This window comes from Salmo salar, chromosome ssa01, assembly GCF_905237065.1.
Source record: "Salmo salar chromosome ssa01, Ssal_v3.1, whole genome shotgun sequence".
NCBI classification, from domain to species: Eukaryota; Metazoa; Chordata; class Actinopteri; order Salmoniformes; family Salmonidae; genus Salmo; species Salmo salar.
In genome coordinates, this window is record NC_059442.1 from 122,485,656 (window position 1) to 122,557,744 (window position 72,089).

Sequence of the window (72,089 nt, forward strand, 5' to 3'; positions counted from 1 at the left end):
ACAACAAACACAATTGTATTTTATCGATGGAAATTTGAATGCACAGCGATACCGTGATGAGATACTGAGGCGCATTGTCATGTCATTCTTCCACCGCCATCACCTCATGTTTCAGCATGATAATGCACGGCCCCATGTCCCAAGGATCTGTACACAATTCCTGGAAGCTGAAAATGTATAATATTCTATGGCCTGCATACTCAACAGACATGTCACCCATTAAGGAATGTTTGGGATGCTCTGGATCGACGTGAACGACAGCTTGTTCCAGTTCCCGCCAATATCCAGCAACTTTGCACAGCCATTGAAGAGGAGTGGGAAAACATTCCACAGGCCGCAATCAACAGCCTGACCAATTCAACGTGAAGGAGATGTGTCGCGCTGCAGGAGGCAAATGTTGGTCACACCAGATACTTACTGGTTTTCAGTTTTTTTTAGGTATCTGTGACCAACAGATGCATATCTGTATTCCCAGTCATGAAATCCATAGATTGGGACCTAAATTAATTCATGTAAATTGACAGATTTCCTTATATGAACTGTAACTCAGTAAAATATTTGAAATTGTTGCATTTATATTTTTAGTTCAGTGTAATTCCAATGTTTATCTAGTTTATGGATTGGTCATGAGCAGTCTTTTTCTCTTTTGGGGTCGAGTTGATTCAGATCCAACAACAGAGAATGATGCTTGTTGGCTTCGTTTGTATGCTTTTTTTGTTTTTCTTGTGTCCGTAATACTAGGTTGCAAGTGACATTCACTTTCTCTCCAGCTCCAGGGCAGCAGGGTCATTTGAGTAGGCGGGATTAGTGCAAAGACACACATAGCCCAGAAGGCCAGCCCAAGGTGACTCAGGGCTAAACCCCTTTGTTTTTGTTCAAAGTGAAAACGCTACACAAGAAATGGGGAGGCATACGGTCACCGACGCCATGCAGAATCCAGCTTTAATAGAAATACCATCCAACCTTGTTTACAAGTTTGAACACTGGAATGTGAGATGTAATCTACACCTCAATTAGGCTGATAGAAATCCTCATTATTTTGTTCAATGATTTTCAATTTGAGCTTCTGTGAGGACAGACGCTGGAGAGGAGAAGCAAGTACAGGGAGTGAACATTTAATGAAACATGGACATGAAACAGAACACAGTCAGGGTCTGAAAAGGGGAAACGTAAAAGACAATAATACTGACACGGGGAACCAACGGGGGAACAGACAGATATAGATGGGGCAATCAACAAGGTGAAGGAGTCCAGGGGAGTCCAATGAGTGCTGATGCGCATAATGATGGTGACAGGGGTGCGTAATGAAGGGCAGCCTGGCGCCCTCGAGCGCCAGAGAGGGAGAGCGAAAGCAGGTGTGACAGTACCCCCCCCTCTAGGGGCGTCCCACCTGGGCGAGCCTGACGGACCTGCCGAGGCATGGGCGCTGGATAAGATTCTGTACAGGAAGTACCCTGTCTGACCATTTCTTGGCCTTCTTTGCCATCTCTATCCATTACAGAGGATCTCTGCTGTTACGTGACACTTCCTACGGCTCCCATGGGCTCTCAGAAGGCGGCAAAAAGCTGAATCGTGGCTTTGCAGGCTCTGGCTGAAAAAAGTAGTGCGTTTGGGTAGTGGCTGGTTACAGTACTGTGAGACTCAGGCGCGTGCCCGCGTCGACCGAATGCTTTGTTTTCTTTCGTCTGTTTACCTAAACGCAGATTCCCGGTCGGAATATTATCGCTTTTTTTACGAGAAAAATGGAATAAAAATGGATTTTAACCTCTCTGGGCTAGGCGGGACGAATTCGTCCCACCTACGTAACAGCCACTTGAAGCCTGTGGCGCGATTTTCAAAACCTTAAAAATCCTATTACTTCAATTTCTCAAACATATGACTATTTTACAGCTATTTAAAGACAAGACTCTCGTTAATCTAACCACACTGTCCGATTTCAAAAAGGCTTTACAACGAAAGCAAAACATTAGATTATGTCAGCAGAGTACCAAGCCAGAAATAATCAGACACCCATTTTTCAAGCTAGCATATAATGTCACAAAAACCCAGAAGACAGCTAAATGCAGCACTAACCTTTGATGATCTTCATCAGATGACAACCCTAGGACATTATGTTATACAATACATGCATGTTTTGTTCAATCAAGTTCATATTTATATCAAAAACCAGCTTTTTACATTAGCATGTGACGTTCAGAACTAGCAAACTTCCGGGGAATTCGCTAACATTTTACTAAATTACTCACGATAAACGTTCACAAAAAGCATAACAATTATTTTAAGAATTATAGATACAGACCTCCTCTATGCACTCGATATGTCCGATTTTAAAATAGCTTTTTGGTGAAAGCACATTTTGCAATATTCTAAGTACATAGCCCAGGCATCACGAGCTAGCTATTTAGACACCCGGCAAGTTTAGCACTCACCATAATCATATTTACTATTATAAAAGTTTGATTACCTTTTGTTGTCTTCGTCAGAATGCACTCCCAGGACTGCTACTTCAATAACAAATGTTGGTTTGGTCCAAAATAATCCATCGTTATATCCGAATAGCGGCGTTTTGTTCGTGCGTTCCAGACACTATCCGAAATGGTAAAGAAGGGTCGTGCGCATGGCGCAATTCGTGACAAAAAATTTCTAAATATTCCATTACCGTACTTCGAAGCATGTCAACCGCTGTTTAAAATCAATTTTTATGCCATTTTTCTCGTAGAAAAGCGATAATATTCCGACCGGGAATCTCCTTTTCGGCAAACAGAGGAAAAAATCACAAAGACGGGGGTGGTCAGGTCACGCGCCTAAGCCCAGAGTCCCTTCATCGGCCACTTGAGAAAGGCGATAATGTGTTTCAGCCTGGGGCTGGGATGACGACATTCAGGTTTTTCCCGGGCTCTGAGCGCCTATGGACGACGTAGGAAGTGTCACGTTAGAGCAGAGATCCTTAGTAAAAGATAGAGATTGAAAAGAAGTTCAAGAAATGGTCAGACAGGCCACTTCCTGTAAAGGAATCTCTCAGGTTTTGACCTGCCTTTTGAGTTCTGTTATACTCACAGACACCATTCAAACAGTTTTAGAAACTTTAGGGTGTTTTCTATCCTTAAATGTAATAAGTATATGCATATTCTAGTTACTGGGTAGGAGTGGTAACCAGATTAAATCGGGTATGTTTTTTATCCAGCTGTGTCATTACTGCCCCCTAGCCCTAACAGGTTAAACAGCAGTTGACATGCTTCGAAATACGGTAATGGAATATTTAGAATTTATTTGTCACGAATTACGCCATGCTCGTGACCCTTATTTACACTTCGGATAGTGTCTTGAACGCACAAACAAAACTCCGCTATTTGGATATAACGATGGATTATTTTGGACCAAACCAACATTTGTTATTGAAGTAGAAGTCCTGGGAGTGCATTCTGACGAAGAACATCAAAGGTAATCAAACTTTTGTAATAATAAATCGGAGTTTGGTCAGGGCTAAACTTGGTGGGTGTCTAAATAGCTAGCCGTGATGGCTGGGCTATGTACTCAGAATATTGCAAAATGTGCTTTCACCGAAAAGCTATTTTAAAATCGGACACCTCGATTGCACAAAGGAGTTCTGTATCTATAATTCTTAAAATAATTTATGTTTTTTGTGAACGTTTATCGTGAGTAATTTAGTAAATTCACCGGAGGTTTGCGGGGGGTATGCTAGTTCTGAACGTCACATGCTAATGTAAAAAGCTGTTTTTTTATATAAATATGAACTTGATTGAAGAAAACATGCATGTATTGTATAACATAATGTCCTAGGTGTGTCATCTGATGAAGATCATCAAAGGTTAGTGCTGCATTTAGCTGTCTTCTGGGTTTTTGTGACATTATATGCTAGCTTGAAAAATGGGTGTCTGATTATTTCTGGCTGGGTTCTCTGCTGATGTAATCTAATGTTTTGCTTTCGTTGTAAAGCCTTTTTGAAATCGGACAGTGTGGTTAGATTAACGAGAGTCTTGTCTTTAAAATGGTGTAAAATAGTCATATGTTTGAGAAATTGAAGTAATAGCATTTCTAAGGTATTTGAAAATCGCGCCACTGGATTACACTGGCTGTTGCGTAGGTGGGACGATTTCGTCCCGCCTAGCCCAGAGAGGTTAACCTCTCTGGGCCAGTGGGACGCTTGCGTCCCACCCTAATCAACAGCCAGTGGAATCGCGTCATGCTAAATGCAAAACCTCATAAATGCTAGAACTTCAATTTCTCAAACATATGACTATTTTACACCGTTTTATAGATACACCTCTCCTGAATCGAACCACGTTGTCCGATTTCAAAAAGGCTTTACAGCAAAAGCAAAACATTACATTATGTGAGCAGATTACCCAGCCAGAAATAATCACCAGCCATTTTCAAAGCAACTAGCATGCATCACAAATACCCAAAACACAGCTAAATGCAGCACTAACCTTTGACAACCTTCATCAGATGACACTCCTAGGACATCATGTTACACAACACATGCATTTTTTGTTCGAAAAAGTTCATATTTATATATAAAAACAGCATTTTACATCGGCGCATGACGTTCAGAAAATCTTTTGCCTCAAATGCTTCCGGTTTATTAGCGCTACAATTTACAAAATTACTATTCGAAAACATTGTTAAAATGTAATATTGTCAGTCAAAGACTTATAGTTTAACATTTCTTGAATGCCATCTCTTTGCCAGATTTAAAAATAACTTTACTGGGAAATCAAACTTTGCAATAAACGACGTGGTATGCCCAGAAAAATAGTCTAGGCTATACATGTTTTGAGCCATCTTGGAACGATCAACCATCAAAAATACTATTTTAAATAATCCCTTACCTTTGATTATCTTTATCAGAAGGCACTTCTAGGAATCCCAGGTCCATAACAAATGTAGTTTTGTTCAAAAAAGTTAATAATTTATGTCCCAATAGCGTTAGCGCGCTCCGAAGGCTAGTGAAAATGTACCGTGTGCGTCTGACTTGTCGTCAGGAATGAGCAAAAAATATATATTTAAGTTCGTTCAAACATGTCAAACGTTGTATAACATAAATCTTTAGGGGCTTTTTCAACCAGGGCTTCAATAATATTCCATTGGGATGGTTGCATTGTCTTTCAAAACGTTTTGAAAAGGGAGAGTACCCATGGGCGCCGACGTCACAATGGTAATGGCCCATTTCCTGTGACCAAGGTAAACATCCTCTCATTCAGTCAATTTTGATGGTAGCAGGCTCAAAACACTTTGTAAAGACTGGGGACATCTAGTGGAAGCTTTAGGAAGTGCTAAATGAATCGCAAGCCACTGTGTGTTTCAATGGCAAATGTTTGAAGTGATATCCACACATCAGATTTCAGTTTCCTGTCAGGATTTGTCTCAGGGTTTTGACTGCCATATGAGTTCTGTTATGCTCACAGACACCATTCAAACAGTTTTAGAAACTTTAGGGTGTTTTCTATCCAAAGCCAATAATTATATTGTCATGACTGTCCTGATCAGGTCAGGGTACAGGAGACCACCACCCTACAGATTATCTCCCAAAACCCCAACAGAGGAGGAGAGATCTAGGGGTCTGAAGATGTGGGGGGGTTTTATGACACCTCACGCCCATAATAAACCTTAGGCCACTGAGAAATTCCTTTGTCCTCTCACTATGGAGAACTGGCCTCAGAACATTAAAACATGCAATAAAGGGACTTTGGAACAATGGTTTCCGTCAGCCACAATGGTGGTCATGACGAGAGGTGGAATATGAAAATGTATGTAACTTTTGAATTGTTATTAAAGGTTAAGAGATGACGTTATTATGAAAACATTGTACCTTTAAGAGTTTTCCCAGTATATGCCTGATGTTTATACATTGTACGTTGTGTGGAAAATATCCAAGTCAAAGAGAATGTTTTGGTAAAGATGAGATGTGAAGGTAGTGTCTAAAATAGGATTTTAGTCAAATCTAGGCCTTGCCCCTTAACTTGGTCCGCCCAGAGAATTGCCCTAAAGGCGGTTACGCCCACTTCTGACCCTAGGGTATAAGACAGGAGAGTGAAGAATTAACATAGGAGACTAAGTGACCCCAAGCTGCAGCTAAGGTCCAACAAAGTCAACGAACCCCAAAACGAAACACAAGGTTGAAGACAAAGAAATATTTTTCTACACGAGCTACGGACGAGTAGCTGTGTCTAAGCGGGTGAATTCAAGCCGAACCACACTCTCCATTGAATCGTGGTATATACACCGTTCGAGTCCGAAGCTGTGAGCTCTGAGCTACAGAGCTGTCTGTCCTCAGAAGACCCCTTTCAGATCAAGGGCGAGGGATCAGACCACTTAGCCAAGAAGGACACTGACATCGTGAGGACAACCAGAGAGTTGCGCCGGAGAAGTGCGTCATTGAGAAGCCTAAACGACACACGCGGAGCTTCCCACCTGAGACCTCCAACACGTAATTACATCATTATATTCTGACCCATAAGAGCGGCAGTTCGGGGCAAGGCTAGGTTTAAATAAGCATGGCTGACAAATGAACCCAAATGTATATTTCTCTCGTGTACTTTCTTGATTTCTCTCTCTTTTAAATCCCCATTTTGGGTAACACGCGCCATAGTGTGTTGGCCCGTTATACTAAGTCCTAATCAATATCTAGACTGTGTTTTGTGTATGTGTATTTTTATCATCATTTTAGCTTGCTAGTAAATAAATAATCAACTAAGATCGGTGTGGTAAACTCATTGGTGAAGCCCGGGTCCGTGCAGATTACCGGATTATGCGACGTTCAGAATGAGAGTGTAGAGGAAATTGATTAATTTAGCGACTGTTGTAAAATCGATATTCTGATATGCTTTGAGTTAATTTGGGAAATAGAAACTCAATCAAAATACTGTTCCCATGGTGGCCCAGGTTGATGAGTTAATAATTGCTTGATTCATCGCTTAATTCATTTAATCACGCAATTATAAACCGTTAACCTCTCTAGGCTCGGCGGGACGAATTCGTCCCACCTACGTAACAGCCACTGCTATCCTGTGGCGCGATTTTCAAAACCTTAAAAATCCTATTACTTCAATTTCTCAAACATATGACTATTTTACAGCCATTTAAAGACAAGACTCTCATTAATCTAACCACACTGTCCGATTTCAAAAAGGCCATTCGGATGCCAACTCTGACTCCCTGCACGTGAAGCAGTGTACACTAATGACAGAGATGTTATCCTATTATTAACACTTTATTATTATCAATGCATCCCTGACACACACTCTGTTGGTATTGATGAGTTGTGGAAATTATAAATATGTCAACATGACAAACAACAACAACCATCTAGAGGCGAAAGAAACACACACCTATTTAGGCGAGGTGCTGGCCAGCGGAGTGGAACACTTAAAAAAATAAAGGCGATCCGCACACTAGGAGCTCATTTTTATGTCCAACGTTTCGACAGACAAGCTGTCTTCATCAGGGTAAACAACAACAACCAACGATTATGGACCATTCTGTTTTGATCTAAATATGAACATAGCCCTTGTGATCATTATATGAGAAGGAGACAGTTAGGCCTGGTGTACAGTACGAGTCAAAAGTTTGGACAGACCTACTCATTCAAGGGTTTTTCTTTATTTTAACTATTGTCTACATTGTAGAATAATAGTGAAGACATCAAAACTATGAAGAAAAAAAACATATATGGAATCATGTAGTAACCAAAAAAGGGTTGAACAAATCAAAATATATTTTAGATTTTCGATTCTTCAAAGTAGCCACCCTTTGCCTTGATGGCAGCTTTGCAGACTCTTGGCATTCTCTCAACCAGCTTCATGATGTACTCACCTGGAATGCATTTAAATTAACAGATGTGCCTTGTTAAAAGTTAATTTGTTGAATTTCTTTCTTATTGTTTTTGAGCCAAACAGTTGTGTTGTGACAAGGTAGGGGTGGTATAGAGAAGATAGCCCTATTTGGTAAAAGACCAAGACCATATTATTGGAAGAAATGCTAAAATAAGCAGGGAGAAATGACGGTCCATCATTACTTTAAGACATGAAGATCAGTCAATCTGGAAAATTTCAAGAACTTTAAAAGTTTCTTCAAGTGCAGTCGCAAAAACCATCAAGCGTCATGATGAAACTGGCTCTCATGAGGACCGCCATAGGAAAGGAAGACCCAGAGTTACCTCTGCTGCAGAGTATTTTTTTTTATGTTTTCATTTCACCTGTATTTAACCAGATAGGCCAGTTGAAAACAAGTTCTTATTTACAACTGCGACTTGGCCAAGATAAAGCAAAGCAGTGCGACAGAAACAACAACACAGAGTTACACATGGAATAAACAAACATACAGTCAATAACAAAATAGAAAGGTCTATATACTGTACAATGTGTGCAAATGAGGTAAGATAAGGGAGGTAAGGCAATAAATAGGCCATAGCAGCGATTTAATTACAATTTAGCAATTAAACACTGGAGTGATAGATGTGCAAGTAGAGCAAAAAAATAAATAACAGTATTGTGATGAGGTAGATTGGATGGGCTATTTACAGATGAGCTATGTACAGGTGCAGTGATCTGAGAGCTGCTCTGACAGCTGGTGCATAAAGTTAGAGAGGAAGATATGAGTCTCCAGCTTCAGTGATTTTTTTCAATTCGTTCCAGTCATTGGCAGCAGAGAACTGTAAGAAAAGGCGGCCAAAGGAGGAATTGGCTTTGGGGGTGACCAGTGAAATATACCTGCTTGAGTGTGTGCTACGGGTGAGTGCTGCTATGGTGACCAGTAAGCTGAGATAAGGTGGGGCTTTACCTAGCAATGACTTAAAGATGACCTGGAGCCAGTGGGTTTGGCGATGAATATGAAGCGAGGGCCAGCCAACAAGAGCATACAGGTCGCAGTGGTGGGTAGTATATGGGACTTTGGTGACAAAACGAATGGCACTGTGATAGACTGCATCCAACACTGAGTAGAGTGTTAGAGGCTATTTTGTAAATGACATCGGCGAAGTCAAGGATCGGTAGGATAGTCGGTTTTACGAGGGTATGTTTGGCAGCATGAGTGAAGGATGCTTTGTTGCGATATAGGAAGCCAGAAGGTGGTCTATAGCATGCAGCAACGGTGAGAGACTTGTTTCTGGAAAGGTGGATTTTTAAAAGTAGAAGCTAAAATGTTTGGGGCACAGACCTGGATAGTATGACAGAACTCTGCAGGCTATCTCTGCAATAGATTGCAACTCCACCCCCTTTGGCAGTTCTATCTTGTCGGAAAATGTTATTGTTAGGGATGGAAATTCCATGGGTTAAGCCAGGATTCAGACACGGCTACGAGATCCGGGATTGCAGAGTGTGTTAAAGCAGTGAATAAAACAAACTTAAGGAGGACGCTTCTACTGTTAGCATGCATGAAACCAAGACTTTACAGTTACAGAAGTCAACAAATGAGAGCGTCTGGGGAATGGGAGTGGAGCTAGGCACTGCAGGGCCTGGATTAACCTCTACATCACCAGAGGAGCAGAGGAGGAGTAGGATAAAGGGTACGGCTAAAGGCTATAAGAACTGGTCGTCTAGTACGTTCGGAACAGAGTGTAAAAGGAGAAGGTTTCTGGGCACGGAAGAATAGATTCAAGGCATAATGTATAGACAAGGGTATGGTAGGATGTGAATACAGTGGAGGTAAATCTAGGCATTGAGGGACGATGAGAGAGTTATTGTCTCTTAGAGACACCATTTAAGCCAGGTGAGGTCACCGCATGTATGGGAGGTGGAACAAAAGGGTTAGCTAAGGCATACTGAGCAGGGCTGGAGGCTCTACAGTCAAATAAGACAATAATCACTAACCAAAACAGCAATGGACAAGGCATATTGACATTAGGGAGAGGCATGCTTAGCCGAGTGATCATGGGGTCTAGTGAGTAGCTCGGCAGGCTATAGACACAGCGATTCAGAGAGCTAGCAGGCCGGGGCTAGCAGGCTAGCAGGGGATGTCGTGACGGAAGAGTCAGTTGTAGCCCCCTCGGGCGATTATGTCGGCAGACCAGTCGTGAAGGATCGGCGGGGCTCCGTATCGGCAGTAAAAGGGGTCCAGGCCAATTGGCAAAATAGGTATTGTAGCCCAAGGAGTGGCTGATGGACCTCTTCAGCTAGCTGGGAGATGGGCCTAGCATAGGCTAGTTTCAGGCTAAATGGTGCTTGCTTTGGGACAGAGACGCTAGCCAGGAGTAGCCACTCGGATAGCAGCTAGCTAGCTATGATGATCCAGGTGAAAAGGTTCAGAGCTTACGGTGGGGAAAAAGAGTCCGGTATGCTCTAGGTTGAATTGCACTGTTCAGATTGGCTGTAGTTGTCTGGGCTAAAGGTTAGCTGATGACCACTACTAGCTTGTTCCGGTTCTAAAGTAAATAAAATAGCAGATCCATACCATATTGGGTGAGGCGGGTTGCAGAGAGAATGTTGGTTGAGGTTTAATAAAAAAATATTAAAAAATATATGCGAAATATATGTGAAGAAAATGCAAAGAAAAAAGATATATACACGGGAAACAACAAGACGAAGACAGACGCCTGACTGCTACGCCATCTTGGATATGGATAAGGATGTGTTCATTTGCGATACCAGACTCAGAAATCGGTAATTAACTGCACCTCAGATTGCACCTCACAGAGTTCAAGTAACAGACACATCTTAACATCAACTGTTCAGAGGAGACTGTGTGAACCAGGCCTTCATTGTCGAATTGCTGCAAAGAAACCTCTACTAAGGGACACAAATAATAATAAGAGACTTGCTTGGACCAAGAAACATGAGCAATGGACATTAGACCAGTGGAAATCTGTCCTTTGATCTGATGAGTCCAAATTTGAGATTTTTTGGTTCCAACCACTGTATCTTTGAGAGACGCAGAGTAGGTAAATGGATGATCTCTGCATGTGTGGTTCCCAACATGAAGCATGGAGTAAGAGGTGTGATGGTGTGGTGGTGCTTTGCTGGTGACACTGTCTGTGATTTATTTAGAATTCAAGGCACACTTAACCAGCATAGCTACCACAGCATTCTGCAGCGATACGCCATCCCATCTGGTTTGCGCTTAGTGGGACTACCATATGTTTGTCAACAGGACAATGACCTAAAACACACCTCCAGGCTGTGTAAGGGCTATTTGACCAAGGAGAGTGATGGAGTGCTGCATCAGATGACTTGGTCTCCACAATCACCTGACGTCAACCCAATTGAGAGGATTTGGGATGAGTTGGACCAAAGAGTGAAGGAAAAGCAGCCAACAAGTGCTCAGCATATGTGGGAACTCCTTCAAGAAGGTTGGAAAAGCATTCCAGCTGACCAACTCATGAGGCTTGTAGAGAAAATGCAAACGGTGGCTACATTGAAGAATCTCCAATATAAAATATATTTGTATTTGTTTAACACTTTTTTGGTTACTACATGATTCCATATGTGTTATTTAATTGTTTTGATGTCTTCACTATTATTCGACAATGTAGAACATAGTAAAAATAAAGAAAATCCCTTGAATGAGGTGTGTCCAAACTTTTGACTGGTACTGTATGTGTTCCAGAGTAGCGAGACCCATGTTAGCAACTGTAATTGAGTACTGGCAGTGTCTGCTGTGGCAGGTGGGAAGGTGCAAGTTACCTGAAAAATATCTAATCTCTCAATGTTCATCTCAAAGTGTACCAAATTTGTGCATTTAGCTGCTGAAATTCCTTCCGTAGGAAAACGCCCCCATGACCCCCCTACTGGCTTTGGGTTAAGCCCTGAATGTCTTCAAATCCTAGAAATGGCCCTGATCAGTCACATTATGGAAATGAAGTGGCCAAGTGCCCGTTAAACCACAGTGCTGCGCGAGCAAATGAAGAGTTGAACTTTAAATCGGTTCAGTCGGTAGATGGCGGTAACCCAGGAAACCTGATCTGTCAGGTTCAACAGAAGTCTGTCTCAGTTTGCATCATTCGCAAATGAAGAAGCGGAGCGGAGCAGAGCAGTTGAAGGACATCAAATGAAACACGGGAGCGTACAGCGAGTCCTTTTGAGTTTTGCGCGAAGCCTGTCTTCCGTGCCAGGAGACAGTACGTTTTATTGAAAATCATGGAAGAAAAATCTAATTCGTTCTCCAGCAACAAAGAAGTGGAAAAGGCAGATGGTAATAATGTATTTCAGAGGCAAGACTCGATACAGAAGAAGAATATGGGGAGCCAGAACATGAAAGCAGGGGACCACGCGAACTCTGTGGGCTTCAAGGGTGACCAGGAGGAAGCCTTGGTCGGGTTCGACGATGTAGACGGGTCCGGGAACCGACACGGCTTTATACAGAGGCAATTTGGAGCGATGATGCAGCCTGGCGTCAATAAGTTCTCCCTGCGAATGTTTGGCAGTCAGAAAGCCGTTGAGAAAGAGCAAGAAAGGGTCCAAACTGCGGGATACTGGATCATTCACCCCTATAGCGATTTTAGGTAAGGAGTGGAAAGTCACCTTCTCATTTATTTTTTTTACCATGCCGTCCATTCATCCACACAGCCAGGTCCACAAGACACCACATCACTATGTCATCAGTGCGCGTAGGTTACGCCTCGTCCAATGTGTTGGCTAATCTTGCTTCGTTCTTGAGTCAATTATATAGGCGTTGATTGTTTTACCTATCAAATTGTGATCGTATTCATATTTTCCATTGCGGCAATTGTCATTATTCTAATATGGAAGACAGAAATAGATGAGTCCATGATATGTCCTTGGAAAGAGGATGGTGAATGTCACGAGTTGAATACACAAATACACGAATTGTTTTCCACATAACAGTAGTTTTTATTTCTGCATATGCGGATCTATAATGAGCCATGAAAGTAAGGTGGGAACATCAGGATTGTAAACATAGCCCATCCTGCAATGATGAAACGACAACGAGGATCCGTCAGGATAAGTGAGGATGGCCTCTGGATGGAAAATAGATATATGCGGTAAATTCTAGCGAGAAACGACAACAGAGAATAGGGAGAGAGAATAGATAAATAATTAAACATTGGTCATCCGCATAAAATAAAAAGAGGTTACAAGGGAAGGGATGAATTCAAACACCAGGCATTTGAACAGTTAAAGCGATCCCGCCTGCAAAACCGTGAATAATGGACAGATATTTAAAATGCACAACGCTTTGGCGTGCCATACACAGCCATCAAACATAAATCCACGTTGAACTGCACAAGAAATAACGCGATGGAATATGTATATTTGTTTTTAGGGATATATTAACCTATTACAACGAGATTCCTCTTATGATAAACTTAATTGCTTGCTTTGTTTTAGGTAATTCAATTGGATAGAGTTTGAGATAAGTGGTTAATGGGCTTGTGTAGGCATTGCGCCATAAATATTTGTATTGCTGAAAGTGTCATCCTCACGCACAGTGTCTCTCTGATTTCTTTGACTGCATAGAAACGACCTAATATTGCGCATTGACAGAAATAACAGAATGAGACAGATTGAATGCTGCAAAGTATTATTTGGGTGACTGTCAGTCAGTGGAATGTTTGTTTGAGAGAATGAAATAATCCTCACATCTCCTGACAAATTAAAATGATACACAGTCGAAGTTATCTCGAACATAATCTCATCAAATGGAAGCATTCATAGCCTGCCTCATCTGTTCAGTAACACCCCTGCTTTGCATTGTGTGTTGTATAAACATTGCAGTGGCATGTGAATATGGATGAATCTACACTCTGTCTAGACTACACTTCCTAAGCATTTGTTTTTGTTCACCTTTATTTAACCAGGTAGGCCAGTTGAGAACACGTTCTCATTTACAACTGCGACCTGGCCAAGATAAAGCAAAGCAGTGCGACAAAAACGACAACAGAGTTATACTGTCAATAATACAAAATAAAATAAAAATAGAATAATCTATGTACAGTGTGTGCAAATGTAGAAGAGTAGAGAGGTAGGCAATAAATAGGCCTTAGAGACAAAAATAATTACAATTTAGCAAATTATAACTAGAGTGATAGATGTGCAAGTATAGATACTGGGGTGCAAGAGGGTAAGTAATAATATGGGTATGAGGTAGTCGGGTGTGCTATTTACAGATTGTCTGTGTACAGGTGCAGTGATCGGTAAACTGCTCAGACAGCTGATGCTTAAAGTTAGAGAGGGAGATATAAGACTCAAGCTTCAGAGATTTTTGCAGTTCGTTCCAGTCATTGGCAGCAGAGAACTGGAAGGAAAAGCAGCCAAAGGAAGTGTTGGCTTTGGGGATGACCGGTGCAATATACCTGCTGGAGCGCGTGCTACGGGTGGGCGTTGCTATGGTGACCAGTGAACTGAGATAAGGCGGGGCTTTACCTAGCAAAGACTTATAGATGACCTGGAGCCAGTGGGTTTGGCGACGAATATGTAGTGAGGGCCAGCCAATGAGAGCATACAGGTCGCAGTGGTGGGTAGTGTATGAGGCTTTGGTGACAAAACGGATGGCACTGTGATAGACTACATCCAGTTTGCTGAGTAGAGTGTTGGGGCTATTTTGTAAATGACATCGCCAATGTCAAGGATCGGTAGGATAGTCAGTTTTACGAGGTTAAGTTTGGTGGCATGAGTGAAGGAGGCTTTATTGCGAAATGGGAAGCCGATTCTAGATTTAATTTTGGATTGGAGATGCTTAATGTGAGTCTGGAAGGAGAGTTTACAGTCTAACCAGACACGTAGGTATTTGTAGTTGTCCACATATTCTAAGTCAGAACCGTCCAGAGTAAGGATACTAGTCGAGTGGGAGGGTGCGGGCAGCAATCGGTTGAAGAGCATGCACTTAGTTTTACTAGCATTTAAAATGCAGTTGGAGGTCACGGAAGGAGTGTTATATGGCGTTGAAGCTCGTTTGGAGGTTTGTTAGCACAGTGTCCAAAGAAGGGCCAGATGTATACAGAATGGTGTTGTCTGCGTAGAGGTGGATCAGAGAATCACAGAGAAAAGAGTCTGCCCGAGAATTGAACCCTGTGGCACCCACGTAGAGACTGCCAGAGGTCCGGACAACAGGCCCTCAGATTTGACACACTGAACTCTGTCTGAGAAGTAGTTGGTGAATCAAGCGAGGCAGTCATTTGAGAAGCCAAGGCTATTGACTCTGCCGATAAGACTACTGTGATTGACAGAGTCGAAAGCCTTGGCCAGGTCGATGAAGACGGCTGCACAGTACTGTATTTTATCGATGGCGGTTATGATATCGTTTAGGACCTTGAGCATGGCTGAGGTGCACCCATGACCAGCTCGGAAACCAGATTGCATAACGGAGAAGGTACGGGGGGGGGGGGGGTTCGAAATGGTTGGTGAACTGTTTATTAACTTGGCTTTCGAAGATTTTACAAAGGCAGGGCAGGATGTATATAGGTCTATAAGTTTGGGTCTAGAGTGTCTCTCCCTTTGAAGAGGTGGATGACCGCGGCAGCTTTCCAATCTTTGGGGATCTCAGATGATACGAAAGAGAGGTTGAATAGGCTAGTAATAGGTGTTGCAACAATTTCCGTGGATCATTTTAGAAAGAGTGGGTCCAGATTGTCTAGCCCAGCTGATTTGTAGGGATCCAGATTTTGCAGTTCTTTCAGAACATCAGCTGTCTGGATTTGGGTGAAGGAGAAGCGAGGGGGGGTTCTGCAGGGGTTACTGAGATGTTGGCCAGGGTAGGGGTAACCAGGTGGAAAGCATGCCCAGTCGTGGAAAAATGCTTATTGAAATTCTCAATTATCGTAGATTTATCGGTGGTGACAGTGTTTCCTATCCTCAGTGCAGTGGGCAGCTGGGAGGAGGTGCTCTATTCTCCATGGACTTTACAGTGTCTCAAAACGTTTTAGAATTAGTGATACAGGAAGCAAATTTCTGTTTGAAAAAGCTAGCCTTAGCTTTCTTAACTGACTGAGTATATTGGTTCCTGACTTCCCTGAAAAGTTGCATATCGCGGGGGCTATTCGATGCTAATACAGAATGCCACAGGATGTTTTTGTGCTGGTCAAGGGAAGTCAAGTCTGGGGTGAACCAAGAGCTATATCTGTTCTTAGTTCTACATTTTTTGAATGGAGCATGCTTATTTAAGATGGAGTGGAAAGCATTTTTGAAGAGAAACTAGGCATCCTCTACTGACGGGATGAGGTCAATATCCTTCCAGGATACCCGGGCCAGGTTGGTTAGAAAGGCCTGCTCACTGAAGTGTTTTAGGGAGCGTTTGACAGTGATGTTGGGTGGTCGTTTGACCGCGGACCCAGTACGCACTCAGGCAATGAGGCAGTGATCACTGAGATGCTGGTTGAAGACAGCAGAGGTGTTTTTAGAGGGCAGGTTGGTCAGGATGATATCTAAGAAGGTGCCCATGGTTACGGATTTAGGGTTGTACCTGGTAGGCTCCTTGATGATTTGTGTGAGATTGAGGGCATCTAGCTTAGATTGTAGGACGGCTGGGGTGTTAAGCATGTCCCAGTTTAGGTCACCTAATAGTATGACATCTATGTAAATACGGGACACACTCTTTTCACGCCACTTCAATACAGCGACCGGAAGTGACTTTCGTAATTTTGTCTCTCACTGTTCAAATAAACCTACCATTAAAATTATAGACTGATCATTTCTTTGTCAGTGGGCAAACATACAAAATCAGCAGGGGATCAAATACTTTTTTCCCTCACTGCATACACAAAAGGCATATCTGGACCAGTGTGGTGACATGCATGACTGCTTATTAATGACTATTACATAGACAACTAGATAACTGTCTCATCATTAGGATATTTTTAAATAATTTTAAAGATCCAGTCTGTAAATGTATAATTTAAAAAAAACTGTTAGAACTTATTAGTGGGGCTTGCAAAGCAAGAGCCCCTGCTTTAAAGTGAAACTGACAGTGTTTTAACTACTTTGCAGATATGAAACAAACAGACAGTCATAATATCAGTCAAACATATCAAATATCCAGTTTATGCTACAAAACCAGCTTTATAAGTGGTTTTACAAATAGGTTCTATTTGACTCAACATTGTTGGCAGAATAGATGGATGCAGTTCCATGCATGATTAATATAATTCACCAATGCATTTCTTGGTAGTCCAAAAAATATTGCTATCAGGTTGTAAATCACAGCTGCCTGGTACATTGTTTGCTGCCTCCATTCGGGATGCAATATTTTAACAAAAACTGACGATTGTAACTAAGGCTGGGAATGTCAATACAATCAAACTAGCAAGGGCACAAGTCAGTCATCATGTGGCTAATAAGCTAGTGTATCTCTACTGAACAAAAATATAAACGCAACAGGGAAAGTGTTGGTCCCCTGTTTCATGAGCTGAAAGAAAATATCCCAGAAATGTTCCATATGCACAAAAAGCTTATTATTAAATTCTGTGCACAAATTTGTTGACATCCCCGTTAGTGAGCATTTCTTGGCATGCTGACTGCAGGGATGTCCACCAGAGCTGTTGCCAGATAATTGAATGTTAATTTCTATACCATAAGCCACCTCCAACATTGTTTTAGAGAATTTGGTAGTGCGTCCAACCGGCCTCACAATCGCAGACCACGTGTAACCGCACCAGCCCAAGACCTCCACATCCGGCTTGGACGTACTGCTAAATTCTCTAAAACGACGTTGGAGGTGGCTTTATTGTTGTCTGAAATAAAGCCTTTTTGTGGGGAAAAACTCATTCTGATTGGCTGGGCCTGGCTACCCTTTGCCCTCCCAGGCCTACCTATGGCTGTGCCCTTGCCTAGTCATGTGAAATCCATAGATTAGGGCCTAATGAATTTATTTAAATTGACTGATTTCCTTATTTGAACTGTAACTCAGTACAATTTCAAATCTTTGAAATTGTTGCCTGTTGCGTTTATATTTTGTTCAGTATATTTATGTAGCAAGCTAAAAACACAGATCCTAATGTTAGCTAGCTAGCGAGCTGCTAGGAGGATGTCATGTCGTTTTTCGGTGGCTATACACAGCTAGAGATGCTGGTGTCATTTATTTAGCTAGGAAGAACTTGAACGGCTGTTATCCAGTCAGCATCTCTTGTGTTGGCAAATTCACTCTGGCTATCTACTCCGATTTTAGAGCACTCTTGTCTGAGTGAGTCAAATAACTGATACATTTAAGAACGCGCAACACTGGCTGAATATGACCGGTGTCAGTAAACGTAGGCAAAAAAAGTAATAGTCACAAACACTTTAGATAACATGTAAACAGCCTAGCTAACCAGCTCTGCTAGGGCAAGTAAAATGTTCAGAGTGAGGTGTCCTCTCATTTTTGTCTGGAAGTAGCTAGCTATCTTTAGCCAGTTAGCTTGGGTGCTTGGTTGCAGGCAAGCTGCAGAAGGACGAGTAGGTTGCAATACCCCGTCGTATATGAGTGTAATTTTGACGGCCAACTAGCTGAAAAAAGTTTCAGGGAGTTTATATAATTTTCATTCGTTAGATTTTAGCTCATCTTGCTCTGGCTAGCATTAGTTTTTGATCTTGTTGATGTGCATAACTGAGGGAGAGAGAGCCTACCGTTTCATGGTTGTTTGATCAATAGGACTGTAAACTTCCCAAATGTAAGAGGACTCCCATGGTATTGACAGATTTGCAGAAATCCATTTAGGTGTATTTTGTGGCTTTTGGCGAACACATTCAGATTATCTAAATTCACGCTGTTGCAACTGCCTGTAAAGATACAGTCCTGTTCAAAGTGAATGATGGCAGGCTTGTGTGGAAAATGGCTGGTTTGCATAAAGGTCTACTGTAGCTCTAGTTGGCTATGGTGCAACGGTCTGCGTAGACTTTGTTCCCGGACGAGACAAATCATTTTTTGAGTTTTTTTTCCTGCAGTGTCTATTAATTGTCCAAATGCTCGGCAGCTTTCCCACTCTATATTGCTACAGAATTTTCACAATTGCCTTAGTATACGTAAGAATTTATAAAAATGTGAAAATGACCATATCTAAGTGCTCGCTTGTCAATTTTTTATTTTTTAAGTGTCATGTTCTTCCTGGGGGTGTACATGAACAAATTTGAATAAGATTGCATGTTGCTGAAATGCTGTCAGTTCCACTTTAAATATTTGACATACTGGTCTTACACTGTTTAAGCTAGAAACGCTGTTCAAATGTTAAAATGTGCAGACTGGTCTGGATTAAGTTTCTTACATAGAAGTTTTTTTATATATTTTATACTTTTTTAAACTATTAAGCTTTTTGACCTTCTTTTTGTCCTCCATCCACTTTCATGGGATTGCTTCAGCATTCTAAATGTCCTATTGTTACTTTATCACTCCCAACATCAACATTATATTCTATTCACTGTAAACAATGTAACTTTGACACAAATCAGCTACTTTGACCATTTTCCCATCAACTTAGACAAAAACTTAGTGTATGAACTCTTCCTCTACTTCTTTGCTACTAAAAATATCTGAACCAAAATATCTTATAATGATCAAATGATGCAGGTCTTTTACTAACCGCATCAACACATTTTTTCCCAACCTTTTCCAAACAACTGAAAATTTGACAACTTTTGCAGCACTTTAGACAAAAACGTAGAGAGTATGACATCTTGGTCTACGTTTCTACTGTTCAAATCTGGAATCAGAAGATAATTATCTTCTTCCAATCAAAAGTTACAGCTGTTTGTTGGAGTTTAGAGTGATGAAAAGTAACTATATACATTTGCAAACTTTTGCATTAAATAACCCACCAACAGTAACTCTTGAACCGTTCAAGCTAGAGACACTTAACCAACTTTCTTTCACATGTTTCAGGCTATCCTATCCACTACCACAAACATACTTCTAATGAGCTGAAGCAAGTCACAAATGTTTTCTTCATGTATAATAACCATCTCATTTTATACCAATATTGTTTCCACCAAGATGATTGAATGGACACCTTGAATCCCTGTTTCAATTTCCACAAAGGGTCACCTCCCTCGTCACACGAAAGGGGTTCAGCAGTTCACTTTATGGCCTCGTTCATGATACCTTCCATTGGGCTCTACATCACAGAGAGTGATGTGTTATCTTGTCCCTGTGCCAATGTAAAGAGAGATTACAATTACCATGCTAGAGCAGAGCTGCATGGGCTTGTTGGCTCTTCCTTCTTGGTCCCATAGAATTGTATGGCTATTCTACACCAATGCTGTAGGCCTACTCTGTATTGCTGGATTCAATGCATAATAGTTCCGTATGGCTATTCTATACCGGGCTACACTGTTTAAAATAAGAGAGGTTTGTTGTTTTATAGCCTATATAATATTTTGGTTCTTTGGCCACATTCTAAGAACTGTTTATTTTGTTTATGTTACATCCAGGGCCATAAAATGATTTCCACAGCACAGACTTTTTCTGTATGGCTGTTCTTCACCTTCGCTGTACTCTGGCCTCAGTACATAACTCTAAGGCTATTGTACAACTGGCTTTGGTTCATGCTGCAGCGAGTGCTGCTGGTTTGGACATGCAAGGTGCTCTTGTTGTTTGGCTCAAATCCTCCTTTCTGTAAATGCTTCAACGTTTCAGGGACTTTGTCTTTGTTGACATTCAACTTCTCTGCTGTGTTCCCAGAATTACTGTACACTCTTAAAAAAAGGGTTCCAAAGGGTCCCCATAGGCTGTCCTATGGCTGTCCCCGTAGGAGAACCCTTTTTGGTTCCAGGTAGAACCCTTTTTGGTTCTAGGTACTCTTTTGGGTTCCATGTAAAACCCTCTGTGGAAAGGGTTTTAGATAGAAGCCAAAATGGTTCTACCTGGAACAGAATTTTTTATTTTTTTAATTTTTTTTATTTCACCTTTATTTAACCAGGTGAGCTAGTTGAGAACAAGTTCTCATTTACAACTGCGACATGGCCAAGATAAAGCAAAGCAGTGTGACACAAACAACAACACAGAGTTACACATGGAATAAACAAGCGTACAGTCAATAACACAATAGAAAAAAAAGAAAGTCTATATACAGTGTGTGCAAATGGCGTGAGGAGGTTTGGTAATAAATAGGGCATAGTAGCGAAGTAATTAAAATTTAGCAAATTAACACTGGAGTGATAAATGAGCAGATGATAATGTGCAAGTAGAAATACTGGTGTGCAAAAGAGCAGAAAAGTAAATAAAAACAATATGGGGATGAGGTAGGTAGATTGGGTGGGCTATTTACAGATGGGCTATGTACAGCTGCAGCGATGGGTTAGCTGTTCAGATAGCTGATGTTTAAAGTTAGTGAGGGAAATATAAGTCTCCAGCTTCAGCAATTTTTGCAATTCGTTCCAGTCATTGGCAGCAGAGAACTGAATATGTGGACAACTACAAATACCTAGGTGTCTGGCTAGACTGTGTGCTCTAAGGCCAGCCGACTAGAGCATACAGGTCACCGTGGTGGGTGGTACAAGGGGCTTTGGTGACAAAACGGATGGCACTGTGATTGACTGCATCCAGTTTGCTGGGTAGAGTATTTGAAGCTATTTTGTAAATGACATCGCCGAAGTCGAGGATCGGAAGGATAGTCAGTTTTACGAGGCTATGTTTGGCGGCATGAGTGAAGGAGGCTTTGTTGAGAAATAGGAAGCCCATTCTAGATTTCATTTTGGATTGGAGTTTTTTAATATGAGTCTGGAAGGAGAGTTTACAGTCTAGCCAGACATCTAGGTATTTGTAGTTGTCCACATATTGTCCACATATTGTCCACATATAGTTGTTCACATAAGTCAGAACCGTCCAGAGTAGTGATGCTAGTCAGGTGGGTGGGTGCGGGCAGCAAACGGTTGAAAAGCATGCATTTGGTTTTACTAGCGTTTAAGAGCAGTTGGAGGCCACAGAAGGATTGTTGTATGGCATTGAAGCTCATTTGGAGGTTAGTTAACACAGTGTCCAAAGAAGGGTCAGATGTATACAGAAAGGGTTCAACCTAGAACCACAAAGGGTTCTTCAAAGGGTTCTCCTATGGGGACAGCCGAATATCCCTTTTAGGTTGTAGCACCATGGCTGTTACATAATTTAGAAATTTCATCGGATGGACTTCCTAATACCACTGTAAATGGGTTTCCAAAGGTTTTTATTATTGAAAACAACTAATTGAATGTTGTATTTAGTTAATTTATAAAGCTTTGACAAATAGAAAATACAAAAATGAGCACCATGTGCTTAAAACATTGTTGTTGCAGTCATATTTGGTTGATGCTATCACCTTTCTGGCATTGAAATACAAAGGAGCAACTATGTGACTATATAACAACAGTTCATCCATGAATGACAGACCTCACCATTCATGGGTGCTTTGTATGGTTTCAAAAAGCTTCTGCAACTCAGTCTTCTAACATATTCTTATTACAGAGGCTGCTTAAAGTTTAATGGCTGGTTAGTAATATTAATTATTTATAGATTTCAGAAAGGGTTCGTGCTTGGCCTGGTTTAGCCTAGGCCTTTTGGAGAAGAAGCTTTTGTCTTCCATGAAACTCTTTATTTCTTGGGGCTCTTTTAGCATGACCATGATCAGATAGTATGACATTGCTGCATGGCCCTCTTGTAGTATCAGTTGATATTTACCAAAATATGAGGGACATTGAATGAAAGACAATATTACTTTGTTATAAGTTAAATCATCATTAATTGCATACTGTAAGTCTCAAAACAGCATTTACAGTGCTAGTTTAGTGCTTGTGTAACATCACTGCAGTACCTTTGTTGAAGACGCTTGAAATAGGTCATAATCACAATATTTGATCAAATTAAAATGTGAAATTCCAATATGATGAGCACAGCAGAATGTAATCAAACCCAAATGTCTTCAGATTCCAACAACAACACCAAAACAAACCTCTTTTTAGAGACTTGCGACTATGTTGTGCATTATTGATTTTGAAGTGGTTGTGTCTAGCTTCTCTTTTTTTCTCTTCAGATCAAAGAGGTGTTCTAACAGTTTAACGAAGGACATTGTGAAGAAAAGTATATTTTTTTCAAATCTATGGATCCATCAGAAATGGCACCTTAGCAATCAATATACAATATAGTGCACTACTTTTGATCATAGCCCTTATGGGTTCCCTCTTCAAAAGTAGTGCACTGTATAGTAAATAGGGTGCCATTTCAGACGCACCCAGTATCTCACTTTTTACCAAATCCATGCCCTCTGGTGCTCCCTAATTAGCAGTGCTGCTCTCTGCTCTGTTTTATACCTACATTTTCTACAGTACAATACAGAGCAATGCCCTCAATTCCACAGTCGCTGCACAGTCATTGGATTCAATGTAGAACAAAACACTAGATGTCTTCACGAGTCTAGTTGGACCCGATATACCCGAGATCCCAATCAGGCCCAATCGGCTGCAGGTCTGAAATTCAAACTTGTCCCTCGGGTCCGGTCTTGTTTGATTGTCAACGACAGTAACTACAGCTCAGAGTATGCGAATGGACCCGACCACGGCTTTGCGTAGTCTACAACAGTGGTTCCGAAACTTTTTATACTCCGTATCCCTTCAAACATTCAACCTCCAGCTCCGTACCCCCTCTAGCACCAGGGTCAGCGCACTCTCAAATGTTTTTTTTTTCCATAAATGTAAGCCTGCCACACACACACACTATACAATACATTTACTAAACATAAGAATGAATGTGAGTTTTTGTCACAACTCGGCTCGTGGAACTGACAAAGAGCTCTTATAGGACCAGGGCACAAATAATAATATAATAATCAATCATTTTGCTCTTTACTTAGCCATCTTACACATAAAGCCTTATTTGTTCATCAAAAATTTTGAATAACTCACCACAGGTTAATGAGAAGGGTGTGCTTGAAAGGATGCACATAACTCTGCAATGTTGGGTTGTATTGGAGAGTGTCAGTCTTAAATCATTTTCCACACACAGTCTGTGCCTGTATATAGTTTTCATGCTAGTGAGGCCCGAGAATTCACTCTCATATAGGTACTTGGTTGCAAAGAGCATCAGTGTCTTAACCATGCGATTTTCCAAGACAGGATACTCTGAGCGCAGCGCTATCCAGAAATCTGGCAGTGGCTTCTGATTAAATTAAATTTTCACAGAACAGCTCGTTGCAATTTCGATGAGGCTCTCTGGTTCAGATATCGGTAAGTGGACTGGAGGCAGGGCATAAAAGGGATAACGAATCCAGTTGTTTGTGTCGTCCATTTTGGGAAAGTACCTGCGTAATTGCGCAGCCAGCTCACTCAGGTGCTTCGCTATATCACATTTGACATTGTCCATAAGCTTGAGTTCATTTGCACACAAAAAAACATACAATGATGAAAGGACGTGTGTGTTGTTCTTGTTAATGCAGACAGAGAAGAGCTCCAACTTCTTAATCATAGCCTCAATGTTGTCCTGCACATTGAATATAGTTGCGGAGAGTCCCTGTAATCCTAGATTCAGATCATTCAGGTGAGAAAAAACATCACCCAGACAGGCCAGTCGTGTGAAAACTTTAAGCTCGGCTTTAAGCTTGTCTATCAATAAAAAAAATTGCGTCAATACTTTGCCCCTTGATAACCAGCACACTTCTGTATTTTGTAAAAGCGTTACATGGTCGCTGCCCATATCATTGCATAATGCAGAAAATACGCGAGAGTTCAGGGGCCTTGCTTTAACAAAGATAACCATTTTCACTGTAGTGTCCAAAACGTCTTTCAAGCTGTCAGGCATTCTCTTGGCAGCAAGAGTCTCTTGGTGGATGCTGCAGTGTACCCAAGTGGCGTCGGGAGAAACTGCTTGCATGTGCGTTAGCACTCCACTATCTCCTGCCATGTCACTGATGCGTCGTGAAACAGTGTTGTTTGATGAAGCCATTGGTTGGTATAGTTTTTGTTGGCCTTTTCCCGTAGCATTGTCCCAGACATTTCTGCGTCAGCAGGAAGAATGAAGTCCTCCACAATAGTATGGGGCTTGCCTGTCCTAGCCACTCGGTAGCTCACCATATAAGATGCTTCTAGCCCCTTCTTATTAATGGTATCTGTTGTCTTACTACTCAAAAGTCGTCTTAAATCTCACTCAAAAAACTCCTGTGGCTTATTTTTGAAATTGGCATGTTTCGTTTGTAAATATCTGCGCAAGAGTAAAGGTTTCACCCACGAGAGAGTAGCGGTTAATGTGATTGGATGTTAACTCATGCCATAAAGGCTCTGTCTAGGGATGATGTGTGGGTTTATGCATAAAGGCATATCATATTCACACACCCACGCCTGGGTCCTTTGGTGCAAACTGATGCAATCCTCTTTGTGTAAATAATACAGCCATATTATCCAGGGATTTTTTTGTGTCTCTGTGGCTCAGTTGATAAGAGCATTGAACATGGTGTTTGTAATGCCAAGGTTGTGTGTTGTATTCCTGCTGGGATCATATACAGTATACTAATAATATAAGTATTTACTGCACTGTAAGTCACTTTGGATAGAAGTGTCTGCTAAATGGAATGCATTAAGATGGCGCCGAAGAGGATGGCTGACGTTTTACATGCTCCTAACCAGCTCTGCAAATTTGTATGTTTTTATTTGCATTGTTTGTAGCTTATTTTTTTTACTTATTTTGTACATATTGTTGCTGCTACCGAAAATTACTTCTGGACATCAGAACAGCGATTACTCACCACGAACTGGATGCTTTTTCCTTTAACCTCTCTGGGCTAGGTGGGACGAATTCGTCCCACCTACGTAACAGCCAGTTGAATCCTGTGGCGCGATTTTCAAAACGTTTGAAATGCTATTACTTCAATTTCTCAAACATATGACTATTTTACAGCTATTTAAAGACAAGACTCTCGTTAATCTAACCACACTGTCCGATTTCAAAAAGGCTTTACAACGAAAGCAAAACATTAGATTATGTCAGCAGACTACCCAGCCAGAAATAATCAGACACCCATTTTTCAAGCTAGCATATAATGTCACAAAAACCCAGAAGACAGCTAAATGCAGCACTAACCTTTGATGATCTTCATCAAATGACAACCCTAGGACATTATGTTAAACAATACATGCATGTTTTGTTCAATCAAGTTCATATTTATATCAAAAACCAGCTTTTTACATTAGCATGTGACGTTCAGAACTAGCATACCCCCCGCAAACTTCCGGGGAATTCGCTAACAATTTACTAAATTACTCACGATTATAACGTTCACAAAAAGCATAACAATTATTTTAAGAATTATAGATACAGAACTCCTCTATGCACTCGATATGTCCGATTTTAAAATAGCTTTTCGGATGAAGCACATTTTGCAATATTCTAAGTACATAGCCCGGCATCACAGGGCTAGCTATTTAGACACCCAGCAAGTTTAGCATTCACCATAATCAGATTTACTATAAGAAAAATGGTCTTACCTTTCCTGTTCTTCGTCAGAATGCACTCCCAGGACTTCTACTTCAATACCAAATGTTGGTTTGGTCCCAAATAATCCATCGTTATATCCGAATAGCGTCGTTTTGTCCGTGCGTTCCAGAAACTATCCGAAATGGTAAATAACGGTCGTGCGCATGGCGCATTTCGTGACAAAAAATGTCTAAATATTCCTTTACCGTACTTCGAAGCATGTCAACCGCTGTTTAAAATCCATTTTTATGCCATTTTTCTCGTAGAAAAGCGATAATATTCCGACCGGGAATCTCCTTTTCGGCAAACAGAGGAAAAAATCCCAAAGGCGGGGGCGGTCGGGGTCACGAGCATAAGCCAATGTCCCTTGATCGGCCACTTGAGAAAGGCGATAATGTGTTTCAGCCTGGGGCTGGAATGACGACATTCTGTTTTTTCCCGGGCTCTGAGAGCCTATGGAAGACGTGGGAAGTGTCACGTTAGAGCAGAGATCCTTAGTAAATGATAGAGATGGAAAAGAAGTTCAAGAAATGGTCAGACAGGCCACTTCCTGTAAAGGAATCTCTCAGGTTTTGACCTGCCATTTGAGTTCTGTTATACTCACAGACACCATTCAAACAGTTTTAGAAACTTTAGGGTGTTTTCTATCCATATATAATAAGTATATGCATATTCTAGTTACTGGGTAGGATTAGTAACCAGATTAAATCGGGTACGTTTTTTATCCAGCCATGAAAATACTGCCCCCTAGCCCCAACAGGTTAACAATTCCGACGAGAAGGATATACTGCTTTCCCGGAAACAGGCCAAAATCCCCATAATTTGCGTGAAGAAAAGACAGAGGAAAAGAGGGCACAGATTGGGCTGCCTTCTGAGAATCCGTAGGGGAGAGAGTAAACTCCCACTGCCATCCGTTATACTTGCTAACATGCAATCATTGGAAAATAAAATTGATGACCTACGATTATCTTACCAACGGGACATTAAAATCTGTAGTATCTTCTGTTTCACCGATAATATAGAGCTGGCGGGATTTTCCACGGACCTGCAGAACAGAGGAGCTACGTCTGGTAAGACGAGGAGTGGGGGTTTGTGTCTTTTTGTCAATAACAGCTGGTGCGCAATGTCTAATATTAAAGAAGTATCTAGGTATAGCTCGCCTGAGGTAGAGTACCTTATGATAAGCTGTAGACCACACTATCTACCAAGAAGGTTCTCATATATATTATTTGTAGCGTCTATTTACCACCACAGACCGACGCTGGCACTAAGACCGCACTCAACCAACTCTATAAGGCCATAAGCAAACAAGAAAATGCTCATCCAGAATTGGCGCTACTAGTGGCCAGGGACTTTAATGCAGGCAAACTTAAATCAGTTTTAGCAAATTTTTACTAGAGTGTGCAACCAGTTGAAAAAAAACTCTAGACCACCTTTACTCCACACACAGAGATGCATACGAAGCTCTCCGCTGCCCTGCATTTGGTAAATCTGACCATAATTCTATCCTCCTGATTCCTGTGCAACCAGATGAAAAACAACTCTAGACCACCTTTACTCCACACACAGAGACGCATACAAAGCTCTCCGCTGCCCTGCATTTGGTAAATCTGACCATAATTCTATCCTCCTGATTCCTGCTTACAACATTTGACATCTACATTTTAGTAATTTAGGAGACACTCTTATCCAGAGCAACTTACAGTAGTGAATGCATACATTTCATGCATATTTTTTTATTTTGTTTGTACTGGACCCCCATGGGAATTGAACCCACAACCCTGGCGTTGCAAACACCATGCTCTACCAACTGAGCCACAGGGAAGGCCAACTGAGCCACAAGCAAAAACTAAAGCAGAAAGTAGCACTCATTACAGAAGTGGTCAGATGACTCGGATGCTACGCTACAAGACTGTTTCACTAGCACAGACTGGAATATGTTCCGGTATTCATCTAATGGCATTGAGAAGTATAACACCTCAGTCATCGGTTTCATCAATAAGTCCATCGACGACGTCGTCCCCACAGTGACCGTACGTACATATCCCAACCAGAAGCCATGGATTACAGGCAAATTCCACATCGAGCTAAAGGCTAGAGCTGCCGCTTCAAGGAGCGGAACTCTAATCCGGACGCTTATAAAAAATCCCGCTATGCCCTCAGACGAACCATCAAACAAGCAAAGCGTTAATACAGGATTAAGAATGAATCCTCCGACACTGGCTCTGATGCTCGTTGGATGTGGCAGGGCTTGAAAACTATTACAGACTACAATGGGAAACCCAGACGCAAGCTGACCAGTGACGCAAGCCTACCAGACGAGCAAAATGCCTTTTATGCTCGCTTCGAGGCAAGCAAAACTGAAGCGTGTACGAGAGCACCAGCTGTTCTGGATGACTGTGTGTTAATGCTCTCGGTAGCTGATGTGAGCAAGACCTTTTAAACAGGTCAACATTCACAAAGCCGCGGATCCAGACAGATTACCAGGACGTGTACTCAAAGCACGGACCAACTGGCAAGTGTCTTCACTGACATTTTCAACCTCTCCCTGACCGAGTCTGTAATACCTACATGTTTCAAGCAGACCACCATAGTCCTTGTGCCCAAGGAAGCGAAGGTAACCTGCCTAAATGATTTCCGCCCTAGAGCACTCATGTTGGTAGCCATGAAGTGCTTTGAAAGGCTGGTCATGGCTCACATCAACAGCATCCTACCGGATAGCCTAGACCCACTCCAATTCGCATACCATCCCAACAGATCCACAGATGACGCAATCTGAATCACACTCCACACTGCCCTTTCCCATCTGGACAAAAAGAACATCTACAGTTGAAGTCGGAAGTTTACATACACCTTAGACAAACACATTTAAACTCAGTTAATTCCTGACATTTAATCAGAGTAAAAATTCCCTGCATTAGGTCAGTTAGGATCAAAACTTTGTTTTAAGAATGTGAAATGTCAGAATAATAGCAGAGAGAGTGATTTATTTCAGCTTTTATTTCTTTCATCACATTCCCAGTGGGTCAGAAGTTTACATACACTCAATTAGTATTTGGTAGCATTGCCTTTAAATTGTTTAACTTGGGTTAAACGTTTCGGGTAGCCTTCCACAAGCTTTGTTGTCCTTAATAAGCCATTTTGCCACAACTTTGGAAGTGTGCTTGGGGTCAATGTCCATTTGGAAGACCCATTTGCGACCAAGATTTAACTTCCTGACTGATGTATTGAGAAGTTGCTTCAATATATCCACATAATTCTCCTTCCACGTGATGCCATCTATTTTGTGAAGTGCACCAGTCCCTCCTGCAGCAAAGCACCCCCACAACATGATGCTGCCACCCCCGTGCTTCACTGTTGGGATGGTGTTCTTCGGCTTGCAAGCATCCCCTGTCATGTCCTGACCATAGTAAGTTGTTATTTTCTATGGTAGAGTAGGTCAGGGCGTGACAGGGGGGGTGTTTGTCCGTTTTTGTATTTCTATGTTTAGTTTCTAGTTTTGTATTTCTAGGGTGGGTTTTGTTTGGCATGACCTCCAATTAGAGGCAGCCAGTTGTCTTTGTCTCTAATTGGAGGCCATATTTAAGTTGATGTTTGTCCCACTTGTGTTTTGTGGGTGATTATATTTTGTGAGTGTGTTTATTCCTGCTGCGTCACGGTTTGTTGTTTTGTTCCTCCAGTTTGTCTTGTATCGCATTAAGTTTCACTGTCCAATGAATATGTGGAACGAAACCGACGCTGCATTTTGGTCTGATCATTCTGACAGCCGTGACATCCCCCTTTTTCTTCCAAACATAACGATGGTCATTGTGGCCAAACAGTTCTATTTTTGTTTCATCAGACCAGAGGACATTTCTCCAAAAAGTCCGATCTTTGTCCCCATGTGCAGTTGCAAACCGTAGTCTGGCTTTTTTTATGGCGGTTTTGGAGCAGTGGCTTCTTCCTTGCTGTGCGGCCCTTCAGGTTATGTCGATATAGGACTCGTTTTACTGTGGATATAGATACTTTTTGATACTTTTGTACCTATTTCCTCCAGCATCTTCACAAGGTCCTTTGCTGTTGTTCTGGGTTTGATTTGCACTTTTCACCCCAAAGTATGTTCATCTTTAGGAGACAGAATGCATATCCTTCCTGAGTGGTATGACGGTCCCATGGTGTTTATACTTGCGTACTATTGTTTGTACAGATGAACGTGGTACCATCAGGCGTTTGGAAATTGCTCCCAAGGATGAACCAGACTTGTGGAGCTCTATAATTATTTTTCTGAGGTCAATGATTTCTTTTGATTTTCCCATTATGTCAAGCAAAGAGGCACTGAGTTTGAAGGTAGGCCTTGAAATACGTCCACAGGTACACCTCCAATTGTCTCAACTGATGTCAATTAGCCTATCAGAAACTTCTAAATCCATGAGATAATTTTCTGGAATTTTCCAAGCTGTTTAAAGGCACAGTCAACTGAGTGTATGTAAACTTCTGACCCACTGGAATTGTGATACAGTGAATTATAAGTGAAATAATCTGTCTGTAAACAACTGTTGGAAAAATTACTTGTGTCATGCACAAAATAGATGTCCGAACCGACTTGCCAAAAATACAGTTTGTTAACAAGAAAATTGTGGAGTGGTTGAAAAGTGAGTTTTAATGACTCCAACCTGAGTGTATATAAACTTCCGACTTCAACTGTATGTGAGAATGCTGTTCATTGACTACAGCTCAGCGTTCAACACCATAGTGCCCACGAATCTCATCACTAAGCTAAGGACACTGGGACTTAACACCTCCCTCTGCAACTGGATCCTGGACTTCCTGACGGGCCGCCCCCAGGTGGTAAGGGTAGGCAACAACACGTCTGCCACGCTGACCCTCAACACTGGGGCCCCACAGGGTGTTTAGTTAGTCCCCTCCTGTACTCCCTGTTCACCCACGATTGCATGGCCAAACACGACTCCAACACCATCATCTGACCATAAGGCGCTACAGAGGGTAGTACGATGGGCCAAGCTTCCTGCCATCCATTACCTATATAGTAGGCGGTGTCAAAGGAAATCCCATAAAATTGTCAGATACTTTAGTCACCCAAGTCATAGACTGTTTTTTTCTGCTACCACACGGCAAGCGGTACCGGAACGTCAAGTCTAGGACCAAAAGGCTCCTTAACAGCTTCTACCCCCAAGCCATAAGACTGCTGAACAATTAATTAAATGGCCACAGGACTATTTACATTGACCCCCCCCCCCCCCCCCATTTGTTTTGTACACTGCTGCTACTCGCTGTTTATTGTCTATGCATAGTCACTTCACCCTTACCTACATGTACAAATTACCTCAACTTACCTGTACCCCCGCACACAATTTTTTACTTTAGTTTATTTGGTAAATATTTTCTTAACTCTTCTTGAACTGCACTGTTGGTTAAGGGCTTGTAAGTAAACATTTCACGGTAAGGTCTACATGCATGGCGCATGTGACAAATAAAGATTTGATTTGATTAATGTTCTGCCATGCTGTCTGTTTGTTCTAGGTTTGATTCTTTGTATGTGTACCTTTCATATGTAAAGACATATTTTGCCATGTTATGTGTCTATTCTAGATACTGAAACCATAGTTTTTTTACACATTCTCTGTTTGTTGTAGGTTCTATTGGTACAATCCCCTCTATGTGTACTGTACTTAAAGCCATATTATTTGATCACCCATTTCTGTCTTTTCTAGGTTCTACTGGGACTTGGTAATGCTCGTCATGATGATGGGGAACCTGATCATCATTCCTGTAGGAATAACCTTCTTCTCAGAGCAGACCACCACCACCTGGCTAATATTCAACGTAGCATCAGACACCATCTTCCTCGTGGATCTGGTCATGAACTTTCGCACTGGAGTCGTCAACGAGGAGAGTTCCGAGATCATCCTGGACCCCAAGGTCATCAAGATGAACTACCTGAAGACCTGGTTTGTGGTCGACTTCCTCTCGTCCATACCAGTGGATTATATATTTCTAATAGTGGAAAAGGGGTTTGACTCAGAGGTGTACAAGACGGCGAGGGCGCTGAGGATCGTGAGGTTTACTAAGATTCTGTCTCTTCTGAGGCTGCTGAGACTTTCCCGACTCATCAGATACATACATCAGTGGGAAGAGGTAAGATATATGTGGTGATAGAGTGTGGTGTGTGTGTGTGTGTGTGTAAGAGGCTGAATGCCACAGCTCTGACTTCTGACATTTATGTGAATGTGAGGATGAATGCAAGTCATTCTTAGACATCGGAGTTTAGATATGGAGTAATGAAGTTTAAATATAGGGAGGTAAAGAGAGAGAAAGAGAAGAGAGATATAGGGGTACAGAGAGAGAGGGAGAGGGAAAAAAGAGAAGGAGAGAGAGGAGAAAGAGAGATTACCCTCCTATGGTGTCATTTCACTCCTCTGTGAGTCACTCATTCCATTTACCCAGCTGGCATTGCTCTCCCTTTCATACCTTTATTTCACTGATTGATCAATTGATCAACATGAATGTGCAAAATGTTAACTTGCCAGAAATCAGATCTGATTTGATGCTCCAATAGTGAAGTTTGAAAAAGCCAGAGATTCTATGGGAATAGGCTTTGTTATGCTTTATGTACAGACATTATTGCATTTCAAACATCTCTTGCACCATGGACAATTATCAATGATTCCTGTGTTTACTACAGAAATAGTCAAACTATTGTCATTACATTGGATAACAAATGTTGCCTAATGTTGCGTTTAATTACATTTGCCGTTGCATTGGATCCTAGATTTAATGTTGTATTAGATGGAGATAAGATTTAATCAGACTACTTGATTGAATATTTTGTCTGTCAAGACAAAGGCTGAGCTTGACAGAACAATCTAATATTACTTGATTCTGCATGCTGAATTGATGATTTCATTTATAGAATCTAATGCTCCTGTAGCTCCTGCTGCTCTGCATCTCCCTATGTGTCACTCAGTTTTCCTCTGCAGTCTACATTTGCATTTTGGTAAATTAGTAGATGCTCTTATCCAGAGCCACTTACAGAATTGAGTGCATACATTTTCATATTTTTTTCATACAGGTCCCCTGTGGGAAGCTATCCCACAACCCTGGTGTTGCAAGGGCCATGCTCTACCAACTGAGCCACACGGGACCCCTCTTCCTGTTTTCCTCGCAGCTGTTTACTCCACAATGACAGAACTATCCTTCCCTTCACAATGAAGAGTTGAATACTCATAACACGATCATTTTGTTACAGTAAGGTACAGCTGCTCTCATGCCCCCACTGTACAACTTTCCCCTATAACCAGAGTTCCCAGCATAATGCTGTAATTTTAAAGCACTATTTTCCTTACTGTAAAACATATTACAGCATCTCCACTGTAAATTTACAGGGATTATGTAATGTTTTACAGTAAGGAAAATAGTACTGTGAAATACACTATGTATAATCAAAGTTATGTGGACACCCCTTCAAATTAGTGGATTTGGCTATTTCAGCCCCACCCGTTGCTGACAGGTGTATAAAATCGAGCACACAGCCATGCAATCTCCATATGAAAACATTGGCAGTAGAATGGCCCGTACTTAAGAGCTCAGTGACTTTCAATATGGCACCGTCATAGGATGCCACCTTTCCATTAAGTCACTTTTCTGCCCTGCTAGAGCTTCCCCGGTCAACTGTAAGCGCTTTTATTGTGAAGTGGAAACGTCTAGGAGCAACAGCGGCTTAGCCGCGAAGTGGTAGGCCACACATGCACACAGAACGTGACCGTGTAGCGTGTAAAAATTGTCTGTCCTCGGTTGCAGCACTCACTCCGAGTTCCAAACTGCCTCTGGAAGCAACGTCAGCACAAGAACTGTTTGTCGGGTGCTTCATGAAATGGTTTTCCATGGCCAAGGTGCCACACTCAAGTCTAAGATCACCATGCACAATGCCAATCGTCGGCTGGAGTGGTGCAAAGCTCGCCGCCATTGGACTCTGGAGCAGTGGTAACACGTTCGTTCTCTGGAGTGATAAATTACGCTTCAGCATCTGAGTTAGGCAGATCCCAAGAAAACGCTACGTGCCCGAATGCACTGTGCCAACTGTAAAGTTTGGTGGAGAAGGAATAATGGTCTGGGGCTGTTTTTTATGGTTTGGGCTAGACCTATGTCATGACGTTGGCCTCTTTGAGTACAGGGAGGACAGTTGACCCCCTCCCCCCCTTTGCACCATCCCCCAACCTACCTTCCCCCACCCAGTCCCTGTGTGAAGGAGTGGTAAAATTCCAGGAGAGTCTCTGGCCACATGGCCCATAGAGAGACACAGGAAATTCTTCCAACTCACAGAATTGGGGAGCCAAGCGACATTTGTGTTCTGGAGAAGGTATGGAAGATTGGTGAAGAATCCAGCTACGAACTGGTCCGCTTGGTACAATTTTGTGATACTCAGAAGAGACAATATAGCCATATTACCATAAAACTGTTTATATAATAGCCTCAGCTTGAGACTTGCATCCACATGGTTGTATAAAATGTATTAATAAGGATAAAGCTATTTGTAATACATTGAGATGCTATGTACTGATGTTAATGTGATAGAATTGGATTTCTGTACCAAGCTTAACTCAGTCATCGGCACGCCCCCCAGGGACACAGACAGGACCAGGCGTCATTTGACAAGCCTGTTCTAGGGTCACCTATAAAACACACCCTGATTTACATTTCTTTAGACCAGGCCTCCACTCCATTGCGAGAAGGGGGCCAATAGGTTTGACCATCCAAGTACTCTACTGAAAGTGAACTATACCATGTGGTTAACTTTTAGACTATTGATACTGACAGAATAAGAACAAGTCTTTGATATTAATTATTAGTCTGCAGCTAAGTAAATTATATCATTGAACGCGAAGACCAACGAAGCATCGATTCTAGAAAGACATTAACCTGTTGGGTCTAGGGGGCAGCATTTGCACGTCTGGATAAAAAAAATGTACCCGATTTAATCTGGTTACTAATCCTACCCAGTAACTAGAATATGCATATACTTATTATATATGGATAGAAAACACTCTAAAGTTTCCAAAACTGTTTGAATGGTGTCTGTGAGTATAACAGAACTCATTTGGCAGGCAAAACCCTGAGACATTTTCTGACAGGAAGTGGATACCTGATGTGTTGTATTGACTTTAAACCTATCCCATTGAAAAACACAGGGGTTTAGGAATATTTTGGCACTTCCTATTGCTTCCACTAGATGTCACCAGCCTTTACAAAGTGTTTTGAGTCTTCTGGAGGGAGATCTGACCGAACAAGAGCCATGGAACGATGATGGCCCATTAGACACCTTGCGCGCGAGTTCATGTTGGGTACCCTCGTTCCAATACGTTATAAAAGAGTATGCATTCGTCCACCTTGAATATTATTCATGTTCTGGTTAAAAAAGGCCCTAATGATTTATGCTATACAACGTTTGACATGTTTGAACGAACGGAAATATATTTTTTCCCCTCGTTCATGACGAGAAGTCCGGCTGGCTTACATCATGTGCTAACGAGACGGAGATTTTTGGACATAAATGATGAGCTTTTTTGAACAAAACTACATTCGTTATGGACCTGTGATACCTGGAAGTGACATCTGATGAAGAGAATCAAAGGTAATGGATTATTTACATAGTATTTTCGATTTTAGATCTCCCCAACATGACGTCTAGTCTGTATCGCAACGCGTATTTTTCTGGGCGCAGTGCTCAGATTATTGCAAAGTGTGATTTCCCAGTAAGGTTATTTTTAAATCTGGCAAGTTGATTGCGTTCAAGAGATGTAAATCTATAATTCTTTAAATGACAATATAATATTTTACCAATGTTTTCTAATTTTAATTATTTAATTTGTTACGCTGACTTGACTGCCGGTTATTGGAGGGAAACGATTTCCTCAACATCAATGCCATAGTAAAACGCTGTTTTTGGATATAAATATGAACTTGATAGAACTAAAAATGCATGCATTGTCTAACATAATGTCCTAGGAGTGTCATCTGATGGAGATTGTAAAAGGTTAGTGCATCATTTTAGCTGGTTTTATGGTTTTGGTGACCCTGTCTTTGACTTGACAAAACATTACACACAACTCTTGTAAATGTACTGTCCTAACATACTCTAAATTTATGCTTTCGCCGTAAAACCTTTTTGAAATCGTAAAACGTGGTTAGATTAAGGAGATGTTTATCTTTCAAATGGTGTAACATAGTTGTATTTTTGAAAAATTTGAATTTTGACATTTATTTGGATTCAAATTTGCCGCTCTTGAAATGCACCTGCTGTTGATGGAGTGCACCACGGGTGGCACGCTAGCGTCTCACCTAGCCCCAAGAGGTTAATGAATGTCGCTTTGAAAGATCCATTCTAACCGAGAGAGAGAGAGAACTCTCCAACCGAACGACGCTCCAACAAAGATCCGACGACACACTGAGCGTAAATATATATTGATTGCAATTGTTCCCGAATGAGTGAGCGTTCAATTGTCAATTGTTAATATTAATGAACTCTGTGTACCTCCTCAGCTGAACCTTTATGACCCATTGTTCTACAAGACACCAGCCATGCCTGTTTTAGACCACTAGGGCACATTACTCTACCAATTCTTTGTGACGATAATTACTGTTTGTATACTTTCTGTGAATTAATTCGTTTAGTAAATAAATGATTTTAAGACAATTGATGTATGGATGATTTTAGTAAAGACTGGGTTCGTGCAGATACAACAATTTACGACGTTTGGAATGAAACTGAACGCGAGGTAAAATACACCATTTAAACCAGAAGATAATCGGCCTATACTATAATAGAATATAATATTATAATATAGGAAAGTTATATTAGGAAAATTATAACTTTGTAATCTGAATATTCTCCTTGGTGCCCTGATCTCCTAGTTAATTACAATTAAATGATTAATCAGTTTAATCGCGTGATAATAATTACAGGGAGTTAATTGATAAACATGTCTTCAGTTTAATGGTACCCCAAAGACACGACACATCTTAGTTCCAGTGAAGGGAAATTTTAACACTAAAGCATACAATGAAATTCTAGATGATTTTGTGCTTCCAACTTTGTGACAACAGTTTGGGGAAGGCCCTTTCCTGTTTCAACATGACAATGTCCCCATGCACAAGGCGAGGTCCATACAGAAATGGTTTGTTGAGATCGATGTGGAAGAACTTGACTGGCGTGTACAGAGCTCTGACCTCAACCCCATCAAACACCTTTGGGATGAATTGGAACACTGACTGCAAGCCATGCCTAATTGCCCAACATCAGTGCCCAACCTCACTAATGCTCTTGTGGATGATTGGAAGCAAGTCCCCACAGCAATGTTCCAACATCTAGTGGAAAGCCTTCCCAGAATAGTGGAGGCTGTTACAGCAGCAAAGGGGGGACCAACTCCATATTAATGCCCATGATTTTTGAATGAGATGTTCGACGAGTAGGTGTCCACATACTTTTTGTCATGTAGTGTATATTAAAGCATCTCTGTAATGCAGAATTATAGTATTATAGTATTAAGATGTTAACTCTGGTGCCAGGATAATGATGTATATGTACAGTAAAGTTCTCCCTGAAATCTAAATGTAATAAAAGCAATAGTTTTGTACATAAAATAAAAAATGCAAAGTTGGTAACAACACTAACAACAGAATTGACAATAGAAGTAACAACAGTTAACACACACTGTATGTAACCAAATAAGAGCATCATTACAACACTAACTGAAACCACAGCATTAGACCATGGCAAAGCGACTGGCAATAATGGCCGATAATAAACAGTGTAGTTATTTACTCCACAAGACAATAAAACAAGCTAAACATCAGTATAGAGATAAAGTGGTTTGCAGACGACACAACAGTAGTAGGCTTGATTACCAACGATAACGAGACAGCCTACAGGGAGGAGGTGAGGGCTCTGGGAGTGTGGTGCCTGGAAAACAACCTCTCACTCAACGTCAGCAAAACAAAGGAGATGATCGTGGACTTCAGGAAACAGCAGAGGGAGCACCCCCATATCCACATCAATGGGACCGAAGTGGAGAAGGTGGAAAGCTTCAAGTTCCTTGGTGTACACATCACTGACAAACTGAAATGGACCACCCACATAGACAGTGTTGTTAAGAAGGTGCAACAAAGCCTCTTCAACCTCAGGAGGCTAAAGAAATGTGGCTTGTCACCTAAAACACTCACACATTTTTACAGATGCACAATTGAAAGCATCCTGTCTGGCTGTATCACCACCTGGTACGGCAACTGCACCGGCCGCAACCGCAAGGCTCTCCAGAGGGTGGTGTGGTCTGCCCAACGCATTACCGGGGGCAAACTACCTGCCCTCCAGGACACCTACAGCACACAATGTCACAGGAAGGCCAAGAAGATCGTAAAGGACATCAACCACCTGAGCCACTGCCTGTTCACACCACTATCATCCAGAAGGCGAGGTCAGTACAGGTGCATCAAAGCTGGGACCGAGAGACTAAAAAACAGCTTCTGTCACAAGGCCATCAGACTGTTAAACACTGGCACATTAGAGGCTGCTGCCTATATACATAGACTAGGAATCACTGGCCACTAAGGAATGGAACACTAGTCACAAATAATGTTTACATATCTGGCATTACTCATCTCATATGTACTGTACAGTATATACTGTATTCTATACTATTCTAAGGTATCTTAGTCACTTAATGTTAATTAACATATCTGGCATTACTCATCTCATGTGTATATACTGTTTTCTATACTATTCTACTGTATCTCATTCACTTACTAATGCTTACATATCTTGCATTAGTCATCTCATATGTATTTACTGTTTTCTATACTATTCTACTGTATCTTAGTCCATTCCGCTCTGACATCGCTCGTCCATATGTATATAACCTTAATTCATTCCTACTTAGATTTGTGTGTAATGGGTATGTGTTGTGTAATTTGTTAGATATTACTTGTTAGATATTACTGCACTGTCGGAGCTAGAATCACAAGCATTTCACTACACCCGCAATAACATCTGCTAATCACGTGTATTTGACCAATAAAATTTGATTACATTTTATTTAAAAATGATATTGTGTGCCTGTGTGTGTGTGGGGTGTGGGGGAGAGAGACACAAAGAGATAGAGGGAGATAAAATTGGGATTGGGTACAATGCTAGATCTATGATCAGAGGCAACTCTATTTGGGGTAAGGGGGTTGAAAGGCAGTGAAACACACAACAGCACAGTTTGGGCAGGAGAGAGAAGTCAGAGCAGCATCAGGTTTCCTCTATAACAATCCTCCTCAGTTCTTATTTGTCAGCTCTTCTCATCCACAGGACAAGCATAGAAAAATAAAGAATAGAATGACAGACAGACAGACAGACAGACAGACAGACAGACAGACAGACAGACAGACAGAGTGCACCAGGGCTTACTCGGTTGCTAAAAAAATCAAGCTGGTGTGTGTGTGTGCATTTACCACACTAGACATCTTAATTCAAACTCAGTGAGCTCTTGGAAGAATGGGGCAATGTAGGGGTTGAGAACAGCTGGCTTCCTCTGGGCCACCTTGTCATGCACATTGTCCAATCTACAGGGCTCATCATCTTGGGTTGATTTGAACCAGGAATCTTTACAGGCATACATTATATCCAATATAGTTTATGAAATCAATTGAGGCATTGAACAAATACAAATTAGACAGCTAGATACACATACTTCAAATCCTAGCTAATTAATAAAACATCGCTATAGCCTCCACAATACCACAGATTATTTTACCAGGCTCACAACATTTTCTTTTATTTCTTGTGCCACCAAACGTTTGCATACTACTAGTAAAGTAAACAGGTTTAGCTAATATTGTAATATTTTGGAACAATGTTTATATTAAACAAATGATTAGTGGGAAGAGTCTATGCGGACACTCTTGGTCTGTAAAACAATGACGTATGCCTCACAGCTGAGAGCCGAGTGAACCAAATAGTGATGGGAAGTTCGGCTCTTTTTACTGACTCTGGTCTTTTCATCTTGTTCAGTCAAAAGAACAGATTTTTCGACTCATTTAATTAATTTGAGTCAGTAATGCCCAGAGCACATAGGACCCCCTACCGGCAAACGATGAACTGAAAACTGGAATGAGTCATTATTCAACAAGCCTCTCGTTCACGTTGTTAACAATAAGGGGCTTATTGGAGCTGTAATTTGTGACTGAGACTTGTAAATGTGTGCTTTAAACAATGTACATTTGTTGATTGCTAGGCATACAAATACAATTATTTCTTGATACATTTGAAACGAGGTTTAGTTGTGGCCGGACGAGATTGTGAAAGACTCTTTGTGAACGAATGCATTGCTATGTTTGAACAACTCTTTTTACTGACTTGAGAGTCATGATTTGTTTTGTGAGTGACTTGTTCATTTAGTACTTCATTTGAGCTGCTAGTGCTGGCCGCAATGAGTCCTACAGTAGGATTAATACAGCTCAGCAGCTCCAGAGACTTTCTCTGACCACCAATTCTACAGTGTTTACTGTTGAGATAACAGAAAAGTCTTACAGTGCCCCTCTCTCTGAGGCAGACCTTTGAGCGTTTGCTTTATTCTGCCTGGAGTGCCAGATGGGTGGGATTTACATTTCCAGGACTATTCTATTGGTCCATTAAGCCAGGAAATCTCAATAAAGCAGTCCAGCTACTGCAGACCCGCAGGCACAAACTGTAGCACCTGTGCCGTTGCCAAAGACTAACCTCTGGTTCATCTCTGGCACAGGCCGATATGTAAATGTCTTTCCCATCGCTGGCTGCATGCTTTTGGGCATACTAAATATTTTCTTGGAGCCAACACACATGTAGTCCACACATCCAGTTTGCACAGCTGTGCCTGCCATAGGAACAACGTGTCATGGTAAAGAAAGTTAGAGACAGGAAATCATATTCCATGGTTATACACAGATGGTTGATAATACAAACATAATACAGAACTGCAGTGACAATAAATCTGTATGATCTGTCCCAATAGCAATAGAAACAGGATGGATACTGCTTACTGCAGTTTCTCTCTCTCTCTCTCGCTCTCTCTCGCTCTCTCTCTCTCTGGAATACATAGTTATTTCGGTGTAACCAAACAAAATAAATGGATTAATACACCGTGAGTAAAAGAAAGTGACATACAGTATCCAAACCCTATATGCAGCTAGTTAGTGAGAGGGAAAGGCAGTGGGCACTCAGTCACACACCAAACTGTTGCAGCGCATTACCAGTACATTATCACAGGGGAGGGACAAACACAGTCCTCTGCTGTCATAATGTCCCTAACACTGCAGTCCATCATTAAAACAACCTTTCTGTTGAATAAGGGAGATCTGCTGCGGCTGCAGCTGGGTCCCACTGCTTCCAGGACCTACTACAGTCTGGAGCCGCTTTCTCCAGCATTCCTGACGTTCCTTCAGCCTGGCCCTGGGCTTCAGACATTTAAATCAGTGCCTCCCCCTTCCATCAGTCCCCTCCCTCCCTATTGTTAGGTTCTTATTTTTCAGAGTAAATAACTCACGGACACTAGAGAAGTAAGTTTTAACCAAGTTTAATTCTGCCCAAAGGTTCTGTACAGCTGTAATCAGACAACCCAACATTTGTCCCATCCAGATATTTATATCCCACTTAAGACACTCCTCCTTCTCTCCAATCCTTTCATTTTATGGCTCTACAGGAAGCTAATAAAGAGGGTAACAGGATACCAAACATGTATTACTCTCTTAAGAGAATCTTTCCTCACCTCCTGACCTCAACCCCTCTTTCATCAATACACAGATGTCCATCTGTCTTTCCTGTATCAACACGTTGCTCTCCTCTCCTCAATCAAACTCATTCCAAAGCCTTCTGGCTTTCTACAGAGAACCCTAAACTTTCTCCTTTGATTCTATGCTTCTTCTCTATCATTTATTTAATATCTCAATGTTCAAAATGGCGAACCCAACACTATGCTGTCACAGACCGAGACAGTGACAGCTCTTCCATCAGTCCCCTTCCTCCCTCTGAAGTCAGAGATAGTGACTGCCCTTCCATCAGTCCCCTCCCTCCACTGTCAGAGACGGAGACAGTGGCATCTCTTCCACCAGTCCCCTCCCTCCCTCTGCGGTCAGAGACAAAGTGGCAGCTCTTCCATCAGCCCCCTCCCTCCCTCCCTCTGCTGTCAGAGATGGAGACGATGGCATCTCTTCCATCAGCCCCCTCCCTCCCTCTGCGGTCAGAGACAAAGTGGCATCTCTTCCATCAGCATTCCAAGGATCCACTGTAAAAAAAAGTTTGCTCAACAAAAATGTTGCCTTTCATTTAACATGTTGTTCTCAAAAACATTATTTGCTTTTGGGATGCGGTGTGTTATTTTTCTCTCGTGTTGCTAGCCCAATATTGGTAGGCCGTTATTTCACTTAAAGGCTCGTAACTGCTTATCTCTAACTACTTTGGTTTACATGTGTCACGTCCTGACCAGCAGAGGGAGGTATGGTATCAGTTTAGGGTCAGGATGTGGCAGGTTTTTTGTATGTTAAGGGGTTTGTGTTGGTGATTAGACTCCCAATTGAAGGCAGGTGTGTTGAGTTGCCTTTGATTGGGAGTCTTATATAGTGGTGTGTGTTTTTCTTTGGGGTTGTGGGTAGTTGGTTGTGATCACTGCTTGGTTAGCCTGGCACACTGTTGCCGTTGTGAGTTTTGTTTGGTTTTCCAGTCGATACTTTACTTGTTTTTTCATCAATAAACATGAGTATCCACCTTCCTAATGACGGTTGTTACAACATGGATAACAATGTACATTTGAGATGAATGTATAATTTAGATAATAGAATGGAGTATTGCACTCCCTCAGATTGCTACTGTATGCAAAAGCAGTGTTGTGATGAAGTCGTGTAGTCTGTAAACTGCAGCCAAGCCATTCAGAGCCTGAGTTACTGACTGTAGCTCCAGAGAATCCCCATATCACAGAGGGGCCAAATCTGCTGTCTTACTATATCAGTGGAGCTCAGGGAGAACCACCAGTTACCAGGACTATCTCTGCTAAATGATAGCCCCATCTTGGGGACTCAGGTTGGGCTTCTCTCTGTATATATAGCATAGACTAGTGAGGAAGCATTAGTTAATCACTACAAAGAATAAAGATAAAGATGGTAGCTACATGTCTTCAATGTAAACTGGTTGATAGTCAGGCCCACTTAATGGGGAGCTCAACTCAAACCTTGTACTTTTCATTTCAGCTTATATATATATATTCTTCAAGTGACTAGCTATCAAAATATCCCTTAGGATCCCCAACAGGATTGCCTGGCTACCCAAACTCCTTGCTCTGGCCAAACGCTATGCCACGCCCACCAACGTTAATTTCTTCTCAGCAATGAGTCTGAATCTGACTACATCCCCGGCGATTTCTAGAACGCAAACACATTCTAACCGTCCTCAGAAACCGATGTTTTTAATTTCACCTTTATTTATTAGGCCAGTCAGTTAAGAACAAATTCTTATTTTCAATGACGGCCTAGGAACAGTGGGTTAACTGCCTTGTTCAGGGGCAGAATGACTGATTTTTACCTTGTCAGGTGTAGACCTTAGAGTGAAATGCTTACTTACAAGCCCTTAACCAACAGTGCAGTTTTAAGAAAATGCCACCCCCAAAAAAGTATGACATAAAAATAACAAATAATTAGTGGGGCTATATACAGCTGGTACCGGTTCAGAGTCAATGTGCGGGGGCACCGGTGTCGAGGTAATTGAGGTAATATGTAAATGTACAATGCCGTTCAAAAGTTTGGGGTCACTTAGAAATGTCCTTGTTTTTGTCCATTAAAATAACATTAAAATGATCAGAAATACAGTGTAGACATTGTTAATCTTGTAAATGACTATTGTAGCTGGAAACCACTGATTTTTAATGGAATATCTACATAAGCGTACAGAGGCCAATTATCAGTAACCATCACTCCTGTGTTCCAATGGCACGTTGTGTTAGCTAATCCAAGTTTATAATTTTAAAAGGCTAATTGATCATTAGAAAACCATTTTGCAATTATGTTAGCACAGCTGAAAACTGTGGTGCTGATTAAAGAAACAATAAAACTGGACATCTTTAGACTAGTTGAGTATCTGAAGCATCAGTATTTGTGGGTTCGATTACAGGCTCAAAATGGCCAGAAACAAATCACTTTCTTCTGAAACTCGTCAGTCTATTCTTGTTCTGAGAAATGAAGGCTATTCCATTCGAGAAATTTCCAAGAAATTGAAGATCTCGTGCAACGCTGTATATTACTCCCTTCACAGAACAGCGCAAACTGGCTATAACCAGAATAGAAATAGGAGTAGGAGGCCCCTGTGCACAACTCTACAAGAGAACAAGTTCATTAGAGTGACTAGTTAGAGAAACAGACGACTCCCAAGTCTTCAACTGGCAGTTTCATATCGTATCTAGAATTTAAAGGCACATAACCTCTCCTTAATATGCATTTTCTCTTAAAAAGCCACATTATTGTAATGTGGAGACCCATCCAGTTCAGGTGCTTTGGGTATCACCCAGTCACACCAGCCATAATTCTTGTATGCAAATGCTGCATAAGGAGGCAGTTGGCTGAGTGATTGCAGCTGCTCTGATTTGTTGTGTAGAGATAGTAAAGGTACTGTAGCTATGGTACACTGTTCAGGCTTCTAAGAGCCTAAGCAGATCTTCTGCCTTCCCTCCTCCTTGCGTGTGAGAAATCTGCTGTCTACAGGAGGCTAAATAAATATCTTTGTCACGCGGTGCCTGTGTGTGACTGGGTGGGTGGGTAACTGGATTTGACAGACACATTTAGATCCTAGGGAATTCTTAGGGAAGGCAATTATGTTAGTATACAGAGGAGGTGCGTAAAGCCAAGCTTGTATAGGCCTGACCACTGATACTGACAGCCATTTTGATTCCTCTCAGTGTGTATCATTTCATAATTCAGCCACTGAAATATACCCATATTATTATTATAATACACATTTATTAAATAAGAATGTAAATTACTTATTATCTCACTATATACAGTAAGTCATTGTGGTACAGATTTCACTTTTTATCCCTGTCTCTGTGTACTCTCATACATTTATCTGAGTAGTTAGCAAGATTTAAGTTAATTAAACGTATTACAACAGTTAAAGGGCAGTTTGCTTCAGACCATAATATGGTGCTTAATTCAATTTCACAAAAAGCAAACTTTTCTCTCGGTTGGGATACTGATGCAATTTCATCTCCCTTCCTCTCAATTAATCTCCCAAAAAGTGCTTTCTGTGTCTCGACTCTGGGGCAGATTGTCTGGTGGTATTGTGCCTCAAAGAAATGACCAAGAACTTGGGGTTCCTTGTGTCAACTCCTGTAGTAACGCCTTTGAAGTGTTTAGGCGATGTCTTGTAGTTCGAACACAGAGTGCCTAAGCTGAGTTGGAAATGTGGTCCAACTTTAGCCTGGTCCCAGATTTGTTTGTGCTCTTGCTAACCTTTATGGCCATTGTCATGTCAAGACAGCACAAACAGATCTGGGACCAGGCTAGTCCAGCATTGCTCATTGAGGCAGGATGAGCCCTGTGATGGGAGAGCATAATATACAAGGAAATTCTCAAAGCTGCTAAATGAGAACCTTGACGACCTTGTACCTAGCCGGTGGGGATTCCGGTGGGGTGCCCCTACCCAGGCAGTGGCAGTGCTGGCAACACTAGCTGCATTAACCCATGGGGAGGGGGTCACACTGACATTCAGAGAGGGGACATATTATTGTGGCCCTAGTGGCACAAAATCATCAAAGGTCTGACTGCACAGAGATGCTTTGAAATATGGCTACAATGGGGGACCATGTGTGGGTGTTTCAGGGGAAGGGAGTATATCTGATCTCCATCACCTAGGACGTGACAATGGTTAATCAAATCTCCCAATTTCTTCCCATTTTTGCAGGCCTTCTCATACAGCTGCAACTGTATATGCATTCGTAAATCAAGACCTTTCTTGAGTTGGGCTCTGGGACGGTGCAACTGTTGAGCATCTGAGTCTGTGGTTGTTTTTGGGGGAAAGGGGCTGAGTGTGTGTGAGTGTATGTACAGTGAGGGAAAAAGGTATTTGATCCCCTGCTGATTTTGTACGTTTGCCCACTGACAAAGAAATTATCAGTCTATAATTTTAATGGTAGGTTTATTTGAACAGTGAGAGACAGAATAACAACAAAAACTCGTGGAGTTGCAATGATCATGAGAACTGTGAGGAATCAGCCCAGAACTACACGGGAGGATCTTGTCAATGATCTCAAGGCAGCTGGGACCATAGTCACCAAGAAAACAATTGGTAACACAATACGCCGTGAAGGACTGAAATCCTGCAGCGCCCGCAAGGTCCCCCTGCTCAAGAAAGCACATATACATGCCCGTCTGAAGTTTGCCAATGAACATCTGAATGATTCAGAGGACAACTGGATGAAAGTGTTGTGGTCAGATGAGACCAAAATGGAGCTCTTTGGCATCAACTCAACTCGCCGTGTTTGGAGGAGGAGGTGGAATGCTGCCTATGACACCAAGAACACCATCCCCAACGTCAAACATGGAGGTGGAAACATGCTTTGGGGGTGTTTTTCTGCTAAGGGGACAGGACAACTTCACCGCATCAAAGGGACGATGAACGGGGCCATGTACCGTCAAATCTTGGGTGAGAACCTCCTTCCCTCAGCCAGGGCATTGAAAATGGGTCGTGGATTGGTATTCCAGCATGACAATGATCCAAAACACACAGCCAAGGCAACAAAGGAGTGGCTCAAGAAGAAGCACATTAAGGTCCTGGAGTGGCCTAGCCAGTCTCCAGACCTTAATCCCATAGAAAATCTGTGGAGGGACCTGAAGGTTCGAGTTGCCAAATGTCAGCCTCGAAACCTTAATGACTCGGAGAAGATTTGCAAAGAGGAGTGGGACAAAATCCCTCCTGAGATGTGTGCAAACCTGGTGGCCAACTACAAGAAACGTCTGACCTCTCTGATTGCCAACAAGAGTTTTGCCACCAAGTACTAAGTCATGTTTTGCAGAGGGGTCAAATACTTATTTCCCTCATTAAAATGCAAATCATTTTATAACATTTTTGACATGCATTTTTCTGGATTTTTATGTTGTTATTTTGTCTCTCACTGTTCAAATAAACCTACTATTAAAATTATACACTGATCATTTCTTTGTCAGTGGGCAAACGTACAAAATCAGCAGGGATCAAATACTTTTTTCCCCTCACTGTATCCCACAACTGTTGCGAGGGAGTAAAATATGTTAGGGACAAAATAGGATGAATCACAATAATTGTTTGCTAAAATGTAATTTTTGTAATGGTAATACTGGTAAGAGGCAACAATACTTGGAATAAACTGTCTAAATTACTACAAATATGAATGGCTAATTATGGGTTTAATTATATATATATTTTTAATAGCAATATATAATACAAATCGAGGTGAGGGCGATGGAAATGCTGTTGGCAGTTAACCTAAGATAGCGCCGGAGCAGAAGGCAGACGTTTTATGTGCCCACAACCGATTGTGTTTTTTGTTCGTTTATCTGCGTAACTTATTTTGCACATAATGTTGCCGCTACCATCTCTTATGACCAAAAATAACTTCTAGACATCAGGACTGCGATTACTCACAACGGGCTAGCAGAATCCTTTTTCTTCTTTCACGTCTCTGACGAGCCCGAGGCGGAGGATATACGGCTCCCTTGGGAACAGGCCCGACCCCCGTGATCTGAGTGAGGAGGCGGAGAAAGAGGGGCCGGAGAGCGGGCTGCCTTCTGAGAATTCGAAGGCGATCAAATAAACTCCACTTCCCTCAATTCTGCTAGCAAACGTGCAATCTTTGGACAATAAAATCGACGAGTTGCGTGGAAGATTAAACTACCAACAGGACATTAAAAACTGTAACATCTTATGCTTCACGGAGTCGTGGCTGAACGACGACAATATCAACATACAGCTGGCTGGTTATACGATGTACCGGCAGGATAAAACAGCGGCATCTGGTAAGACAAGGGGTGGCGGACTATGTATTTTTGTAAATAACAGCATATGCACTATATCTAAGGAAGTCTCGAGCTATTGCTCACCTGAGGTAGAGGTCAGTTTTTAACACCATAGTACCCTCCAAACTCGTCATAAAGCTCGAGACCCTAAACTCATCATTATGCTCGAGACCCTGTGCAACTGGGTCCAGGACTTTCTGACGGAACACCCCCAGGTGGTAAGGGAAGGAAACAACATCACCACCCCGCTGATCGTCAACACTGGGGCCCCACAAGGGTGCGTTCTCAGCCCTCTCCTGTACTCCCTGTTCACCCATGACTGCGTGGCCATGCACGCCTCCAACTCAATCATCAAGTTTGCAGACGACACTATAGTGGTAGGCTTGATTACCAACAACAATGAGACGGCCTACAGGGAGGAGGTGAGGGCCCTCGGAGTGTGGTGTCAGGAAAATAACCTCATACTCAATGTCAACAAAACAAAGGAGATGATCGTGGACATCAGGAAACAGCAGAGGGAGCACCCCCCTATCCACATCGATGGGACAGTAGTGGAGAAGATGGAAAGTTTTAAGTTCCTCGGCGTACACATCACAGACAAACTGAAATGGTCCACCCACACAGAGAGCATGGTGAAGAAGACGCAGTAGTGCCTCTTCAACCTCAGGAGGGTGAAGAAATTTGGCTTGTCACCAAAAACACAAACTTTTACAGATGCACAATCTGTACAGAGAGCATCCTGTCGGGCCGTAACAGTTGCCTGTTACGGCAACTGCTCCGCCCACAACCGTAAGGCTCTCCAGAGGGTGTTGAGGTCTGCACAACACATTACCGGGGGCAAACTACCTGCCCTCCAGGACACCTACACTACCCGATGTCACAGGAAGGCCAAAAAGATCATCAAGGACAACAACCACCCGAGCCACTGCCTGTTCACCCCGCTATCATCCAGAAGGCGAGGTCTGTACAGGTGCATCAAAGCTGGGACCGAGAGACTGAAAAACAGCTTCTATCTCAAGGCCATCAGACTGTTAAACAGCCATCATTAACATTGAGTGGCTGCTGCCAACATACTGACTCAAGTCTCTAGCCACTTTAATAATAAAAAATTTGATGTAATAAATGTATCACTTGTCACTTTAAACAATGCCAATTTATATAATGTTTACATACCCTACATTACTCATCTCATATGTATATACTGTACTCTATACCATCTACTGAATCTTGCCTATGCCGTTCGGCCATCGCTCATTCATATATTTATATGTACATATTCTTATTCATTCCTTTACATGTGTGTAAAAGGTTGTTGTTGTGAAATTGTTAGATTACTTGTTAGATATTACTGCATGGTCGGAACTAGAAGCACAAGCATTTCGCTACACTCGCATTAACATCTGCTAACCATGTGTATGTGACCAATAAAATTTGATTCAATTTTATTTGATATTATGATACGCTGTAGACCACACTACCTACCGAGAGAGTTCATCTGTATTCTTTGTAGCTGTTTACATACCACCTCAGTCAGAGGTTGGCGCTAAGATAGCATTGAATGAGCTGTATTCCGCCATACGCAAACAAGAAAACGTTCACCCAGAGGCGGCACTCCTAGTAGCTGGGGACTTTAATGCAGGGAAACTTAAATCAGTTTTACCAAATTTCTGTTGGCATGTTAAATGTGCAACCAGAGGGAAAAGAACTCTGGACCACCTATACTGAGGAGTATTTATGTCTGTGATAAAGCCCTTTTGTGGGGAAAAACTCATTCTGATTGGCTGGGCCTTTCTCCCCAGTGGATGGGCTTGTGCCCTCCCAGGCCCACCCATGGCTTCACCCCCGCCTAGTCATGTGAAATCAATAGATTAGGGCCTAATGAATTCATTTCAATTTACTGATTTCCTTCTATGAACTGTAACTCAGTAAAATCTTTGAAATTGTATCATGTTTCATTTATATTTTTGTTCAGTATATACAGTATAGCCTAATTGTATTATTATCTGTATTGAAGTAACTTATCACCCTCCAGTTACCCACAAGAGGGAGAGAGAGATACAGAGAGAGAGAGAGAGAGAGAGAGACACACACGCAGAAAGACACAGAGAGAGAGATTGAGAATACATTTTTTGTTGTGTGTTGAGTGAAGTCTAATGACATGCATGGGAGATGTACCTACAGTAATGGCAGCATAATGCACCAAGTGATTCATTAGAATCTATTGGTGCGTTTGAGTCTCCGAGTTAATGTTCTGCTGCATCTATTTTCAAAGAGAAAATGTTCCACAAAAGGAATTTGGCTGGACTTTATGCTTTCTATTACTCCAGATAGACTGCCGTTAAATGTGTTGTACTACAGTATCATTGTGAATCAAAATTATTTATCCTCTTGTTCATTTACTGTATCCTCTCAGGCATTAGTTTAAACCAAATCAAATGTATTTATATAGCCCTTCTTACATCAGCTGATATCTCAAAGTGCTGTACAGAAACCCAGCCTAAATCCCCAAACAGCAAGCAATGCAGGTGTAGAAGCACGGTGGCTAGGAAAAACTCCCTAGAAAGGCCAAAACCTAGGAAGAAACCTAGAGAGGAACCAGGCTATGAGGGGTGGCCAGTCCTCTTCTGGCTGTGCCGGGTGGAGATTATAACAGCACATGGCCAAGATGTTCAAATGTTCATAAATGACCAGCATGGTCAAATAATAATAATCATAGTAGTTGTCGAGGGTGCAACAAGTCAATAACACAAGAATAAGTGTCAGTTGGCTTTTTCATAGCCGATCTTTGAGAGTATCTCTACCGCTCCTGCTATCTCTAGAGAGTTGAAAACAGCAGGTCTGGGACAGGTAGCACGTCCGGTGAACAAGTCAGGGTTCCAGCAGGTCTGAGACAGCAGGTCTGGGACAGGTAGCACGTCCGGTGAACAGGTCAGGGTTCCATAGCCGCAGGCAGAACAGTTGGAACTGGAGTAGCAGCACGGCCAGGTGGACTGGGGACAGCAAGGAGTCATCAAGCCAGGTAGTCCTGAGGCATGGTCCTAGGGCTCAGGTCATCCGAGAGAGAGAAAGAAAGAGAGAAAGAGAGAATTAGAGAGAGCATATTTAAATTCACACAGGACACCGGAAAAGACAAGAGAAATACACCAGATGTGACAGACTGACACTAGCCCCCTGACACATAAACTACTGCAGCATAAATACTGGAGGCTGAGACAGGAGGGGTCAGGAGAAACTGTTCTAATATATGCATATAGGTCAACATTTTTAACCACTCAAAGTCTTAACATATTGAGAATACAGTATATATCAAATGAAATTCTCCTACAAAGCAAATAGTGATGTGGCTGGGAATGGAAGGGTTTATGTATTTGCAGTTTATGTATTTAACCAGTAAAGATTGAGGTTAAATTCTATTTTGCAAGCGCGACCTTCGGGGTCTCCTTTAAAGCTGAGATCTACAAAAGGTGAAACAGTGCCACTGTCACGCCCTGACCATAGAGAGCCCTCGGAGTTCTCTATGGTGTTTTAGGTCAGGGCGTGACTAGGGGGTTTCTAGGTTTTATATTTCTATGTTGGTGTGTGTGTATGGTTCCCAATTAGAGGCAGCTGAATATCGTTACCTCTAATTGGGGATCATACTTAGTGTGTCCTTTTTCCCACCTGCTAGGTGGGATATTGTTTTGTATGAGTGCCTATGTGCGCTACATATTTCACAATCGTTATATCTTCCAACTCTACTCACGCTGCGCCTTGGTCCAATTATTCATACGACGGTCATGACAGCCACTGGTCACCCCCAGGCGCATTTGTTATTGTAATATCACAAACGGACATGGGAGATTCACCGCAACGGATTCCAACTTTAGAAAAGCAACTGATTACACCCAGGGAAGGAAGAAGGCCATATTGGTTGTTTACTACTTGAAACCAGTGGGTCATCTGGTGCAATCCAGCCAAATCCCTCTTTCCATCTTCCCTCTTATCCACATGGAGGTATAATCCTCCCAGACTGTCTTCTCAGCATACTTTGACACACAACCTACACACACAAGACTTACACACACTCACATCTCTATCTAATATACTCTCTCTCTTTTATCTTGCTCTCTCCCCTACTTTTTCTCTCCCTCATTTCTGGGTGTGAGAAGAGAGGCTGTAGCACCACCAGGGCTGTGTGAAATGGTCTAATCTAATCTGAGGAAGTCCAATTACCAGCAGTACTTTCCCTTGGTAGAAACATGGCATTCCTCCTCCTGCTGTCTTTTAACTGAAAACCTTGAATGACTGGGGAGTTTAATGATTTGTTGTCTTTGTTTGCTGCTTCTCGTTGTTGCTTTGTGAATGGTTTTAAAGATGGCGATCCTAGAGAGTATGGCTATGCTGGTATTTAGATAGTAGTCTACAGGTTGGTCAAATATGTCTGTCATTTTGAACGGACTTCTGAATTCTGAATGAAAATGGCGTAATATATAATTAAAATCAGTACTTGATTACTAATCAGTAATCAATATTTTACTGTTAGAGAGTGCACAGATCATTAGAGGTTCTTTTGGATGAGAGATGCCTCTGGTCAGGCACTATCTTTAGTGTGTGAGGGGTGATAAATGCCGTAAATGAACCGTTGTACATGTAAACGTGTAATTTAAATGTAGTTATTGTTTTTAATTGAAGCAATCAATGTAGAGGGGTAAATAAGGGTAAGCTATTTATTTTTTACATTTCAATAATAATGCAGAATAAAGAGACACAAAAAGTAAAGCCATTACAGTGCAATTCCAAGATCTGCATACAAAAATGGGGATCAGATTTCTTACCAAGCAGTTTAAAATGTTCTATAAATGTTTAATGCAAGACAGACTATGATGCTGTGGACAATGACAAATACACTGACATAAATGTAAGAAAATAAATTATACATGTCTAAATATGTGAAGAATGAGAGATTCAAACATTTGTTAGTGTATTTGTGTGTGAAGCTGCATACGTATCAAATGTATGCAGCTTCACGTGCGCATACACACACTGTTAGAGTCCCACTAAGACAAATTCATAACATCGTCATTCACAAAAAAAAGAACAAATGAACCACAGACAAGCACAAACCCGAAACAGGTGGGGTTTTAGGAGGGGTTCTCAAAGACACTCATGGGGGTGTCCACTGAAAGTTGATTAGTAAAAAATAACTGTGTCTTAAAAGACACCCATCATGCCCCAGAAAAGGCAAACCAAACCAAAAACCCACACCAACTTATAATATGGAGTTAAAAGTAAGTGGAGCTAACCAAATGGGAGACCACTACATAAAAGGCTTTGTTTTCACAAACTTAAAGAGGAAGGCTTAAACCTCTCTAGGGTATCGTCCCACCTACTCAACAGCCAGTGGAATCCCGTGGCGCGATATTAACCTGTTAGGGCTAGGGGGCAGTATTGACACAGCTGGATAAAAAACATACCCGATTTAATCTGGTTACTACTCCTGCCCAGTAACTAGAATATGCATATAATTATTGGCTTTGGGTAGAAAACACTCCAAAGTTTCTAAAACTGTTTGAATGGTGTCTGTGAGTATAACAGAACTCAAATGGCAGGTCAAAACCTGAGAAGATTCTGTACAGGAAGTACCCTGTCTGACCATTTCTTGGCCTTCTTTGCCATCTCTATCCAAAACAAAGGATCTCTGCTGTTACGTGACACTTCCTACGGCTCACATGGGCTCTCAGAAGGCGGAAAAAAGCTGAATCGTGGCTTTGCAGGCTCTGGCTGAAAAAAAGTAGCGCGTTTGGGTAGTGGCTGGTTACAGTACTGTGAGACTCAGGCGCGTGCCCGTGTCGACCGAATGCTTTGTTTTCTTTCCTCTGTTTACCGAAACGCAGCTTCCCGGTCGGAATATTATCGCTTTTTTACGAGAAAAATGGCATAAAAATGAATTTTAAACAGCGGTTGACATGCTTCGAAGTACGGTAATGGAATATTTAGAAAACTTTTGTCACGAATTGCGCCGTGCTCGTTACCCTTTCGGATAGTGTCTGGAACGCACGAACAAAACGCCGCTATTTGGATATAATGATGGATTATTTTGGACCAAACCAACATTTGTTATTGAAGTAGCAGTCCTGGGAGTGCATTCTGACGAAGACAACAAAGGTAATCAAACTTTTGTAATAGTAAATCTGACTTTGGTCAGGGCTAAACTTGGTGGGTGTCTAAATGGCTAGCCGTGATGGCTGGGCTATCTACTGAGAATATTGCAAAATGTGCTTTCACCGAAAAGCTATTTTAAAATCGGACACCTCGATTGCACAAAGGAGTTCTGTATCTATAATTCTTAAAATAATTTATGTTTTTTGTGAACGTTTATCGTGAGTAATTTAGTAAATTCACCGGAGGTTTGCGGGGGGTATGCTAGTTCTGAACGTCACATGCTAATGTAAAAAGCTGGTTTTTTATATAAATATGAACTTGATTGAACAAAACATGCATGTATTGTATAACATAATGTCCTAGGTGTGTCATCTGATGAAGATCATCAAAGGTTAGTGCTGCATTTAGCTGTCTTCTGGGTTTTTGTGACATTATATGCTAGCTTGAAAAATGGGTGTCTGATTATTTCTGGCTTGGTACTCTGCTGACATAATCTAATGTTTTGCTTTCGTTGTAAAGCCTTTTTGAAATCGGACAGTGTGGTTAGATTAACGAGAGTCTTGTCTTTAACCTGTTATGGCTAGGGGGCAGTATTTTCACTGCTGGATAAAAATCGTACCCGATTTAATCTGGTTACCACTCCTACCCAGTAACTAGAATATGCATATACGTATTACATATGGATAGGAAACACCCTAAAGTTTCTAAAACTATTTGAATGGTGTCTGTGAGAATAACAGAACTCATTTGGCAGGCAAAAACCTGACAAGGTTTCAGGCAGGAAGTGGCCTGTCTGACAAGGTGTCGTTCTTCTTGTCTCTGTTTATTGAAGAGTGAGGATCTTAGCTGTCCCGTGACACTTCCTACGGCTGCCATAGGGTCTCAGAAGGCGGTTAAAAAGCTGAATCGTGGCTTTGCAAGCTCTGGCTGAAAAAAAGTAGCGCGTTTGGGTAGTGGCTGGTTACAGTACTGTGAGACTCAGGCTCGTGCCCGCGTCGACCGAAAGCTTTGTTTACTTTCCTCTGATTAGCTAAAAGGAGATTCCCGGTCGGAATATTATCGCTTTTTTACGAGAAAAATGGCATAAAAATGGATTTTAAACAGCGGTTGACATGCTTCGAAGTACGGTAATGGAATATTTAGAATTTTTTTGTCACGAATTGCGCCATGCGCGCGACCCTGATTTACCATTTCAGATAGTGTCTGGGACGCACGAACAAAACGCCGCTATTCGGATATAACGATGGATTATTTTGGACCAAACCAACATTTGTTATTGAAGTAGCAGTCCTGGGAGTGCATTCTGACGAAGACAACAAAAGGTAATCAAACTTTTATAATAGTAAACCTGATATTGGTGAGTGCTAAACTTGCCGGGTGTCTAAATAGCTAGCCCGTGATGCCTGGGCTATGTACTTAGAATATTGCAAAATGTGCTTTCACCAAAAAGCTATTTTAAAATCGGACATATCGAGTGCATAGAGGAGTTCTGTATCTATAATACTTAAAATAATTGTTATGCTTTTTGTGAACGTTTATCGTGAGTAATTTAGTAAATTCTTAGTGAATTCGCCGGAAGTTTGCGGGGGGTATGCTAGTTCTGAAAGTCACATGCTAATGTAAAAAGCTGGTTTTTGATATAAATATGAACTTGATTGAACAAAACATGCATGTATTGTATAACATAATGTCCTAGCGTTGTCATCTGATGAAGATCATCAAAGGTTAGTGCTGCATTTAGCTGTCTTCTGGGTTTTTGTGACATTATATGCTAGCTTGAAAAATGGGTGTCTGATTATTTCTGGCTTGGTACTCTGCTGACATAATCTAATGTTTTGTTTTCGCTGTAAAGCCTTTTTGAAATCGGACAGTGTGGTTAGATAAAGGAGAGTCTTGTCTTTAAAATGCTGTGAAATAGTCATATGTTTGAAAAATTGAAGTTTTTGTATTTTTGAGGAATTTGTAATTCGCGCCACGCCTATCATTGGATATTGGAGCAGGTGTTCCGCTAGCGGAACGTCTAGATGTAAGAGGTTAAAATGCTCTAAAATAGTCATATGTTTGAGAAATTGAAGTAATAGCATTTCTAAGGTATTTGAAAATCGCGCCACGGGATTCAACTGGCTGTTGCGTAGGTGGGACGAATTCGTCCCGCCTAGCCCAGAGAGGTTAAAATACCTTAGAAATGCTATTACTTCAATTTCTCAAACATATGACTATTTTACACCATTTTAAAGACAAGACTCTCGTTAATCTAACCACACTGTCTGATTTCAAAAAGGCTTTACAACGAAAGCAAAACATTAGATTATGTCAGCAGAGTACCCAGCCAGAAATAATCAGACACCCATTTTTCAAGCTAGAATATAATGTCACATAAACCCAAACCACAGCTAAATGCAGCACTAACCTTTGATGATCTTCATCAGATGACACTCCTAGGACATTGTCATACAATGCATGCATGTTTTGTTCAATCAAGTTCATATTTATATCAAAAACCAGCTTTTTACATTAGCATGTGACGTTCAGAACTAGCATACCCACCGCAAACTTCTGGTGAATTTACTAAATTACTCACGATAAACGTTCACAAAAAACATAACAATTATTTTAAGAATTATAGATACAGAACTCCTTTATGCAATCGCTATGTCCGATTTTAAAATAGCTTTTCGGCAAAAGCACATTTTGCAATATTCTGAGTAGATAGCTCGCCATCACGGGCTAGCTATTGTGACACCCACCAAGTTTGCTACTCACCAAACTCAGATTTACTATAAGAAAAATTGGATTACCTTTGCTGTTCTTTGTCAGAATGCACTCCCAGGACTTCTACTTCAATAACAAATGTTTGGTTCAAAATAATTCATAGTTATGTTCAAATATCCTCTGTTTTGTTCGTGCGTTCAAGACACTATCCGAAGGGTAACGAAGGGTGACGAGCCCGGCGCGTATCGTGACAAAAAATGTCTAAATATTCCATTACCGTACTTCGAAGCATGTCAAACGCTGTTTAAAATCAATTTTTATGCGATTTTTCTCGTAAAATAGCGATAATATTCCGACCGGGAAACCCTGTTTTCGTTCAAAGACTCAAAATCCCAAAATCCCACTGGCTATAGGTTATCTACAAGTCTCTGCTAGGTAAAGCCCCGCCTTATCTCAGCTCACTGGTCACCATAGCAGCACCCACTCGTAGCACGCGCTCCAGCAGGTATATCTCACTGGTCACCCCCAAAGCCAATTCCTCCTTTGGTCGCCTTTCCTTCCAGTTCTCTGCTGCCAATGACTACAACGAACTGCAAAAATCACTGAAGCTGGTGACTCTTACCTCCGTACTAGCTTTAAGCACCAGCTGTCAAAGCAGCTCACAGATCACTGCACCTGTACATAGCCCATCTGTAAACAGCCCACCTATCTACCTCATCCCCATACTGTATGTAAGGACTGTCGTGACAGAGAGTAGACCAAGGTGCAGCGGAGTTAGTGTTCATCATTGAATATTTAATAGCAGAAAGAACACTATACAAAACAAAATGAGAAAACTGACAGCCAAACAGTCCTGTCAGGTGCAAACACTAACAGAAACAATTACCCACAAAACGCCAACGGAAAAACAGGCACTTATGTGTGACTCCCAATCAGCAACAACACCCTACAGCTGTGCCTGATTGGAAGCCACACGGCCAAAATCAATGAAACAAACCAACATAGAAAAATGCACATAGAACGCCCACCCAATGTAACACCCTGGCCTAACCAAAATAAAGAACAAAAACCCCTCTCTATGGCCAGGGCGTTACACTGTATTTATTTATTTATCTTGCTCCTTTGCACCCCAGTATCTCTACTTGCACATTCATCTTCTGCACTTCTATCATTCTAGTGTTTAATTGCTATATTGTAATTACTTCGCCACCATGGCCTATTTATTGCCTTAACTCCCTTATCTTGCCTCATTTGCACTCACTGTATATAGACTTATTGTTTTCTTTTTTTTCTACTGTAACCATGTGGTTATTCCATTTTGGTTATTATTCCATGTGTAACTCTGTGTTGTTGTATGTGTCGAATTGCTATGCTTTATCTTGGCCAGGTCGCAGTTGCAAATGAGAACTTGTTCTCAACTAGCCTACCTGGTTAAATAAAGGTGAAATAAATAAAAATAAAATTGCATGAGAAAACAAATGTATACTGTTCAACTAATAATGTACAGCTCATTCGCTGGTGATGGCCGATGCGTTCATGCCAAAAGCCTCTCTCTCTCTTGTTTGTTTTGAAAAACAATATTTGGAAGTTTATCAAATATTTTGGTAGCCTACAGCATACGGATTAGACTCTTCTCTTATCAGTAGGTGCCATTTACATTCCAACCTGTGTTTCCCGCAATTGCTCCTCTGCGGCTAAATTATAGGCCTACTCATGGTGTAGTAGGCTATTCTGAATGATTTCATGTATTTCTGAACAGACAGCAGTAATTCTATAACTTTGGAAAATGTATTTCAATTAACACCATATAATAAAAATGTATCCCAGCTTTCTCATGCTGCTATATTTTTGCTCAGTTCTTAAAAGTTAAGCAAATTAATCCACTTTACCAATGGTGTAGCCTACCTGGCATATAAAAAAGTAACTGCACATAACCTCCATTCACTATTCCAGTGCAGGCTATGGATGTTTATTTGAATTTTTGGGGTGGACAAAAATAGTTCAACAAATAGGATACATTAGTAGGCTATATTGTAAAGACCAGATTCTTTTGAGAATACTGTGTGAGCATATTATCAAGTGCTTGTCAAATTGTGAATGAGAGACTGATTAAGAGTGTGCAGCCTGCACAGAAACAGAGCAATGATTCCCAGTCAAGTGACTTTTTTCTAATCATTATTCATTGCATCATGCGGCCTTAGAATGTATTAGAAATCAAAACATAAAGCCAGGCTAACGTTTGTATCACAACTAAAGTTGCATAAATATCTCTAAATAGGAGGACCTGTTTCTAGGCAAATCTTGCCAAATAAATGAACTAGTGTAGCCAACAGCCATATGGCATAGCCAGATCAGGGCCTAACATAAGGATGACTCAGAATATGCTATTCTGTTCTTCTAAAATAGGCTACATTTTCTTCATATCATAATGTTTCTTTAGACCTGCCTAAAATACATAATGGATTCATTGGGATGGTGTAGGCTATATTACATGGATTTATTAGACTTTTTAAAATGTAGATGTTCAAAAGATGTTCAGCATCAGTGGCTTGTAGTCTATGCATGGAAGCCGAGGTGCTAATTGTGTTCATGTTAATTATCGGTCAATTACCGTGAGACCGGCAGTTATTTGAATGACAATCACCGGCTGACAAAATTTCATGACGGCCATGTTGGCTGTATTTTCAGAACTACATTCAGCATGATGGCTATTCACTTCAGTCTCAATGGGCTTTCTCCACTTGCCTTTCACAAATGTAATTATTCTGCTTGCTCATATAGAGAGGAGCCCTAATGCACACAACATCTACCATCTACCAAGAAGAGAGAGAGAGAGATAAAGGGGGAGGGACAGACAGACAGACAGACAGACAGACAGACAGACAGACAGACAGACAGACAGACAGACAGACAGACAGACAGACAGACAGACAGACAGACAGACAGACAGACAGACAGACAGACAGACAGACAGACAGACAGACAGACAGACAGACAGGTAATCCACCATAGCTAATTATAGCTGTGAAATTACCAGATGTAAAATATTAACGGAGGGAACAGGACATTTAATGGTTGTGTCTGGTTTGATCAGCTTTTATTCAAATGCCAATTCAACCATAATTTAATTCAATACCAAATAACTGTAATTTCCTTGAAAGTGCATAATGAATCAAAATTTAGAGTAAATCAAATTGCATAGTGAATAAAAATGCATAGTGGATAAAAAAAGAATGGTAGCTGTCCTAAAACACAACTCTAAGGAGCATAGAACAACAGAGCATATGCTCTACCCTGCCATCCATCCATTGCTCTGGGCATTCCATCCTGTTCTGTCCTTTATATTTGAAGGCTGAAAGAAGTTGATTAATTTATGGCATTATGAACTTGTCAAAGCCACGCTTGGATTTTGTGCAGTTTGGTCCAATCAGACACAAGAAACACTAAATGAGCCATATAACCGCTGTTATATATATATATATATATATATATATATATATATATATATATATATATATATATATATATATTTCAGATTGCACCTTTACATTTGTATAATGTGTGGACCTGTGATTTATTTACCTTCCCCTTGTCTGTGGCTCTACATGCAATGAGAAGCCAAGCAGCTATAGCTAGCATAGCTAAAAGAGTCTAAACCGTCCACCATACGACAGGGCCCCTGCTCATGTGGATGTTGCTCAGAACGGAAATGTACAGATTAAGGATGAACAGAAGTGTGAAGGTTATCACACACGCACGACCAAATTAGATCCAGCTAGCAGAGCCTGAAGGTTCAGAGTGACACATTCAGAGTAGAGGAAGGAGGATGCAGGGAGGCAGGGACTTCTCCATGATGAGAACTGCACGCACGCATACATGTACACACACACACACACACACGCACACACACACACACACACACACACACACACACACACACACACACACACACACACACAGACCCATTACTGGGATTTGATGTTGACGGTAACAGACAACAACAGTCAGGGACCCGGCCCTCATTATAAAGCCCTCTGCTCTGCATGGCCTCGCAGTTAATGTTGTCGTAAAGAAATGAAGGAGGAAAGAGAGTTCACAAACAAATATTACACAACAAAAACCTGAGAAGAAGAGGCTATGACTTTTTTCTGGCCTTCAGATTTACTTTTGTTTTACAACAAGAGAAGTAATCTTGTATGGCAATCAGATGAGCCTTGGGCTATGAGTTGATATTATGCAGCAGATTCTGTTTCAGATTTCCTTTCCTGTCGATTTATGACACTTTCAAGATCACTTTTTGTGCAGATCTGCAAGGTTGATTCCATCGATCATTATCATGCATTTAACTAGATGGTAACTTTACATGAAGTAAAGTTGTGGTGCTTGCTTTAGCGCTTTAAAGGTATTTTTCTGGTAGTGGAAGTAGTTTTAAAAGTTTTACTTTACTACACTGCTCAAAAAAATAAAGGGAACACTTAAACAACACAATGTAACTCCAAGTCAATCACACTTCTGTGAAATCAAACTGTCCACTTAGGAAGCAACACTGATTGACAATAAATTTCACATGCTGTTGTGCAAATGGAATAGACAACAGGTGGAAATTATAGGCAATTAGCAAGACACCCCCAATAAAGGAGTGGTTCTGCAGGTGGGGACCACAGACCACTTCTCAGTTCCTATGCTTCCTGGCTGATGTTTTGGTCACTTTTGAATGCTGGCGGTGCTTTCACTCTAGTGGTAGCATGAGACGGAGTCTACAACCCACACAAGTGGCTCAGGTAGTGCAGCTCATCCAGGATGGCACATCAATGCGAGCTGTGGCAAGAAGGTTTGCTGTGTCTGTCAGCGTAGTGTCCAGAGCATGGAGGCGCTACCAGGAGACAGGCCAGTACATCAGGAGACGTGGAGGAGGCCGTAGGACGGCAACAACCCAACAGCAGGACGGCTACCTCCGCCTTTGTGCAAGGAGGAGCAGGAGAAGCACTGCCAGAGCCCTGCAAAATGACCTCCAGCAGGCCACAAATGTGCATGTGTCTGCTCAAATGGTCAGAAACAGACTCCATGAGGGTGGTATGAGGGCCCGACGTCCACAGGTGGGGGTTGTGCTTACAGCCCAACACCGTCCAGGACGTTTGGCATTTGCCAGAGAACACCAAGATTGGCAAAATCGCCACTGGCGCCCTGTGCTCTTCACAGATGAAAGCAGGTTCACACTGAGCACGTGACAGACGTGACAGAGTCTGGAGACGCCGTGGAGAACGTTCTGCTGCCTGCAACATCCTCCAGCATGACCGGTTTGGCGGTGGGTCAGTCATGGTGTGGGGTGGCATTTCTTTGGGGGGCCGCACAGCCCTCCATGTGCTCGCCAGAGGTAGCCTGACTGCCATTAGGTACCGAGATGAGATCCTCAGACCCCTTGTGAGACCATATGCTGGTGCGGTTGGCCCTGGGTTCCTCCTAATGCAAGACAATGCTAGACCTCATGTGGCTGGAGTGTGTCAGCAGTTCCTGCAAGAGGAAGGCATTGATGCTATGGACTGGCCCGCCCGTTCCCCAGACCTCAATCCAATTGAGCACATCTGGGACATCATGTCTCGCTCCATCCACCAACGCCACGTTGCACCACAGACTGTCCAGGAGTTGGCGGATGCTTTAGTCCAGGTCTGGGAGGAGATCCCTCAGGAGACCATCCGCCACCTCATCAGGAGCATGCCCAGGCGTTGTAGGGAGGTCATACAGGCACGTGGAGGCCACACACACTACTGAGCCTCATTTTGACTTGTTTTAAGGACATTACATCAAGGTTGGATCAGCCTGTAGTGTGGTTTTCCACTTTAATTTTGATGTGACTCCAAATCCAGACCTCCATGGGTTGATAAATTGGATTTCCATTCATTATTTTTGTGTGATTTTGTTGTCAGCACATTCAACTATGTAAAGAAAAAAGTATTTAATAAGATTATTTCTTTCATTCAGATCTAGGATGTGTTGTTTAAGTGTTGCCTTTATTTTTTGAGCAGTATATTTAAAGAAAAACAGTTACATATATATATTGACTGATTATTTTGATTGACTACTATATCAACCTTATTACTTTGGATCGTGGGGCAGTTAGATCACAAATGTTTCTAAACTAGTTGTGTGTGTGAAAACTAAAAGAAGAAAGACATAAGGCAAAGCAATCTTCTGTCAGAAGATGGGAATAAAAGTCAGGATCATGTGGACAACACTCTCAAGAAAGCAAAGCAACTCAATCAATCATGCTGTGGGTTTCAGATAAATAGATGCATGATTTACTTTTGTAAAACATTCAGTGTAAATTAAGTTAGATTTTAGTTGAATGATGATGTAATGATCAAACAATACAGAGTATTGTAGGAAACTCAGGTCTGCTGTTCAAAGTCAGCTAGAAACTGAAATTGTATTATATTGGACTCACCTTGTCTTGTTGGCTTTATGCATTGAAACCTTCATCAGATGCCCTGTCATTTTCCCTGCTGCAAATCTATTTTAAGCTTTGCTAACATCTTGTTTCTGGTTGTTGTGGGCTGTCATAAAATGCAGTCATTTTTGAAACGAGAGAAAATAAATCATGGTTCTACAACTTGTTTTTTTTTCTTTCTTAAATTCAACACTTGCTGTTGTAGTGGAAGGGAGAAAATAATAAGGAATTAGAACGTTTTAGGTTATTATTTGGTGAGAAATGTTGTATTTTGTTTACACTCCATAAGCATGAAGGCATGTTTGATTGGATCTGGGTCTTAAGATTTGCTCTGTATATACATTTCTCCTAACTGCATTTAGCAACAGACGAAGAGGAAATAATAAGATAGTTGAAAACAGTCACAAATTTCCATTTGATCACAGCACAATATTTTTGCAATTGCACACATTACTACTGTAACAATAAAAAACAGATGAGGAAAGAAATTTAAGAGGAAGGCAGTGGAAGCCATTTTCCTGGAAATAGTTTGTCATCCTTCATTGTAATAGCCAGTCAGGGTTTTAATCCCTTCAAATAAATTATCTGTTAATCCCCAGTAACCTTAACTGGAGGTCATTCACAGCCATGCCCAATTTAACCCTTTCATGCGTGAGTTCCAAATATCTCTAACGGTCGCCCCAACGTGAGTTTTTTTTTATGCACGTGATGTTCGAACGTTCTCTCCATTCCAGGATGTGATTGTTACATAAACAACAACACTGAATTGCTCAGAGTGGGTGTGAGAGGTTACCGTGATTGACTGCCTAAACATGCAATTTGTATCAATAAATCACTATCAGAAAATGTTTTGTGTGGTATTATTGATATATTTACTATTTTATTTACGTTTTTCAATTACCCGTGATAAATCATGCGTTCCGATTTTTGCATAAATTGTAAAGGGCGCATAGTATGTGTGTAAAATAATGTTTTGAAGGTTGTACTGATTATGATGAGCTAAACTAATTCCAGCTTTGTGTATGGAGCCATGTTTGTTGACATACAATGCATTCTGGGTTTCACTTGATCGTCTGTCGGACCAAAGATGCTATAACAAAATGAGGTGAGTAAGGGTTCACTCATTTTTTGAGAACTTCAGGAAGTGAATGTGGGATGTGAATGATGGTAGACCACACCCCTTCAACAACTCATCTTGTCTTCTCTTATTATCTTCGGTTTCTGTGAGGTAAAAAAGCATGGCTGCGCGCTGAAACTAATCGTCGGATTACTTTCGATTTCTAGAAAGTGTTTTACTCAATTATTTTGATCAACGGTGAGCTCACCCGTGATGTAATTAATTGTACATAGTAATTGCTATTAGCTAATTCATAGTGTAGTTTATGTCAGCCGAGAGTTAGAAAATATGACCGCTTGTGTTGCGTCAATCATTCCTCAACGCTAGGACAAATGTAGCCTACATTTTTCCGGTTAGGATGATTGTGTTATGCTATAGATACTTCTGTGAATATCTGAACATTTCATCCAAAAATAAACTGCTCACATTCTGGACATAACTTTGTAAGGACTGTGTTTGTGTAAATAGTTTCTGAAAAAAGTGTGGCCAGCTCAAATGTTGTTTGTTGCGTCATTCGAAACTGGCTGTTCTAAATGAGCGTTCTAATCACACGGGGTGTGATCGTATGGTTCAGGGACCACTGTAGAACCATCACACCCCGTGTAATGGTAAGTGTGAAAGGGTTAAAGATGCATAGAGGACATAAAAAAATGTGTGTAGTCTGCGTGCAACTTGATGTGACCTTTGCATAGCCTGCATGACTCCTATGCTTGTGAGACATACATTTCTTTAGCTATGAATTAATTAATGATTGTGTTGGGGAAAAGGTGGCGTTTGCTGATTTCTGTTTACTTGATTGCGGTTTTCTTTGGTGTTCATTGAATAAAAGTTTAACATATACGCAGGGAGTCAGGAAGCAGGTCAGTTTAACCTGTTATGGATAGGGGGCAGTATTTTCACGTCCGGATAAAAAACATACCCGATTTAATCTGATTATTACTCCTGCCTAGAAACTAGAATATGCATATAATTATTAGCTTTGGATAGAAAACACTCCAAAGTTTCTAAAACTGTTTGAATGGTGTCTGTGAGTATAACAGAACTCATTTGGCAGGCCAAAACCTGAGAAGATTCTGTACAGAAGTACCCTGTCTGACAATTTCTTGGCCTTCTTGATCATCTCTATCCAAAACAAGGGATCTCTGCTGTTACGTGACACTTCCTACAGCTCCCATTGGCTCTCAGAAGGCGGCAAAAAGATGAATCGTGGCTTCGCAGGCCCTGGCTGAAAAACATTAGCGCGTTTGGATAGCGGTCGGTCAGAGTACTATGAGACTGAGGCGCGTGCACGAGTCGACTCCATGTTTATATTCTTTCATCTTTGAACGTAAACAACAACTCCCGGTCGGAATATTATCGCTTTTTTACGAGAAAAATAGCATAAAAATTGATTTTAAACAGCGGCTGACATGCTTCGGAGTACGGTAATGGAATATTTAGAATTTTTTTGTCACGAAACGCGTCGGGCGTGTAACCCTTCGTAACCCTTCGTAACCCTTGGATAGTGTCTTGGACGCACGAACAAAATGCCGCTATTTGGATATAACTATGGATTATTTTTAACCAAACCAACATTTGTTATTGAAGTAGAAGTCCTGGGAGTGCATTCTGACGAAGAACAGGAAAGGTAATCAAACTTTTCTAATAGTAAATCTGACTTTGGTGAGGGTGAAACTTGGTGGGTGTCAAAATAGCTAGCCTGTGATGGCGTGCTATCTACTCAGAATATTGCAAAATGTGCTTTCACTGAAAAGCTATTTTAAAATCGGACATAGCGAGTGCATAAAGGAGTTCTGTATCTATAATTCTTAAAATTATTGTTATGTTTTTTGTGAACATTTATCGTGAGTAATTTAGTAAATTCACCGGAAGTGTTCGGTGGGAATGCTAGTTCTGAACGTCACATGCTAATGTAAAAAGCTGGTTTTTGATATAAATATGAACTTGATTGAACAAAACATGCATGTATTGTATAACCTGTTATGGCTAGGGGGCAGTATTTTCACGGCTGGATAAAAAAACGTACCTGATTTAATCTGGTTACTACTCCTGCCCAGTAACTAGAATATGCATATAATTATTGGCTTTGGATAGAAAACACTCCAAAGTTTCTAAAACTGTTTGGATGGTGTCTGTGAGTATAACAGAACTCAAATGGCAGGTCAAAACCTGAGAGATTCCTTTACAGGAAGTGGCCTGTCTGACCATTTCTTGAACTTCTTTGCCATCTCTATCTTTTACAAAGGATCTCTGCTCTAACGTGACACTTCCTACGTCTTCCATGGGCGCTCAGAGCCCGGGAAAAAACAGAATGTCGACATCCCAGCCCCAGGCTGAAACACATTATCGCCTTTCTCAAGTGGCCGATCAAGGGACTGTGGGCTTAGGTGCGTGCCCTGGCTGCCCCCGTCTTTGTGATTTTTTCCTCTGTTTGCCGAAAAGGAGATTCCTGGTCGGAATATTATCGCTTTTTTACGAGACAAATTGCATAAAAATTGATTTTAAACAGCGGTTGACATGCTTCGAAGTACGGTAATGGAATATTTAGAATTTTTTTGTCACGAATTGCGCCATGCGCACGACCCTGATTTACCATTTCGGATAGTGTCTGGGACGCACGAATAAAACGCCGCTATTCGGATATAACGATGGATTATTTTGGACCAAACCAACATTTGTTATTGAAGTAGCAGTCCTGGGAGTGCATTCTGACGAAGACAACAAAAGGTAATCAAACTTTTATAATAGTAAATCTGATTTTGGTGAGTGCTAAACTTGCCGGGTGTCTGAATAGCTAGCCCATGTACTTAGAATATTGCAAAATGTGCTTTCACTAAAAAGCTATTTTAAAATCGGACATATCGAGTGCATAGAGGAGTTCTGTATCTATAATTCTTAAAATAATTGTTATGCTTTTTGTGAACGTTTATTGTGAGTAATTTAGTAAATTGTTAGCAAATTCCCCGGAAGTTTGCGGGGGGTATGCTAGTTCTGAACGTCACATGCTAATTTAAAAAGCTGGTTTTTGATATAAATATGAACTTGATTGAACAAAACATGCATGTATTGTATAACATAATGTCCTAGGTGTGTCATCTGATGAAGATCAAAGGTTAGTGCTGCATTTAGCTGAATTCTGGGTTTTTGTGACATTATATGCTAGCTTGAAAAATGGGTGTCTGATTATTTCTGGCTGGGTACTCTGCTGACATAATCTAATGTTTTGCTTTCGCTGTAAAGCCTTTTTGAAATCGGACAGTGTGGTTAGATAAAGCAGAGTCTTGTCTTTAAAATGCTGTGAAATAGTCATATGTTTGAAAAATTGAAGTTTTTGTATTTTTGAGGAATTTGTAATTCGCGCCACGCCTATCATTGGATATTGGAGCAGGTGTTCCGCTAGCGGAACGTCTAGATGTAAGAGGTTAATATTAAGAAACGTGAAGATAAACAAAACAGGAGTAGCGTACTGAACGTTAACTTCTCTAGGGCCGGCGGGACGAAATCGTCCCACCTACGTAACAGCCAGTGGAATCCTGTGGCGCGTTATTCAAATACCTTAGAAATGCTATTACTTCAATTTCTCAAACATATTACTATTTTAAACCATTTTAAAGACAAGACTCTCGTTAATCTAACCACACTGTCCGATTTCAAAAAGGCTTTACAACGAAAGCAAAACATTAGATTATGTCAGCAGAGTACCCAGCCAGAAATAATCAGACACCCATTTTTCAAGCTAGCATATAATGTCACAAAAACCCAGAAGACGGCTAAATGAAGCACTAACCTTTGATGATCTTCATCAGATGACACACCTAGGACATTATGTTATACAATACATGCATGTTTTGTTCAATCAAGTTCATATTTATATCAAAAACCAGCTTTTTACATTAGCATGTGACGTTCAGAACTAGCATAACCCCCACAAACTTCCGGTGAATTTACTAAATTACTCACGATAAACGTTCACAAAAAGCAGAACAATTATTTTATGAATTATAGATACAGAACTCCTCTATGCACTCGATATGTCCGATTTTAAAATAGCTTTTCGGTGAAAGCACATTTTGCAATATTCTAAGTAGATAGCCCAGCATCACAGGGCTAGCTATTTAGACACCCAGCAAGTTTAGCACTCACCAAAGTCAGATTTACTATAAGAAAAATGTTATTACCTTTGGTGTTCTTCGTCAGAATGCACTCCCAGGACTTCTACTTCAATAACAAATGTTGGTTTGGTCCCAAAGAATCCATTGTTATATCCAAATAGCGGCGTTTTGTTCGTGCGTTCAAGACACTATCCGAAAGGGTAAAGAAGGGTGACGAGCATGGCGCATTTCGTGACAAAAAAATTATAAATTTTCCATTACCGTACTTCGAAGCATGTCAACCGCTGTTTAACCTGTTAGGGCTAGGGGGCAGCATTGACACGGCTGGATAAAAAACATACCCGATTTAATCTGGTTACCACTCCTACTCAGTAACTAGAATATGCATATACTTATTACATATGGATAGAAAACACCCTAAATTTTCTAAAACTGTTTGAATGGTGTCTGTGAGTATAACAGAACTCAAATGGCAGGTCAAAACCTGAGAGATTCCTTTACAGGAAGTGTCCTGTCTGACCATTTCTGGAACTTCTTTGCCATCTCTATCATTTACTAAGGATCTCTGCTCTAACGTGACACTTCCCACGTCGTCCATAGGCTCTCATAGCCCGGGAAAAAAGAGAATGTCGTCATTCCAGCCCCAGGCTGAAACACATTATCGCCTTTCTCAAGTGGCCCATCAAGAGACACTAGCTTATGCGCGTGACCCCGACCGCCCCCGCCTTTGGGATTTTTTCCTCTGTTTGCCGAAAAGGAGATTCCCTGTCGGAATTTTACCGCTTTTCTACGAGAAAAATGACGTAAAAATTGATTTTAAACAGCGGTTGACATGCTTCGACGTACGGCAATTGAATACTTTGAATTTTATTGTCAGGAATTGCGCCAAGCGCGACACTTCTTTACTATTTCGGATAGTGTCTGGAACGCATACGAACAAAACGCCGCTATTCGGATATAACGATGGATTATTTTGGACCAAACTAACATTTGTTATTGAAGTAGACGTCCTGGGTGTGCATTCTGACGAAGACAACAAAAGGTAATGACATTTTTATAATAGTAAATATGATTATGGTGAGTGCTAAACTTGCCGGGTGTCTAAATAGCGAGCCCGTGATGCCTGGGCTATATACTTAGAATATTGCAAAATGTGCTTTCACCAAAAAGCTATTTTAAAATCGGACATATCGAGTGCATAGAGGAGGTCTGTATCTATAATTCTTAAAATAATTGTTATGCTTTTTGTGAACGTTTATCGTGAGTAATTTAGTAAAATGTTAGCGAATTCCCCGTAAGTTTGCGGGGGGTATGCTAGTTCTGAACGTCACATGCTAATGTAAAAAGCTGGTTTTTGATATAAATATGAACTTGATTGAACAAAACATGCATGTATTGTATAACATAATGTCCTAGGGTTGTCATCTGATGAAGATCATCAAAGGTGAGTGCTGCATTTAGCTGTCTTCTGGGTTTTGGTGACATTATATGCTGGCTTGAAAAATGGGTGTCTGATTATTTCTGGCTTGGTACTCTGCTGACATAATCTAATGTTTTGCTTTCGTTGTAAAGCCTTTTTGAAATCGGACAGTGTGGTTAGATTAACGAGAGTCTTATCTTTAAATGGCTGTAAAATAGTCATATGTTTGAGAAATTGAAGTAATAGGATTTTGAAGATTTTGAAAATCGCGCCACAGGCTGGCAGTGGATGTTACGTAGGTGGGACGAATTCGTCCCGCCGGTCCCATAGAGGTTAAAATCCATTTTTATGTCATTTTTTCTCATAAAAAAGCGATAATATTCCGACCGGGAATCTGCATTTAGGTAAACAGACGAAAGAAAATAAAGCATGGGTTCGACTCGGGCACGCGCCTAAGCCCATTGTCCTCTGATCGGCCACTTGCCAAAAGCGATAATGTGTTTCAGCCTGGGGCTGCCTCGATATCATTCAGCTTTTTCCCGGGCTCTGAGAGCCTATGGGAGCCGTAGGAAGTGTCACGTTACAGCAAAGATCCTCAGTCTTCAATAAAAAGAGCCAAGATGAACAACAACTTGTCAGACAGGACACTTCCTGTTCAGAATCCTCTCAGGTTTTTGCCTGCCATATGAGTTCTGTTATACTCACAGACACCATTCAAACAGTTTTAGAAACTTTAGGGTGTTTTCTATCCAAAGCCAATAATGATATGCATATTCTAGTTACTGGGCAGGAGTAGTAACCAGATTAAATCGGGTACGTTTTTATCCGGCCGTGTCAATACTGCCCCCTACCCCAAACAGGTTAACCTGTTTAGGATAGGGGGCAGTATTGACACGGCCGGATAAAAAACATACCCGATTTAATCTGGTTACCACTCCTACCCAGTAACTAGAATATGCATATACTTATTACATATGGATAGAAAACACCCTAAATTTTCTAAAACTGTTTGAATGGTGTCTGTGAGTATAACAGAACTCAAATGGCAGGTCAAAACCTGAGAGATTCCTTTACAGGAAGTGGCCTGTCTGACCATTTCTTGAACTTGTTTTCCATCTCTATCATTTACTAAGGATCTCTGCTCTAACGTGACACTTCCCACGTCTTCCATAGGCTCTCAGAGCCCGGGAAAAAACAGAATGTCGTCATTCCAGCCCCAGGCTGAAACACATTATCGCCTTTCTCAAGTGGCCGATCAAGGGACACTGGCTTATGCGCGTGACCCCGACCGCCCCCGCCTTTGGGATTTTTTCCTCTGTTTGCCGAAAAGGAGATTCCCTGTCGGAATATTATCGCTTTTCTACGAGAAAAATGTCGTAAAAATTGATTTTAAACAGCGGTTGACATGCTTCGAAGTACGGTAATGGAATACTTAGAATTTTATTGTCACGAATTGCGCCATGCGCGCGACACTTCTTTACTATTTCAGATAGTGTCTGGAACGCACGAACAAAACGCCGCTTTTCGGATATAACGATGGATTATTTTGGACCAAACCAACATTTGTTATTGAAGTAGCAGTCCTGGGTGTGTATTCTGACGAAGACAACAAAAGGTAATCAAACTTTTATAATAGTAAATATGATTATGGTGAGTGCTAAACTTGCCGGGTGTCTAAATAGCGAGCCCGTGATGCCTGGGCTATGTAATTAGAATATTGCAAAATGTGCTTTCACCAAAAAGCTATTTTAAAATCGGACATATCGAGTGCATAGAGGAGGTCTGTATCTA

At 41.3% G+C, this 72,089-nt stretch overlaps 1 protein-coding gene across 1 annotated transcript; it reads left to right on the top strand.

Moving 5' to 3' along the window:
- The first annotated feature begins 11,959 nt into the window (after positions 1 to 11,959).
- LOC106560737 (potassium/sodium hyperpolarization-activated cyclic nucleotide-gated channel 1-like) lies at positions 11,960 to 33,884 on the top strand. Its single transcript, XM_014123925.2, has 3 exons — positions 11,960 to 12,457; positions 32,022 to 32,445; positions 33,380 to 33,884. The coding sequence occupies exons 1-3, from the start codon at positions 12,093 to 12,095 to the stop codon at positions 33,491 to 33,493; spliced, it is 903 nt and encodes a 300-aa protein (XP_013979400.1). The 5' UTR covers positions 11,960 to 12,092; the 3' UTR covers positions 33,494 to 33,884.
- Positions 33,885 to 72,089: the final 38,205 nt, after the last annotated feature.

Coding starts and splice junctions, on each gene's coding strand:
- LOC106560737 (XM_014123925.2), top strand. CDS start 12,093: ATGGAAGAAAAATCTAATTCGTTCTCCAGCAACAAAGAAGTGGAAAAG. Junction 12,458..32,021: donor CACCCCTATAGCGATTTTAG/GTAAGGAGTGGA, acceptor TGTCTTTTCTAG/GTTCTACTGGGACTTGGTAA. Junction 32,446..33,379: donor ACATACATCAGTGGGAAGAG/GTAAGATATATG, acceptor TTTTTCATACAG/GTCCCCTGTGGGAAGCTATC.